The following is a 72089-nucleotide window of genomic DNA, read 5'->3' on the forward strand; positions in this document are numbered from 1 at the left end:
CACAGAGATCGGCTAGTATAGAAATTATCGAGGGGTTTGAGCAGTCACCGAGTGCGAAGGAAGCTTCTTCTCTCGAGATGGTTGAGGGCCGACCGAATACTCGCCGAGCCGGTCCGTCTTCTCGTCGATTCGGTCCTATAGAAGTTTCTGGTTATAGATGGGCACATGGGGAAGTGGGTAGTGTATTCTCTCGGTATATGGATAAGAATTCGATTGCTTTGTTGTTCGATGCGGAGAACTTTGTGACTCTTCCTGAGGATGAGGTTCCCTCCGGTTTCTTCTTCGACCCATGTCGGAACAACGGATCGTGGGACTCGGATTTTGTGTTTCTTGGCCGAGGACGTTGTAAATACAATTTCTTTTTTGTGTATGACTATTTGTTTCGTGACTTGGGGGTGACCCTTCCCTTTGAAGGGTTCTTTATGGGTGTGCTTCGTTTGCTCAATGTTGCGCCGACCCAATTACATCCGAACAGCTGGGCCGCGATGCAGGGGTTTCGGCAATTATGTCTGACACTTGGTATCGAGCCGACTCCGCATTTGTTCTTGTATTTTTACTCGTCTCGGCCTACAAAGAAAGCAAAATGGTTGTCATTGGTTCAGGCAGAGCATTGTTTACTTCAGCCTTACACGACCTCCTATAAGGGATTCAAAGTTGGGTTCTTTAAGGTGATGATTCAGCCAGAAAACGGCAACAAGTACTTTTTCGATGATGCGGGAAATGCCTTGTTTCCTTTATACTGGACTCGGGCGCTGAGGAAATATGATGTGGTGTCGAAGTCCAAGATGTCTGCTGAGGAGAAGGCTGATTTGGAAGTGATGGAGAAGCTGCCACGGCCTTTGCCGTGCCGGGATCTCGTTCATCTTATGAAATCGGCCCAACCTGTTGATGATTTAATTGGTATAGTGTCTGCCCTTTACTTGAATTCCTGCGTTGCCATTGATTTTGACTAGTGTTTGTGCAGGTATTATGGCGAACTACAGGGACAACTTGGATATTCGTGCCCTGATTCAAGGCCGAGTCGCACAACAATCGGCTCCACCTGGAGAGAGCCAAACTCTAGCCCATGAACCGGTTCGACCTCAGCAGCAGCCGAAGGAGAAGAGCAACCAGGATGCTCACAGGGCGAAGAACAAAAGAAGGGCCGAGGCCGAGGCCGAGGCGCGTCGGCAAAAGCAGCAGAGGCTGCCTGCGCTTGTGGCCCCTTAGGGGCTTGTGAGTCCCAGCTTCTTGGCCTCTAACGTTAGTGCCCAAGATTACCTGAGTCAAGATTTGACTTCGGAGATGGGGCAGTCCATACTGGGACAGATGACCGCGTCCCACAAATGGACTTTTTGATAGAAAAGAATGGCACAATCCAAGAGGGGGGTGAATTGGATTCAATGACCCTTTAAAAATTTATCAGAGTATTTTGGATCTTAATTTCAATCAAAACTTTTCTATGACAGAATTTCCAAATGAAGCTCTTCTAAAGACTTGTTACAAAAATATGAATGCAATATGCTCACTTGATTACAACATAATGAGGTTCAACAATAATGTTCAATTACAGATTTAAACCATCAAGATTCACATACACTTGTTAATCAAGTTTTATCTTCTTTAATATTCAATTAAGCAATTACTCAAAGTAAGAGATAAGGTAGAAGAAGATTGCACAAGTCTTTTATACTGGTTCAGCCACTCCACATGTGACCTACATCCAGTCCTTAATCAACACCTGATTAAGATTTGTTCCACTATCTTTAATCAAGAAGGTTTACAAGCAAACACACATGCATATACTTCTATACTAAAGATAACCACTTTCTTGACCCCAAGAAAGCACCCCTTGTAGAAGTTTTGAAACTCACCTCCATGGTCACTTCTTATAGAGGTGATGTTTGAGCACTTCTCATTTTGAACAAGTTTGGCAAATTTTCTAAAGGCATTAAAAGCATCATTTTTGTTTGCAAGAAACATAACCCATGTGTATCTAGAATAGTCATCAACAATTACTAAGCCATAGTAGTTTCCGCCTAAGCTCATGGTTCTTGAAGGACCAAACAAATCCATGTGAATTAATTGCAAAGGTCTAGATGTGGAAATCTGATTTTTGCTTTTAAAGCTAGCCTTCACTTGCTTTCCCTTTTGACAAGCATCACATAGTTTGTCTTTTCCAAACTTGAGTTTAGGTAGACCAACCACTAATTCCTTCCTACTCAATTTATTCAAATGGTCCATATGAATATGTGCAACTCTCCTATGCCAAAGCCATATGTTTTCTTCTTGAGTTATTAAACACTTAGTGTTTGACATTGTTATAGAGTGTTCTAAGTCAAGCATGTATATATTGTCAATTCTTTTACCAATGAATCTGATTTCATTACTCTTTTTATCACATATCAAGCAACATGTGTCATCAAATTCAATTTTAAAGCCTTTATCACTCAATTGACTAATACTCAGCAAATTATGTTTCAAGCCATCAACAAGCAAAACATTTTCAATCAATGTTTGAGAGGAGGGATTACCAACATTGCCATGGCCAAGAATTTTTCCCTTATTATTGTCACCATAGGTAACATACCCTTCATTCTTCAACTTCAGATTTGTGAATTTTGAAGGATCCCCAGTCATATGCCTTGAGCAGCCACTATCAAGATACCAAAGTAGATTTTTGGCCCTCAAGCATTCCTACAACAACAATTCAGAGGAAAAATTTAGGTACCCATGTGAAGGGTCCTTGTAGGTTAGTTCTCAGCCTTTGACTCTTTTCAACCCAAACCAACTCTCCATTTGGAACTCCATATTTCCTAGAATAACAGTTCCTAATTGTATGGCCTTTTTTGCAGCAATAAAAACAAGTTGTTTGTCTAGAAAAGTTGCTTTTGAATTTTCTAAAGTTTTGACTTTTCACAAAAGCTACTTTCTTTGACTTAAATGGCATGCTCATACTTTGGTTAAAACCAAGTCCACTCCTATCAAAAGTGTTTCTTTGTTTTCCCAAAAGAATGTTCAAGTTTTCATTTCCATTAGTGAACCTTGCAAGTGTAGATTTTAAATCAGCATTTTCTTTTTCAAAAATTTTGCAATGTTCACAAACATCTTTTGAGGAGTGAGCTTCACTAAAGTTAAACATAGTTTGAAGATTTTCATGGTCATGCTTCAAATCTTCAAGCTCTTGTTCAGCTTCAATTAAAGCATTTTCATACCATTTCAGCTTGTTTTTCAACTTTGAATTTAAGGCACCTAATTTGACAGCTTTTTCATGAATTTGTATAAAAGCTTCTTGAAGCTGATCATAGTCAGGATTGGATTCAAGGTCAGAGTCACTTACAATTGTGTCTTGTGCAGTTCCAGCCATCAAACACAAATTGTTCTCCTCACATTCGGATTCTTCACTTGTTGTGCTTGAGTCATTGTCTTCCCAAGCAATATAGGCTCTTTTTCCTTTTGAATTTTTCTTAGACTTCTTCTCCTCTTGTTGCTTCTTCAAGAGATTTGGACACTCAGCTTTCATGTGTCCCAGTTTACCACATTCAAAGCAATTAAAGGAGGATGTGCTTGCTTCCTCTTTCTTGTTTGACTTCTTATTGAATTTTTAGGGGGAATTCTTCTTTCTTCTCATGAACTTTCTGAACTTCTTTACCAGCAAATTGAAGTTCTCGGTTTCGGAATCATCGGAGCTTGTTTCTTCACACACCTCTTTACCTTTGGCAGATTTCAAGGCTTTCAATGACACTCCTTTGCCTTTCTTATCTTGCTGCTCATGTTCATCAAATATGTGCAGCTTTTGCTCATGCTCCCTTAACTTCCCAAAGAGAGTAGCTAATGTCAAGGAGGTCAAATCCTTTGATTCTTCAATGGCTGTCACCTTTGCTTGCCATGATCTGTCCAAACATTGCAGCACTTTTAAATTCAGCTCTTCCTTCTCAAATTTCCTGCCAAGGTCAACAAGGTGATTTATCAAGTGTGTAAATCTCTTTTGAAAATCAGAAATAGATTCACCATTTTGCATTCTAAACAGCTCATATTCTCTAATGAGAGTATGCTTTCTTGATCTCTTTACATCACTTGTTTCTTCATGAGTGACTTGCAAAGTATCCCACATTTCTTTAGCAGATATGCATTGTGAAATTCTAAAAAATTCATCAATAGACAATGCAGATGTTATAATGTTTTTGGCTCTCTTATCATGTTGGGCTCTTCTCTTTTCCTCATCACTCCACTCACTCCAATGTTTTTCCTTAAGCTCACCATCATCATATTTTTTCATAGGTATATAGGGTCCATTTTCTATAGCATCCCATACAACAATATCAATAGCTTCAATGAAAATTCTCATCCTAATTTTCCAATAGTCATAGTTTTCACCATTGAAAACAGGAGGTCTATGAATAGACACACCCTCACCATAGGGTAAGTTGTTGTTGGCCATTTTTGAAATCTTGAATAACTCTCAAGAACCTTGCTCTAGATACCAATTGATAGAAAAGAATGGCACAATCCAAGAGGGGGGTGAATTGGATTCAATGACCCTTTAAAAATTTATCAGAGTATTTTGGATCTTAATTTCAATCAAAACTTTTCTATGACAGAATTTCCAAATGAAGCTCTTCTAAAGACTTGTTACAAAAATATGAATGCAATATGCTCACTTGATTACAACATAATGAGGTTCAACAATAATGTTCAATTACAGATTTAAACCATCAAGATTCACATACACTTGTTAATCAAGTTTTATCTTCTTTAATATTCAATTAAGCAATTACTCAAAGTAAGAGATAAGGTAGAAGAAGATTGCACAAGTCTTTTATACTGGTTCAGCCACTCCACATGTGACCTACATCCAGTCCTTAATCAACACCTGATTAAGATTTGTTCCACTATCTTTAATCAAGAAGGTTTACAAGCAAACACACATGCATATACTTCTATACTAAAGATAACCACTTTCTTGACCCCAAGAAAGCACCCCTTGTAGAACCCACTACAAGAAACCTTACGACTTGAGAAAGATATTCCTTCGTGAATTTCTCGTACAACATAATCGGCCTGTAGCTGGTCCAAGCATTTTAACAAGGGCGTGGAGAACCCCGTCGGTATAGTTCACCGGCAATGACAGAATACCGTGCTGCTTGAGTTCGTATTTTCTTGGCCTCCATCGGGTCAGACGGTTCGGAACCATTAACAATGTAGTTTGTGATGTTGGTCATCCATGAACTTGTCGGTCCCTCGATCGGCATGCATTCTTGTGGAATACTTGATGTAGGTAGTTCCAAGTGGATGGTAGACCGAAGTTGTCCTGGTTTTCGGCTACTGGCCAATCGAGCTAGCTGGTCAGCTCTCTCATTGTTACACCGTGGTGTGTGTCGGACTTGTACATCCTGAAACTGATCTTTCATCCCCTTGAACATATGGTAATACTTCAACAGGTTCGCGTCCTTAACTTGAAAGTTGTCATTGACCTGTTTGGCCACCACTTTCGAGTCGGTCCAACACACGATTTTTGTGGCACCCATCTCAGCGGCTAACCGCAAGTCGACGAGCAAAGCTTCATATTCTGCTTGATTGTTTTACGTTTTGAAGCCGAAGCATAGTGATTGCTCGAGGGTGATTCCAGATGGGTTTTCCAAAATTATGCCGGCACCACTTCCTTGCTGATTGGATGATCAGTCGACGTGCATGGTCCAAGCATTATCTTCGAAATGGCCGAGTGGAGAAAGTTCATTGATGAAATCGGCCAGACTTTGTGCTTTTATGGCTCCCCGCGGTTCGAAACGGATGTCAAACTCGGAAAGTTCCATCGACCATGCCATCATTCGGCCAGCAAGTTCTGGCTTTCGTAGTACTTTGGCGATAGGGCAATCTGTTCGGACCACCACGATGTGGCTTTGGAAGTACTGCCGGAGGCGCCTTGCCGCGTACATGAGTCCTAGTGCTATCTTCTCCAATAGTTGGTATCGGCACTCGACATCTTGAAGTACTCTACTAATGAAGTATATGGGTTGCTGTTGGCCATCTTGTTCTTGTATCGAACCGGCGCTTTTGGCTTCTCCCGAAACCTCCAAGTACAAGATTAGTTCTCGACCGGGTGTCGGCTTGGTCAACACTGGGGGAGTGCCAAGGCATTTCTTGAAAAGTTGAAAAGATGTTTCGCATTCATCCGTCCATTGAAACCGGTTTGCTTTTCTCAAGAGGCCAAGGATCGGCTTGGAGGTTTCGGCCATACATGGCAGGAAACGAGACAACGCTGTTAGTCGGCCAGCCAGCTTTTGGACCTCTTTTAGGTTTGACAGGCTTCTCATGTCAATAATAGCTTGACATTTGTCTGGGTTAGCCTCAATGCCCCGACTTGAAAGCATGAAACCCAAGAACTTGCTGCCCGAAACACCGAACACACATTTGTCCGGGTTGAGTCTCATTTAGTGTTGCCGAAGTGCGTGGAAGACCTCGGCCAGGTCAGTGACATGAGAAGTTAAGCTGGCCGACTTGACCACCATGTCGTCTACATAGACCTCCATATTCTTCCCAATCTGACCAGTGAAGATCTTGTTCATGAGCCGTTGGTATGTGGCTCCAGCATTCTTTAAACCGAAGGGCATCACTTGGTAACAATAATTGGAGGATTCCGTGACGAACGCCGTTTTATCTTCATCTCGAGGGTGCATACGGATTTGATTATAACCCAAGTATGCGTCGAGAAAATTTAAGAACTTGTGGCCGGCTGCTCCATCAACCAACCGGTCTATGTTCGGCAATGGATATGCATCCTTTGGACATGCTTTGTTTAAGTCTGTGTAATCAGTACACATTCGCCACTTCCCATTTGCTTTCTTAACCATGACAACATTGGCCAACCATGTTGTGTACTGTATCTCACGAATGAAACCTGCTTCAAATAACTTGGATACCTCCGCTTCAACTGCCTTTTTTCTCTCTTCCCCCATCTTTCTTTTTTGTTGGGCGACCGGTTTGGCCTCTCGGCATACAGAGGGTTTATGACATAGGAAATTGGGGTCAATGCCTGGCATGTTAGCCGGCCGCCAGGCGAATAAGTCTTTGTTTCTTCTAACAATTTGTCCGATTTCATGCCTTTCCACCTCGGACAAGTTAGAACCCAGGTAAGTTACATGTTGGTCGGTTGGCCCAATGACAATCGGGTGTCAGTCCTCGATCGGCTCGACCCTCTCGTCTTGTTCAATTCGAGGGTCGAAGTCCACAATCGCATCATGCTCTTGTGCTACTGCGTGTACACGTTTTACCCCGTGAGGTTTGGCTGTTTCGAGGCAAGGTAGCCGGAGGCTGGCGAAGTAGCATTCCCTCGCCGCTTTTTGATCGGCATGGATTGTGACAATTCGTCCTGAATCCGACGGGAATTTCATGGCTAAGTGGGGAGTCGACACAATTGCGCCCAATTTGTTGAGGGAAGGTCTGCCGAGGAGGATGTTGTATGACGTGTTGGCATGTACGACGACGTATTTGATTGAGATGTCTCGGGCTTCGGCCTCGTCGAAGCAGAAGCGGGTCGACAACTTGATGTATCCTTTTGTTTGTACACGCTCGCCAGAAAATCCGACCAAGGGCTCATTATACGGGACTAACTCGGTCTCTGGGATGCCGAGCTGTTTGAATGTGTTCCAGTAGAGAATGTCTGCCAAGCTTCCTTGATCGACCAACGTCTTTCGAACGATGCAATTGTGTATCTCGACACTGATGACCACGGGGTCGTCTTGATCTGGGTCGATACCTTGAAAATCAGCTTCGGTGAAAGTGATAGCTGGCATCTTTCGTCGAGGGCGTTCGACGGCGTGTACAGCTCGGACGGCCCTCAAGTGTTTCTTCTGCGCCGAGGATGTGGAGCCTCCACCTGCAAATCTGCCAGCAATTGTATTGATAACCCTCCGGGTCTGGGTCATCGTCTCCTCTTCTTGTCGCCCCCTCGATCGGCTGCGCTCCCTATAGGATCGCCTGTCGGATCTTTCTCGGTCTGGTTGGTCTCGGAGGGTTCGATGATCATCGTGTCGGGAAGGTTGAGGCCGATCAACAAAACGCTGAAGTTGTCCTTATTTGATCAAGTCCTCAATCTTGTCTTTTAAGGTGGCACATTCCTCGGTCGAGTGACCCCTGTTTCGGTGGTACTTGCAAGATTTAGTCGTATCGGCTCGCGGAGGGGTCGAGGCTCTCTTTGGCACTGCTAAAACTTCCGAGGCGAGTGCTTGGTCAAGTACGGCTGATCTACTAGTGTTTAGAGGAGTGTAATGGGAGTATCTTGGTCCTCGAATAGGTTTGTCTCTCGGAACGAGATCCTTCGGACGACTACGATAGGAGTTCTCAACTGGCTTCTCGATCTTGGTTGATACTTCCGCCCTGGCCTGATTGCGGAATTCCGTGAGTTCTTCCATCTGCATGTATTTATCGGCACGGCGGCGCAAGTCATCCATGTCAGACGGGGTTTTTTTTGCAGATACTGTTAGCAAATGGTCCCGGTTTCAGGGATGTAGTCAAATGATGGAGGGCGACGGCCGGATTGAGGTCTCGGATTTCAAGAGCCGCTTTGTTGAATCGACTCATGAAAGCCCGAAGGGATTCCTTCTTTTCTTGTCTTATGCTTACCAGCGCGAGGGAGGTCAAATGGTGGGGTCGGCTGGTGGCAAACTGAATGGTGAACTGGGATGCGAGGGTGTTGAAAGAGTCTATTGAGTTGGTCGGAAGACGAGTGAACCAACTCAATGCTCTTCCTTTCAGAGATGTTGGGAAGATACGACATAAGGCGGCATCGTCGATGGTGTTGAGAGTAACTTGGGTGAGAAAAATGTCGATGTGCTCGTCGGGATCGGTGGTCCCGTCATACTTATCTATTGGGAGGGACTTCCAATGGTCCAGGAGGGAGGATTGCATTATGTTAGGGGTGAAAGGGTGTTGGTGAGCTCCGGTAGGTGGGGCGTATGCCGGTCGGCCGGTGACTTGGGTAGCCGAGGCGTGGTTTCCTGGGGCAATAGTGGAGGTATGGGGAAGAGAGGTATGTCCGAGCGAGTGGAACGAACCCTGGGTATGAGTCGGCTTGGATGGTTTCCATGTGGGATCTTTGTTTTGGTTTTTCAAGGTAGCGTTCTCTTCCCTCTGGGCGGCCATCTCACGAGCATCTTTCTCTCGTTTTTGTTTCATGGCGGCCATTTCCTCCTTTAGTTGTCGTACCATGTCGGCCATGTTGGTCTCGTCAATCGTCTCGGCGGTATCTGCTTCGGATTGGTGTTCATCTTCGGATCGGTGATCTCCCGTGTGATTTCTCCGTGTCTTTGCCATGGTGTCTCTTCGAAATAGTGCTCAAACTGATTTCTTCAAAAGCTGTCGGTTCGGCCCCACAGTGGGCGCCAAAATGTACCTGTCTTGGGGCACACTCGTCTTCTTCTAGGGTGTAAGAGGGCCGAATGAGAGCTTCAGGTGGATTCTTCAGAGGGGGGAGGTACCTGTAAAAGGCACTCCGACGCTCAAGTCAGGACAAGCACAATTTTCTAGGTAATAAATGAACAGTGACATACCTCGTTACGTGTGACCTATTTATAATACCTGACATGGGCCTGAGCATGGTGGGCCTTCTCTGACATTTACCAAATTAGGTAATACGATGTTAATCGGCTGATTATGTCTTAATCATGTACTTATCCTTGCTAATCATAATTGTCATTCTAATTATTCGATGCTAACTTTTGGCCGAGCCGAGACAACACGGCCGAAATGTCCTCTCTCGGCTTCTGGCCGAGTAGATAGGGGAAGAGCACAGTTCTTAGTCCCCTGTCGGACCGAAGTGGTATTCGAGCAGTATCATCTGATAGCACATGACATGCCGGTCCACGTGGCCGATCCACGTGGCCGAGCCGAAATGTTACCTGAGCTGCGTCAATATCTGATAGGACATGACGTGCCGGTCCACGTGGCCGATCCACGTGGCCGATAGGGTCCTTCCGGTACAAAAATATATAAATAAATAGATTTAATTTAATACTTCTTGTAGAATATAGTCAGCAGGAAAGTTTGCAGGAAAACATACATGTGGCATTATCTGCCACTTAGAAAGAAACTATATATTAAAGGTTACTTGTGAGTTTATATTCAAAAAAAAAATTGTAGGAAAATAAATAAATTCCTACAACTTTTTTTTAGTAATTTTTATTTGCAAAAGAAAACCTATAATTAATATTTTATAGTAAATTCTGTAAGAATTTTCTATGAACTTAAAGTCTCAAAAATAATTGTAGCAATTTCTTGGAAATTCCATTTTGCAGGAACTTTCGCAATAATTTCCTGCAAATATTTTCTCGCATAAAAATTTGTAGGAAAATGCAATATTTCTAGTAGTGATAACGATTATCTGAACATAGCATTTTAAAGGAGGCTAATGGGAAATGAGTTGTATTTCAATTATGACAAGTCTTATTCTAGAGAAATTATTAGATTGTCTAAGTCTATGTTGATGTAGTCACTATAAAAAAAATGTGTGATTTGTGGCGACTATTTTGACAATTCCAAGTGGATAAAAATTGTTACAAATTGTATTTCCAGCGTCATTAATAACTGTCAAATCCACGATCGTCAAAAACAGTTTGTGACAGATATTTCATAAACACTGGTTTTAGGTGTCAAAAAGTTCAATCACAACTTGTAGATAAAAGTGCACACTAAACACTTCATCTGGATCCCAAATTTCAATAAAATCATCAATAGCCCTAACAGAATCAAAGTTTTCATCACAAAATACCGGTAGATGCATTTGAACGCCAAATTAACGTGATTGTTGTGCGAATCAAACTAATAATCACAACATTGGACTCCAAAATTCGTCCAAGCTCGAACGCGCAACTTCCTCAAATAAAAACTGTCGAGTCCACCTCTCTCCGTCAACAAATCTATGTAATGGTAGACACGCACACAAATTGAACACTCATTGATAACAATAATATTGAAAAATATTGAATGAAGATGATGCTCGGGCTAAGAATGTAACAGCCCGATTTTCACAAATTATTTGAGGGCCCAAAGGCCTAATAGGGGTGATTAGTAGCCCAGAACAGGACGATCTCAAATTGGAACGGGTTGTTCCAAACTACTAAAATGAGAGTGATTTTGTATCCTAGAATGGGCCGTTCTCAAATTGGAACGGGCCGTTCCAAAATACAAAAATTATCTACAAATTTTATATGGGAACAAGGCGTTCCAAATCAACAAAAATGCCTAAAACCCTAATTGAGAACAGGCCGTTCCAGATATGGTCGTTGTGGGTTAAGTGCAACCCCAGAACGGGTCGTTCTGGTTTGAGAACAGGCCGTTCTAGATGTGAATTTTACACATGCCGTCAGAGTCCAGAACGGGCCATTCTGGTGATGCCTGATGCCTATAAATAGAGCACTCTGGCACTCCCAAAATCACACTTTTCAGTTCTGACTTCTTTCTTCTACATTCTCTTCTTTTCCTTCTACACTCTCTAAAGATCGAGGGGCACTCAGAAGAGGAGACCAAGGAGATCTCTGTTTTAGTTTCAACTACTTTTATCCAGGTACGGGGGAAAAGAGGATTATTTGTATGTAGAGTTACATGAGAGAATTGGGTAGAGGAAGAGTCCCTTAAGATTATGAGTAATTTTATAATTATTTCTGTTTGAGAAATTGATGATCCCATTAAATTCTGCATGTGTTGAGGATTAGAAATATATATTTAATTCGTAAGAATGATGATCTGGGAGAGAGAACGAAATTGTAGAAAAGTGCTTTTAAGTTAGGTTTTGGAAAATTGGATTATTTCTGTTTGAGGAATTAATGATCCCATTAGATTCTGTATGTGTTGAGGATTAGAAATATGCTAATAATTTGTAAGAATGATGATCTAGGAGAGAGAACAAAATTGTAGAAAAGTGCTTGTGAGTTAGGTTTTGGAATAATTGGGGGTTTTATCGTTATGTTAAGGTTATATTAAATTGGTAATTCCATTGATTATTATATCAATTTATGAATGTTATTGTTATATTACTTGATAAGAATTGATGATCTAGATGTGAATTGCTTGAGGGGTGTGTAAACCCTTATTTTGTTAGACTTATCTGTTGTGTATGAGATATGGAATTGTGTATGTGATATGGAATTGAGCTATGAGATGAGATGTTGTATGGATATGATTATGATTGTGGTTCCTCACACTAATGACCAGGGATGAGACGAACCTTGAGTAAGTGATGCTACAAGGACGAGCGTGCCCCTAGCATGGTGTGGGATGCGTGAGGCAATTAACACGCATCACTTATGTCAGATGTGGCAGCCTTGACATAGGGTTAATTGTAAGAGATTGTGTGGATTGTAATGTGATTGTGGTTCCTCACACTAATGACCAGGGATGAGACGAACCTTGAGTAAGTGATGCTACAAGGACGAGCGTGCCCCTGGCATGTGTGGATGAGTGAGGCAATTAACCCGTATCACTTGTGTCAAATGTGGCGTGGCCTTGGCATAGTGTTAATTGTAAGATTTTTGTAGATTGTGATGGATTGATGTAATTGAGATGTGAAGATGATGAATGATGGATAAATTATGATATATATAAATGCTTGTGAATATTTCATTAAGGAGTTATGATGAGATTATGTTGTGTTTTTCCTTATGTGCTTTCCATATAGATGTTTTCTTTTCTCACCGTACAACTTGTGGATGTTTTAGGTGAGGAAGATCCAGCTATGAGTGGCATCTATAATGCCAACGATTGAATTGTGGGTATGTTCTGATATTGTGACATCGGGACAGAGGATTTCTAGGACATGAAATTTTTATATGAATTTCGAGTTGTATATATTATTTTTAAAAAACAATTTGTAAACTCTTATGTTTCATTTTTTAATTTATTTATTTTCAATCATTTTGGATATTGAAGAATATTTGTGAAGGTTTTTATGTGAACCCTTTTACCAACGTTGAAAGATTTATTCTTTAACTTATTTACATTATTACAATATATGTGTTGGAGTAGTAAGGTATCACAAAGAAGGAATAGCACGAAATAGTATCGAAGAAGAAGAAGTTTGAGACTCACTCACGAAGTCATAGCCTAGGTTTTTTATTATTATTTTGAATTAATGTTCTAAATTTTTTTATTTTTATCTTTATTTTTATTCTTTTAATAAAAATAAAAATATTTTAATTAAATTGATCACTGACATGAAGAATTGGTCATCTCGAAGAAGGAAAATGTAATCTGAAACATTATAGTGGTTTCTAACTGTTGAAAAATTTAATTATTTGTGACGGTTAAAGTAACCCTTAAAATTATAACGTTTTTTGGTGATTTATTAAAACTGCAAAAACAAATGTCAATAATTACCGGATTTTTTTGTAGTGAGTACTTACCTAATATTTCCTAAGATATAATTACTTAATTTACATTGGTTAAAAAAAGTTAGTTAATTTAATTAATAATATTAAATATGTCTTTATTTTTTTTATAAAATTATTCTTAATATTAATGAAACACTTACTTTACCAATTATTTATTAAGCGGATAAAATAACTTTAGTTAAAGATATTCTCGGTAAGAAAATAATTATTTTAAGAAACATTTTATATTGGTACTTATTAAAAAACACCAATGTTTTTTATTTAGGTCTTATGAAAAAATTAGAGGAAGTATATAATTAGATTTATAATTATTTAAATATATTTTTAATCTCTCAAACTTAAAATTTGTGTTTTTAGTCATTGTTATTTTGAAAAGCTTTGGTTTAGTCCTCATACTTAAATTTTGTTAGAAAATTTGTCAAATATTATTATATAAAATCTACTTATTAATAGCTTTGTTAATGAAAACATCACATTAAACCAGTTAAAATTGTATAATTGTGTCAATCTATCACTTTTAGATATATTATTGGCGACTTGAAAAAGTAAAAAAAACTTAAAAAAATTACAGAGTTTAAAAACCAAAATTTTAATTTTGATGAACCAAAAATAAATTTATCTTAAATTTGAGGGTTTAAAATTATATTTAACTAAAAAATAATAATTGACATGTACAAATAGATTGGGATCACATGAGTTAGACCCATAGTTTAAAAAATTTACTCAGATCGACGGGTTAGACTGGAACCAGTAGTTTGGCTGATTTGAGCCTCTTATAAGATTGACATGCACTTGACTTAATGCAACTTGGTGACTCGTCCAAGGTTTTGTAAAACCACCAACCTGTTGGATTGCACAACCTAAAGCGGGTCATGCATTTATTTTGTATGCCCCAAACAATGTTATTTTGTAATTAAAAAAAAATAGATTACTAAATACTGATGTGCACATTGGATTGAACCCCAACTTGCCCCAATTCTAAATAGAACTTGCATCTTAGAGACCTTCATGCAAAGTAGAGCACAATCATGAACTTGATGCCATGTTGCATTGCCGTAAATCACACCTCTCATTTTGGGTACAGCTGTAGATTGCACCTCCCATCTTCGATACCGTTGCATATCATGACTCCCATTTTGTGCTACACCTTGACACCAAATTTGCATATCAACAACGTCTCTGCATCTTGACAACATTCCTACATCTTGACGTTGTTGCGACAACTTGAGTTCATGTTCACGTCACACTTTGCATTTTTTGTTGTTGTCGACGTCTTGCATCTGCGTTCAAGTTTTGTTGCAGCATCTCATCTCCATGTTGATGTTCACATTCACATAGCATTTTTGCATTTCCTTTGTGTTTTGTTAATAGTTCACATTTCTTCTTATTTAGGTTAACAAGAAAATTACTTAATTTTAACAATTTGGTTGCTCTTGGTAGTTGCTATGTAATTTGATATGCTAGATGCTTTGTTAGTAATATATTAGTTTCTTTTTTGATTTATGATTTGGTTGCTTTTAAATTATGCCAATTGCTCTTTGGCTCTACAATTTGGTTATTTTAACATTATGTTAACTATTCTTTGGTTGCTCACTATTACATTGGTGGATCTAAATTTACAATTTTTGTTTTTTATTGCTTGTTGTTGAATGATGATTTTGATATTAGGTATGGCAATTGATTAAACACCATCATCATAAGAGGGTTCTATTTGCTTAAAACTCATGAATGACACATTATGAAATTATGTTAAAATGTGTTTGTAACTTTTTTGGGGCTTCTTTAAGGCAAGATGTGATTTTTTTTTGAATTTTATAGGTATGAAATATGTATGACATGAAACTTTTTTGAAATTTTTTAACAAAAACTAGGTCATGTAGTATAATAGGTGACCCATTGGTTCAACCTTTACTCACCGATTCAGTACCCTTACTATTTTGATGATTGGTTTGATTTTTAAAACATTGGTTAGGTCATAATAATTTGTTTGTCTTCGGGAATCTCCCTTTAGTACTTTTATATTGTACATGCAAATTGCTTTCTTGTTTTTCTCGTTAGTGAAGGAAATGTAAAGGGTTGTTTGGTTTTAAAAGAATGTTTTCTATTTTTTATGTCATGAAAATAATTTTTTTTTTTTGAAATTTAGAAAATATATTCCTCTACAATCACAATTTCAATTTCAATCCCATCTCTCATGGGTTGGTCGTCTTCCCCGTTAGAAACTTCCTTATTTTGGTTCAAAGGGCCACATGAAAGATATATTGCAATTAATTTTATTATTGAAATGTTATCTTTGAAGATATAGAAAGGATTACTGAGAGTCTCAATTAAAGCATAAATTTGATCTATTTATTATAAGAGTTAATCACCTATACACTGCTAGTTAAAGTTTTTTTACATTGGCAACCAATTATATCTTTTAATTGTGCCATGTCACTGTTAAAAATAAATGTGTTTATAGTGACATGACATAATTAAAAGATATAATGTTGAGATTGGGGGAGCCTGAGCTGGATGAAATCACCTCTGAAGTTTGAAGAGTTTTGATGATAACAAATATGTGCCAAGGACAACAACAACTTAGAAGTCAAAAACAAAGTCAAAAGAAAGTGCTATGTAATAGGAAATAGTTTATAAAATTATTTTGATTGAGTTTATCTTTTGTGTGTGTTGTGTGCATAAGCTAAATCTATATCTAATCTGATTAGGGAGTGTATGATGATGAGTTTAAAGGTTAAGAAGTTATTTTGAGACTTAAAACAAAGGTTTGAAAACTAACTCAAAATAATCGATTATCATTAAATATAATCGATTATTCCAGCAACAGGAAAAATGGGATGCCTTGCTGCAATAATCGATTATTTGTGAAATAATCGATTATCCCAAAAATGACTCTCTGGAATAATCGATTATCCAACAAAATAATCGATTAAATTGTTCTTGGTTGATTTCCAGAAATCATGAAGAACAAAATAATCGATTATTCTTTAAAATAATCGATTATCTGGTTCTAAAACTTTTATAAATAGTTTGAACTTTTTGAAACTTGAGAATAGAGTTAGAATTGAGAATCAAAATTAGAAAAGCGTTTTTGTGAAGTCTTTGTGACAATCTTGGAGAGTTTTCTTTGTGAATCCAAGAAGAAAAACATTTGTGAAAAACTTTGAAAGGATCATCATCATCTTCACATTCTTGAAAGGGAAGAGATTAAGATTTACTTCTGAATTCCAGGTGAATTCGTTCCTTAATTCTTTGTGAATACTTGTAAATCTTGAGAGGGTTTCTCAAGTGGTAAGGAATTCTTGTAGTGGGTTTCTACAAGGGGTGCTTTCTTGAGGTCAAGAAAGCGGTTATCTTGAATGTAGGAGTATATGCATGTGTGGTATGCTTGTAAACCTTCTTCATTAAGATAGTGAAACAAATCTTGATCAGGTTGTGATTGAGGACTGGATGTAGGTCACATGTGGAGTGGCTAAACCAGGATAAAAGACTTGTGCAATCTTCTCTTACCCTTATCTTTTACTTTGTGTAATACCTTGATTGTGCATTAAAGAAGATTGTTCTTGATTAACATGTGTGCATGATTAATGTTGGTTTAAACTGAATTAAAGCATTACATATTGGTGTTAACTTTGAACCTCATTATTGGGTAATCAAGAAAACATATAGGTTTCATTCTTCTATAACAAGTCTTTAAGAAACTTCATTGAAAATTCATTTTTAGAAAAGTTTAATTGAAATAAAGATCCTAAATACTCTGAAAATTTTTAAACTGTCATAGAATCCAATTCACCCCCCTCTTGGATTGTGCCATTCTTTTCTAACAATTGGTATCTAGAGCAAGGTTCTTGAGAGTTATTCAAGATTTCAAAAATGGCCAATAACAACCTACCCTATGGTGAGGGTGTGTCTATTCGTAGACCTCCTGTTTTCAATGGTGAAAACTATGTCTACTGGAAAATTAGGATGAGAATTTTCATTGAAGCAATTGACATTGCTGTATGGGATGCAATAGAAAATGGACCCTATATCCCTATGACAAAAGATGATGATGAGAAAAGAAAAAAACATTGGAGTGAGTGGAGTGATGATGAAAAGAAAAGAGCCCAATATGACTATAGAGCCAAAAGCATTATTACATCTGCATTGTCTATTGATGAGTTTTTTAGAATATCACAATGCAAATCTGCTAAAGAAATGTGGGATACTTTGCAAGTCACTCATGAAGGAACAAGTGATGTAAAGAGATCTAGAAAGCACACTCTCATAAAAGAAAATGAGTTGTTTAGAATGAACAATGGTGAATCTATTTCTGACTTTCAAAAGAGATTTACACACTTGATAAATCACCTTGTTGACCTTGGCAGGAAATTTGAAAAAGAAGAGTTGAATTTGAAAGTGCTGCAATGCTTGGACAGATCATGGCCAGCAAAGGTGACAGCGATAGAAGAATCAAAGGATTTAACCTCCTTGACACTTGCTACTCTCTTTGGGAAGCTAAGAGAGCATTAGCAAAAGCTGCACATATTTGAAGAAAATGAACAACAGGACAAGAAGGGCAAAGGAGTGTCATTAAAGGCCTTGAAATCTGCCAAAGGCAAAGAGGTGTGTGAAGAGTCAAGCTTCGATGATTCCGAAACTGAGAACTTCAACTTACTGGTGAAGAAGTTCAGAAAATTCTTAAGGAAAAAAAGGAATTCCCCCTACAAGTTCAATAGAAAGACCAATAAGAAAGAGGAAGCAAGCACATCCTCCTTCAACTGCTTTGAGTGTGGAAAACCGGGACATATGAAAGCTGAGTGTCCAAACCTCTTGAAGAAGCAACAAGAGGAGAATAAAATGAAGAAAAATGGCAAAGGGAAGAGAGCCTACATTGCTTGGGAAGATAATGACTCAAACACAACAAGTGATGAATCTGAATTTGAAGAGAACAACTTGTGTTTGATGGCTGGAGCTGACCAAGACACAATTGTAAGTGATTCTGACCTTGAATCTAATCCGGACTATGATCAACTCCAAGAAGCTTTTATACAAATTCATAAAGAGGCTGTGAAATTAGGTGCCTTGAATTCAAAGCTTAAAAACAAACTGAAATGGTATGAAAATGCTTTAATTAAAGCTGAACAAGAGCTTGAGGATTTGAAACATGAGCATGAAAATCTTCAAACTATTTTCAACTTTAGTGAAGCTCATTGTGAAACCTCCTCCTCCTCAAAAGATGTTTGTGAAAATTGCAAGACCTTTGAAAAAGAAAATGCTGATTTAAAATCCACTCTTGCAAAGTTCACAAATGGAAATGCAAATTTAAATATTCTTTTGGGAAAACAAAGAAACACTTTTGATAGGAGTGGACTTGGTTTTAATCAAAGCATGAGCATGCCATTCAAGTCAAAGAAAGGAGTTTTTAAGAAAAATCAAGATTTCAAAAAATTTAAAAGAAATTTCTCTAGACAAACAACTTGCTATTATTGTTGTAAAAGAGGTCACACAATAAGGAACTGCTACTCTAGGAAATATGGAGTTCTAAATGGAGAAATGGTTTGGATTGAAAAGAGCCAAAGGCTGAGAGCTAACCTACAAGGACCCTTCACATGGATACCTAATTTGTTTCTCTGAATCTTTGTTGTAGGAATGCTTGAGGGCCAAGAACTTACTATGGTATCTTGATAGTGGCTGCTCAAGGCATATGACTAGAGATCCTTCAAAATTCTCAAGTCTGAAATTGAAGAATGAAGGGTATGTTACCTATGGTGACAACAACAAAGGGAGAATTCTTGGTCATGGTAATATTGGTAACTCCTCCTCTCAAACATTGATTGAAAATGTATTACTTGTTGATGGGTTGAAACATAATTTGTTGAGCATAAGTCAACTTAGTGATAGAGGTTTTAAAATTGAATTTGATAATACATGTTGCTTGATATGTGATAAAAAGACTAAAGAAATCAGATTCATTGGAAAAAGAATTGACAACATATATATGCTTGACTTAGAACACTCAATAGCAATTTCCAACACTAAGTGCTTAATAACCCAAGAAGACAATATATGGCTTTGGCATAGGAGAGCTACACATATTCATATGGATCACTTAAATAAACTGAGTAGGAAAGAATTAGTGGTAGGATTACCTAAACTCAAGTTTAGTAAGTACAAACTATGTGATGCTTGTCAAAAGGGCAAGCAAGTGAAGGCTAGCTTTAAAAGCAAAAATCAGATTTCCACAACTAGACCTTTGCAATTAATTCACATGGATTTGTTTGCTCTTTCAAGAACCATGAGCTTAGGTGGAAACTACTATGGTTTAATGATTGTAGATGACTACTCAAGATTCACATGGGTTATGTTTGTTGCAAATAAAAATGATGCTTTTAATGCCTTTACAAAATTTTCCAAGCTTGTTCAAAATGAAAAGAATTCAAACATTACCTCTATAAGAAGTGACCATGGAGGTGAATTTCAAAACATTATGTTTCAAAAATTCTGTGAGGAACATGGTATAAACCATAATTTCTCAGCACCTAGGACACCTCAACAAAATGGGGTTGTTGAGAGGAAAAATAGGTCTCTATAAGAACTAGCTAGGACAATGTTGAATGAGACAAAATTGCCAAAATATTTTTGGGCTGATGCTATTAACACAGCTTGTCATGTGTTAAATAAAGTTCTGATCCGGCCTATATTAAAGAAAACACCCTATGAAATTTACAATGGAAGGAAGCCTAACATTTCATATTTTAGAGTGTTTGGGTGTAAGTGCTTTGTGCTGAACAATGAGAAAGAGCAACTTGGAAAATTTGATGCAAAGGCTGATGAGGCAATCTTTCTAGGATACTCAACAAATAGCAAAGCCTATAGAATCTATAACAAGAGAACTCTAGTTGTTGAAGAATCTGTCCATGTTGTATTTGATGAGTCTAACAATTAAGAGACAAGGCAAACTGAAATTGAAGACTTGACTGATTTGCTTGATCAACCTCTATTTGAGAGTGAAACCAATAATAAGCCTAAAGAGAGTGAATCACATGAAAACACAAAGGAAATAAGTGAACAATTGCCTAAGGAATGGAAAACTTCTAGGGACTTATCAATGGATAACATAATTGGAAATATTGGTAAGGGAGTTTCAACTAGGAGTGCCATTAAGAATATTTGCAATACTATGGCTTTTGTGTCACAAGTTGAACCTAAGAGCATTGATGAAGCACTAAAATATGAACATTGGTTAATGGCCATGCAAGAGGAACTAAATCAGTTTGAAAGAAATGAAGTATGGGATTTAGTGCCATTACCAACTGATTATCCAATTATAGGAACCAAGTGGGTTTTTAGAAATAAGCTTTATGAATCTGGGATAATTATTAGAAATAAGGCAAGGCTAGTGGCTAAGGGGTATAATCAAGAAGAGGAAATTGACTATGATGAGACTTTTGCCCCTGTAGCAAGGATAGAAGCCATTAGATTACTTCTTGCTTATTCCTCTATAATAAATTTCAAGCTTTATCAAATGGATGTGAAAAGTGCTTTTCTCAATGGGTTGATATAAGAGGAAGTGTATGTGGAGCAACCACCAGGCTTTGTGGATTTTAAAAATCCTAATCATGTGTACAAACTTAAAAAGACACTCTATGGCTTGAAGCAAGCTCCAAGATCATGGTATGACAGGTTGAGCAAATTTTTGATTGAAAATGACTATGTGAGAAGGAAAGTGGATAATACATTGTTTGTCAAGAAGTTTAAAAATGATACAATGTATGTTCAAATCTATGTGGATGATATTGTATTTGGATCTACCAATGCCTCTCTATGTAAAGAATTTGCTAAAACCATGCAAGGAGAATTTGAAATGTCAATGATGGGGAGCTTACATTCTTTTTTGGGTTGCAAATCAAACAAATGAGTGATGGGATTTTCATAAGTCAAAGCAAATATTGCAATGAACTTTTGAAAAAGTTTGGTATGGAAGGGTGTAAGGAGGCTGGCACACCAATATCAAACAATTGCAATCTTGACTTAGATGAGAAAGGCATAGCTGTTGATAACTCAATATAGAGGTATCATTGGATCACTCTTATACTTGACAGCTAGTAGGCTTGATATAATGTTTGCTGTGTGCTTGTGTGCAAGATTTCAGGCTAATCCAAAAGAATCTCACATGAAAAGTGTAAAGAGAATTCTTAAATATTTGAAAGGTACAACCAATGTAGGTTTGTGGTATCCAAAGGGAGTCTCAATAAGTCTGATAGGCTACTTAAATTCAGACTATGCTGGGTGTAGACTAGATAGAAAAAGCACAAGTGGAACTTGTCACCTACTAGGTAGTGAACTTGTCTCATGGCATAGCAAAAATTAAGCTTGTGTTGCTTTGAGTACAGCTGAGGCTGAGTATATAGTTGCTGGGAGTTGTTGTGCTCAAATTCTTTGGATGAAGCAACAACTAAGAGATTATATTATGGAACTGAGTTAAATAAAATACCTCTAAGATGTGACAATACAAGTGCAATAAATTTGACCAAAAACCCAATTTTGCACTCTAGGACAAAACATATAGAGATAAGACACCACTTTTTGAGAGATCATGTTCAAAGGAATGATTGTGTTGTAGAGTTTGTAGAGACTAGTAAGCAATTAGCTGACATATTTACAAAACCTCTACCAAGGGAAAGATTTAACCAATTAAGAATTGAACTAGGCATAATCAATGAATCATGCTTGAATTGATTATGATTTGAGAGTGTTTGTATGATTGTTTGGAGCAATTATGATACATTGATGAATAAAAGAGAGTATTCAAGGAACAAATTAGACTTAGTAATTTGAAAGGTTAAAATTATGAGAAGCAGAACTTCTCTGGAATAATCGATTATCTTAAAATATAATCGATTATTTCAAGTAAACCCATAATAATAATCGATTATTTGGGTAATAATCGATTATCTGGGAGATGAAGAATTCCAAGAGCCTCTGTAATAATCGATTATTTGGGCAATAATCGATTATCTGGTATGAAGAATCTCAAGAGTCTCTAGAATAATCGATTATCTAGGGTAATAATCGATTATCTGGGAAGAGGAATCTGAAAGGTCTCTGGAATAATCGATTATCTTGAAAATAATCGATTATCTGGGCGAAGTTAGGAAAAACCACCCTCTGGAATAACCGATTATTCTAAAAATAATCGATTATTCATAGTAGATAGTGTTTTTAAAGGGTTTTACTGATATAAATAATCGATTATTTGTATAAATAATCGATTATCTGGGCGTCTTTAGACATTCCTGAAGCATTTTGAACGGTTTATATGCACGCCAAACCCTTAACTTCCCATAACTCTTCAGTTGAGAAACCTCTCCCACTTAGAACATGCTAGGGCATAAGAACCCCCAAAACCTCTCCTTTTCTCCACATTCTCACATTCTCTCAAACCTTCAAACCCTAACCTCCTCATCTCTCTCATTCTCTTCTTCTCCACCAAGACCCATTCATGGCTTCTTCCTCAAAGAGACCCAAGAAGCTTGAAGTGAGGGGGAGCAAGCGCCCTCTTCCCTCAGGGCAACTGATTTCCAAGTGGTTCACGGATGAGAAGACCCAAGAGTATTATTTCGAGTGGTATGCGGGTCGAAGAATCATCCCTCCCAAGACCCTTAAGTTGGAGTGGTTCAAGAATGAAGGCTTTAGCTTTCCAACTCTTCTAGAGCACCAAGAACTTGGAAAGTTTTTGGAAATGGAGGGACCCTACTACCCTGAGTTGATTAGGCTGTTTTTTTGCTTTGCAACAAGAAATGAAGGCATTATGCTATCAGTGGTGAAGGAGAAGCTAATTAAGCTTGATGGGCCAACTTTGAAGGCGGTTGCCGGGCTGAGTGGCACGGGACGTGAAAAACCCCAACCATTCAACTTTGGTGATTTTGAGGAGCTGACGACCTTCAGAGATTGTCAGAGGAATCCTGAGACCACCAACTACACAAGTTTCTGGCGGGAGGTATGAAGAAAAATTCCCGTTTGATTTCTTTTATAATTGCTTAGATGTTAAAACCCCGTTTGCATAACCATGCCCAAATTTCAAGGGATGACATTTTATTAATGCATGTGATTAAGAAGAAAATCAAGATTGATTAGGTATCAGTTGTAAATGATTGTATGTGGAAGGCAAGATGGAAAGAGGATGGACCGATTCCGTATGCTCTATTGCTGTCAAAATTTTTTGAGATTGCAAGGGTAGACTTGACAGGGGAAAAGAAAATAATTCTCCATGCTTCTAACAAAATTGAGAAATCTTCCTTGCATCACATGGGGATGCTCAAATAGGAAGACAAGTGGGTATTCAAGGGAGATGTACCTCCAACCCCTGAACCGGCGACAGATGAAGATGGCGTTCCATCACATGATGAAGATCAGCCACCATAGGTTGAAGCTGAACCTGATCGGGAGCAAGAAGCGGAGCCTAAGCTATTCTCTCCATTCAAGCAAATTATGATTAATAAGCTTGATGTTGTGATGGAGATGTCTAGAAGGCATGAGTCAATTTATTCGGGTATTCTTGATAGGTTTGATACCCTTGATCATGAAATTAATCGACTCAAGACTCACCTTGGGATGCCTGAAGACTCAGATTGATGCTCTGTTTTTACTGTTCTGTTTTAATTAGGAAGTTTAAATTATGTTTTTGGATTTTCATTTCAATTTGGTTGTAATATTTTTAATTCCGGAACAATTTGAATGCTTTAATCTGTTGAACAATTTAAATTCTGATGGTATTTGAAGTTCGAATTGTTGTTATACTGGTTTGAATGGTGTGACAAATTTTTGATTTGGTTGATTGATGCTATTATGCTCTGTTTTTGAGCATGATGATGTTTCTTGAGCATTGATATTTTGATATTTGATATTTGGTGAGCTAAATTGATAATGTTTTTAGATTGTCAAATTCTGAATTGTGGTTTGAAATTTTTTATGTTGGCTAACCAATTCATGCTTGAGTTGCTGATCTAATAATTCTGACTTGGATATTATAGTTCAAAGTTCACAAAGTTTGTTTGTTGACCAATACCTATGATATGTTAAACTAGTTTTGGTATTGTTCTGAGCATATAAGGTGTGTGCATATGGCTTATATTGTGTGTTGTGAACAAACATAGCTTGATTTGTTTTTGATGATGCCCAAAGGGGGAGAAAGGTTGTGTGTGTGTGTGCTTGGTTGTGTGTGTGTGTGCTTTGCAGGTTTTGTGTTTTGCAGATGTTAAATGTGTTAAAGCCTAGCTTGGTTTGTCATCATCAAAAAAGGGGGAGATTGTTGAGATTGGGGGAGCCTGAGCTTGATGAGATCACCTCTGAAGTTTGAAGAGTTTTGATGATAACAAATATGTGCCAAGGACAACAACAACTTATAAGTCAAAAACAAAGTCAAAAGAAAGTGCTATGTAATAGGAAATAGTTTATAAAATTGTTTTGATTGAGTTTATCTTTTGTGTGTACTGTGTGCATAAGCTAAATCTATATCTAATCTGATTATGGAGTGTATGATGATGAGTTTAAAGGTTAAGAAGTTATTTTGAGACTTAAAACAAATTTTTGAAAACTAACTCAAAATAATCGATTATCATTAAATATAATCGATTATTCCAGCAACAGGCAAAATGGGATGCCTTGCTGCAATAATCGATTATTTGTGAAATAATTGATTATCCCAGAAATGACTCTCTGGAATAATCGATTATCCAGCAAAATAATCGATTAAATTGTTCTTGGTTGATTTCCAGAAATCATGAAGAACAAAATAATCAATTATTCTTTAAAATAATCGATTATCTGGTTCTGAAACTTTTATAAATAGTTTGAACTTTTTGAAACTTCAGAACAGAGTTAGAACTGAGAATCAAAATTAGAAAAGCGTTTTTGTGAAGTCTTTGTGACAATCTTGGAGAGTTTTCTTTGTGAATCCAAGAAGAAAAACGTTTGTGAAAACCTTTGAAAGGATCATCATCATCATCACATTCTTGAAAGGGAAGAGATTAAGATTTGCTTCTGAATTCTAGGTGAATTTGTTCCTTAATTCTTTGTGAATACTTGTAAATCTTGAGAGGGTTTCTCAAGTGGTAAGGAATTCTTGTAGTGGGTTTCTACAAGGGGTGCTTTCTTGAGGTCAAGAAGGTGGTTATCTTGAATGTAGGAGTATATGCATGTGTGGTACGCTTGTAAACCTTCTTCATTAAGATAGTGGAACAAATCTTGATCAGGTTGTGATTGAGGACTGGATGTAGGTCACATGTGGAGTGGCTGAACCAGGATAAAAGACTTGTGCAATCTTCTCTTACCCTTATCTTTTACTTTGTGTAATACCTTGATTGTCCATTAAAGAAGATTGTTCTTGATTAACATGTGTGCATGATTAATGTTGGTTTAAACTGAATTAAAGCATTACATATTGGTGTTAACTTTGAACCTCATTATTGGGTAATCAAGAAAACATATAGGTTTCATTCTTCTGTAACAAGTCTTTAAGAAACTTCATTGAAAATTCATTTTTAGAAAAGTTTAATTGAAATAAAGATCCTAAATACTCTAAAAAATTTTAAAGTGTCATAGAATCCAATTCACCCCCCTCTTGGATTGTGCCATTCTTTTCTAACATATAATTGGTTGCCAGTGTAAAAAAACTTTACACTGGCAGTGTATAGGTAATTTACTCTTATTATAATAAAAATGTGCTTTTGTTTAGAAAAAAAATTGGGGCCTTTTGTCACACATCAGGTTGGAAATGTTTTACCTCAATTGAATTCATTGGAGTTGAAAAGGATTTGGCGTACAATTTTTTTGTTGCTCTTTTTGAATTATCTAAAGTTACTTCACATAGGACAATATACATATTGTTGGTAAAGTGTTAGGTTCCTCAAAAGAAGATACATTATCTATACTAATTCTACATAGTAAAGAACAACAAAAAATGGAAACAATGCTAAAATAATTTTTTTATATCTCCAATTACACAATAATGTTACCTAAAATAACAAATAATTATTAATCTAATTGAATGATAACCCTACAAAATAGAACCAAACATTCTATCATTGTCATGGTGTTGAATGAGAGCTTTGTCCTCAAGGTTATGAAGAATGGTAAATTACGTTGATGTAGTCATGAATCAACGAAGGACATTGAGTGAAAGAATAATCAAAATTATCAAATGTTTATGGAAATACATGTGGATTATTGGTGTGGGAAAAATGGGTATCAGCAACTAGATGGATAGCAACAAAAATATCGTGTGAGACATGTGATAAAGGGGCCGACATTGCATTGACAAGGGGAAATTCAAGCAAACCCAATGAGAAAATCTGGGATACCTTTGTAGTATTGACATTGTGGACCTCCTTAATTTGTAACACCTCTTACTTCACATGTTAATATTTAAAAAATAATAATAATAATAATAATAATAATAATAATAATAATAATAATAGTAATACTGAAATAGTCTGAATAAAAACATTAATCATAAAATGAAAATGTTCGCAAAACACCTCCATGTAAAAATTTCATGTAGAAATAAATTCATAAGATACATAAGTGAACAACAAATATCCAAGCTATTAAAAAAGGACTATGTTTATAACAAATAGTTAAGTGGAAGTTGAAAAAGTAATCTTATTTATGTTGGTAGCTGTCAAATTTATTAAATTACACATTTTACACACACAAATAACTAAACTAAAACCATATTGCAAGTAGCTAAATAAATATGTTCTTTAATTTTGATGCTTATTCTACATATTGAGTGTACACTGAATTATTTATTTAGTTTTGATACAATTTAGTGTTGATATAAATTTCAACAAGAAAGGCAAATCGTATAGGTAAAAATGTATAAGTCTGAAATATTCTTAGGTTTAGATGAACATATTTCTTTACCGAACCCAAGCCTATCTAATTTATAGTTATATTAATTGCATTTAATTTATACAAGAACCAAAAAGAGATACAAAAAGTTGTGTTATTAAGTTATACAAGAACAAATAGTGTGCCAAATCAAGAAATTAGTGAATCAACTCTACAATGCTGACAAATTAAGCAAATTTTTATGAATTTTCCCTAATGTCAAACTTGTAAGCTGATAGTATTTTTTTAACATAAAGAGATAGAATCCTTTCAGAAGATCAATGTAGTGAAAAACCCTAACTAAACCTTTCTCGCTAATCTATTCTCCCTTTCATGCATGCTTAATAACATAGACGAATGCATATCTTTTGAAGTGCAAAATAGAGCAAGTGTAAGGGCTATGCATGACGATGAATGCAAGTGGCAAGGACAATGATGGTGAGCAACAACGACCAATAATGAAGATGAGAATGTAAGATAGGAAGAAAGAATGCAAGGGTTGGGCATGATGGCTAACACCTTTGATGACGATGATGGGACCCAATGGAGGTGGGGTGACAACGGGGTTGAGAACAGAGGTGTGAGAGGGAAGAGAGAAAACGAAATGCGAGAGAGAATAACTAGTGGGTATCTTCCTTCACTACACCAAAAAAATGAAATAACGTCACAAAGTTTGCGGCGGTTTTAAAGAACCGCCTGCGGTTTTTTAATTTTGACTAAAACACATTAAAATTACGGCGGTTTGACCCAACGGACGCAATTTTTAATTTTTTTTTGACGGTTAATATAGAACCGCCGCAGGTAGGTTAAAAATTTCAGCTTACTCAAATGTTCCCTCCCCTCTCGTCCACAAACCTAACCCTTAACAACATAATCCCTGTTTCTCTCGCTCCATTCTTCTTCTTCTCTATCGGTCCATTCTTCTTCTTCTATCGCTCACGGTCACGCCTCTGCTGCTCAAGAGTGACGCCTCTAGCCTGCTGCATTGAACGTTGCTCACAACCACTGGTTCACGGGGTCACGACGCCTCTGCTTTCCTCTGCCTCGTCCGGTGAGTTAGAAACTTGCTCACAGAGCAACAAAGATATTGGGTTTTATGTTAATAGCTTTTTCCATATGGTCTTGACTGGTCGTAATGCCTTGCTATCTAATTTGAGATCAGGTGGAACTGGCATTGACAGCATCTTAGAGGGTAACAAAGATGCACAAATAGTCAACTGATTGTGTTGCAACCAAAGAACTCTGGTACATACCGATGAATCTAGGTATTGGGTTTTATGTTTTATGGTTGATGGTTTTCAATCATGTTTGGTTTATTGTTTTTAAAATTGACTGAGTACTATGCAGTTCCTCTTTGTATGTCTGTCATTTGAAGGAATTAAAAAATAGCTTGTGTGGTAGTTCGCAAAACTTGAATTAGAAAACATTCTAACTTGAAGAATGTGCTGAATTGTTTAATTGCCTGATTATTGTGTTTCCTTAAGTCGAAGCCCACCATGATCTCATCAATCTTCATATGTTATATAATTGAGTGTTATTAATATTAACTTCTAAGTTGAAAATTAAGGTTGTCGACTGCATGACGATTAGTAGGGACAATGGACATGTAGTGGTCCAAGACTATGTAATAATTCCTCTTTCCTTTCAGCATGTTTACCATTTCAAGAAATTAAAAAATCTGTTTGTAAATAGCAGTAATTGGTTGAGTAATTAATTAATTTGTAATTTTCTTGGTGCCTCGTGTACTGAGTTTGTCAGAATTGGGATCCCACTATATATAATGATTATTGCCATATCGGGTTACATAGAACATGCCTTCATCTGGTGTGAACCTTACTCTGAGCTTACCAAGAGAAATTTTTTTTTCTAGCAAGTTTTGATGATTAAATTGAAGTCTACATTGTTTGCAGATCACTGGGTACCATTAGAATGTCAAATTCTTTTGAAGTTAGAACCTCACGTAAAGGAGCTGCAAACTAAATATTGTAACCATAAAGCCAATTAACAAATGAACTAGGCTTTTGTATGATATCCAAGTTTAAAACATTTATTTTTCTATGATATTATGATCATGCTTGAAAAGAAGTTAAAAGCGTTTTTATAGTTTCTCTAGTGAAAATAAAAAGTATTTTTCAGTAAAGAAAATTCTCAAAACACTTCTAAACTTATCCCCAACAGGCTTAATATTTTGTTTGAAAACCATACCTTTATTTTCCTCTTCCACATAATTTAGCTAGTATTTATGAAAATTATGATAATCAACCACTGATTGAAATGAACTACATATCTGCAGCTCACACAGGATCTTGGGCATTAGCCTACCCTGACATTGTAACTTGTGCGAACATCCATTTTGGTTCATCAAGATTCAAAAGACTGTTTCTATATTTTTATCTTTTGTATAGTTTTATGTTTCATATTTTGTTGTATCAAAGTTTCATAACCTCTTTTAAAGACTTTGATGCTTCATAGATATTTATTGGTGAAGTGTCTTGAAGTACAATTGTACAAGTGCTTCATAGTGTATGGCCTGACATGGCCACTGCCAGAAACAAATTGATCTGGTGGCAGAAGAACAAATCTGTTGGGGCTATCACAGTTTGATCCATAAATAAATCCTTATTTAATGATCTCTAGTTCCACTTATTTCGTTGTTTCTTTTGTATTAAACAATGGGATCATGTCTAATGAAAATGCACAGTCTTTCATAAAGCTTGTAATAATATAAGACTTATTTTGTTTGTTTAATAAAAATATTCCAGAGTTTTGATTCGTCTTTTGATTTTACAAATGGAATGTTAAGACAATTGAGGCTTTGACGCTGTGTTCTTGAAAATGGAATTACAAGTGGGTGAGCTATATGTACATTGGGCATGGAACTTACTGTTTACAGGCTTCGTTCAACCACTTTCTTTTAACTTTCTTTAAAATGTATAGAATATAGCAGCACTAGCATGTACAGGATAGATTTAAAATTTGATAAGGCATTATAAGGTTTAATTAATCATTTGGTTGCTAAACTTGTCGACTTTAAATATTTGGTTTCTCTGCCTGTTGATCTCATTTGATTTTCATCTAACTTTCTCTGATTACAGGTTCTTAAATCCCACACCAACTCGGTTGCCTCTGGACAACTTTCTCAGCCGTTGGAGAGGCTGCATATATCTATTGAAGATTACTCTCTGGTTTGTACTCTTCAATTTCTCAGTTTCGTATGTTTATTCTATCGCTCATGCTCATATCATTTTATATTTGCACTTAATTTTGTTACTACAATTGCAGTTACATAGTACAGACAGAACCTCGTCAAGGCTTTCTTCTAATCCTGGTTTTGTTGGTCCTTCCCGTGGATCTATTTCTACTGGTATATTTCTATCACTTGTGTTTCTACAGTTACATAGCCTGTTGCTTTGCATAAAGACATAAATTTATGCTTTCTATTTCTGAAAATATGTTGTGCTCCTTTGATATGTGCATCTGGTGTAGGGTTTGGATCATTTTGTTTTAGTTGTTATACCTCAATTTTGTGATAATTTTACACTGCCAGGCTTGATAAGTTAAAATGAAACAGATTCCTTCATAAGTTAAAATTAGCTTGTGTGTGTTCATATAGCAATTTACAAACTTGATTCAGCTAAAAGCGAGTTTCATGTGAAGTGCTTATGTTTGGTAACTTTTATATTAAAAATAAGTTAGTAATAAAACATGGAATAAAACCTAATGCAAAACTTACACCAAACTTCTCTCTTCTCATAATTGATTTTAGAGTTAAAATCCAGTTTGAGAAGGTTTGATCCGCCCCAACGTATACCCAAACACAAATTCAAATTTTGTTAACTTAGGATCTGCTTGGCTCATAGAGAATAAATACCTGATAGAGCAACTAGATCCGTGAGGCTGAGGCCATGTGAAGCAAACATTTGGTTCAGCTGTGTTAGTTTGAATTCAGCATGAGGTAGATGGTGTCTAACACTGGCTTTTGTAGAGATTCTCCCATCTAGCCTTCCCAACTCTACTGCATAAGATGGTCCTCCTGTCTGAAGTAAAGTGAATGTTCATTTGGTATTCAGCTAAATTGTAGAAGGAATTAAAATGTTGCATATATTTTCTACATAGCCAAAATAAAATATTCTTATAAAGACAAATCTGTTAAACCTTCAAAAACAAAAAAGCTAAAAAGGTTTTTTCACTGCATAGTTATGTTTACTTACTTCAGTGGATAATCCCAGTTAAGTATTTGTTTTTGAGCATAATTGTACATCTAATGATAATGGGTACATTTCTTTTAGCTGATAGCATGCATGCCTTTGATGTATGGCTATTATCTCTTATTATGTATTTCACTTAAATAGAGTGAAAACATGTAGAAGAACATGGTTATGCAGCAAAAATGAAATTACTGTGTTCTCCCATTTTCATTTTATCTCTTTATCGTTTCTATGCTTAACGGTTTTGTTGCTATTGTATGTTTCAACAAAATCAAAAGAAACATGAGTTCTCTAATTCTACTACCTTTGTTACTTATTATATAGACAACCAGTGTACTAGGATTGAACATATTTTATAAGTGATACAATTTATGATATTGATTAGAAGCTCTCTTTATTTCAAAGGCTATTGCTTATTTACCAATGCTATCACGTCCTTAGTTGCCATTGCCAATATGTCAGCACATGAAACCTTATTTTGGCAGCCGGGTACACGGTCAACAGTAGCCTTGGCTTTGATCACACAAACTAACAAGAAGGTGTAAAGTGCTTCGTGGTGAATGTCCAATCTTGATCGTGTATGTTTCTAGTAACATTATGTGCTTACAAAGTTACACACAATCGTGTATTATATATCTAGGAATATTTTTAAACAAAGTTACATAATCACATGATTTTCTCGCATCATTTTAATACATTGTGTTTTAATATGACCATATAGGGTGTTTTAAGCCATTTTCTTCCCAAACTTGTGTCTGTTTTAAAATGAAAAAGAAAAGGAACCTGCTAAAGTTGAAGACACGGTTCTAATATAATAGAAGGTTTCGACTTTCAACCTTAATTAACTTGAGATTGCTTTGGACCAAAAGGAGTTTTGTCCCCTGTTTTCTCTTATTTATCTTTCTATGGCTATTTTCATGGATTCTAATTCAAGATTGTATTTTGTTTCTTATCTTATTTGTATCACAAGGTGTACTTGCCGCATGTATATTATCTTGCCCGTGTCCACATCCATTCACTTATTCTTCTCTAATTTCCCCTTCAAACATTCTTCAACCATTTTCTCCTATATCCATCTTCTCTCCTACTATACCCTGCCAGACTTTTTATTTTTATTTTTTTTATCACAGATATGCAAATAATTTGTCAAATTTGATCAAATTTTAAAAAATAAAATTAACCTATATAGTGCATTCTTTTTATCACAGATATGCAAATAATTTGTCACGTTTTGAATGAAGTGTAGTTTATTATTGTAATTAAAACAATATAGTGCATTCTACAGTAAGCCACGCATTCTCCTTTACCCCTTTTTCATCTCCCTTGTTTTTCATTTATTTTGCTCCATATCGATTGCTTTACAATATCTATATTTTACTATTAAACTGAGTAATTCTTTGGCAAGGGACAAAATCTGGTAGAAGTGTGTAATCCATTATTCACATGGGCATTAACCATAAATGTCATAGTGTTGTGCAGCCAGCTTATAGTGGCAAGCATAACCTCATATGCACATAGCAGAACCCGTGCTTAAAATAGCCAAGACATGAGATAGCATAATCCATGTCCCCACTTTCTCCTGAATCTTCATTAGTTAAAAATGAATATTCATGTAGTATCCTCTTCATTGCACGTAATGTATTAATGTATTTGGTGTAGATTCCTAGAGTGGTACTGCACACTATTATTTTTTTTAATGTTGCTGGAATCATGATTCATGTAGCTTAGACTTTGGTCGAAATCATGTGCATTAATTTGCATCATTGTAACCGCATTTCACTTTGACAAGAGTACCCAATTTATCTATTGTATAAGCTTAATGGTGGCTTAGGTAGCAAATTGAGTGGATGTTGTACTGTACACGAGTCCATATGTTTAAAAGCATCACCCTATGTTTTTTTAGTGTAAACTAGTTTTTATAATAGTTTAGTTTTTAAAAACTAAACTTAAAATATAGTTTAGTCTAGTTTTTATAAAAGTTAGTTTAGCTTTTTTTTTTATATAGTCTAGTATAGTTTAGCTTAGACTATAGTTTAGTATAATATAGTTTTTTAAACACTCCTAGCTATTATTTGTCCTGCACTATACAAAACTTGTAGTTATTATTTAAGCTCCAAAAGTATTTAGGCAACACTTGTCCCTATTTCTAGTAAGCATAAGATTGTCACATGATAAATTAGCCTAGCCAAACACAAACACAAGTTTAGTGATTTCAATAGATTGGTTGGTTCAACTTTAACACCATTTCATTTATCTTTTTATGAACAGCCAATAAAGGGTTATTTTGAAATACGAAAAAAGGAAGCGAGAAGTACATCATCCTAGAGGTAAATTCTACTCATACTTGAATAATTGAAACTCTTGTAATGTAAACTACTAGTCATCAAACAATTTTTCATTATATCAAAGCATGTATGGTTGTAGGAGTTTATCTTTATTCAAAGCCTCTATGCTTGTAGGAGTTTATCTTTAATTATTAGAGAAACTTCACTCCTTTTGATTATTATTTTTTACTATTTATTTTAATTAGTTCTGATTATAGATGCCTTATTTTAAAATGATGTTATTGAATGTATTATTTTTTACTAAGAGCATATGCATTTCATATGTATTGTCTAAATAATATACATTTATCAATTTATTAAGTGTTATATTATGTTTAAATCTAGAATAAATTTTTTGAAGCAATGGATAAGTCATGGATTATGAAGCCGCGAAACACAATTGACTATGAGCAAGGAGTTAGGGGATTTATTGATTTTGCTTTTGAACACAGTTCAGTAAATGACAAAATAATATGCCCTTGTAAACGATGTGGTTTCAAAAAAAGACAAATCAAGGATGTGGTGTATGATCATTTAATTTGCACACCGTTTCCATGTGGGTATACTAGTTGGACTCATCATGGGGAGAGAAGGATAAGAGAAACTTGTAATACTCCAAATGTAGATGAAGATGGCACTGATATTGAAGATCCTATTCAAAACATGATTAATGACGCTTTTGGAGTTGATAGGCACCATGGAAATGGAGTACCCATTGCATCAAATGTAGAGATTGATAGAGATGAAGAAGTGATGCCAAATGCATCTGAAGAAAGGTGTGAAGCTGACGAGTTTTATGAACTAGCAAGAGATGAGGAACAACCCTTGTACGAAGGGTGCACAAAGTATTCAAGATTGTCCTTTTTGGTGAAGTTGTATCATATCAAATGCCTATGTGGAATGAGTGATAAAGCCATGACAATGATTTTAGAACTTCTGAAAGATGCCTTTAAACATGCAAATATTCCAAGTTCATTCTACGAGGCAAAGAAAATAATCAACAAGCTTGGTTTGAACTATGAAAAGATACAAGCATGTCCGAACAATTGTATGCTTTACTGGGGCAACAGGGAAGATGAAGAAAGGGAGACATGCAAAGTTTGTAACACTTCAAGGTGGAAATCAAGGGCAAAAACAAATAAGTCTAGGTTATCTGGTGATGACAATAGTATGAAGAAAGTGCCTGCAAAAGTACTTCGTTACTTTCCATTGAAACCTCGATTACAAAGATTGTTTCTATCATCAAAGACAGCTGAGGATATGAGATGGCATTTTAACAATAGTAATAATGATGGAATGATGAGGCATCCTAGAGATTCTGAAGCTTGGAAGCGATTTGACTTGACACACCCTTGGTTTGCATCTGATTCACGAAATGTGCGTCTTGCATTAGCTACTGATGGTTTTAATCCTTTTGGTGTTATGAGTTCAAGTTATAGCATTTGGCCAGTAATTCTCATTCCATACAACACTCCACCATGGGTATGCATGAAGCAAACATCTTTTATAATTTCAATGATAATTCCTGGTAAAAAGATGCTAGGAAATAATATAGATGTCTACCTACAACCTTTAATCAAAGAGTTGAAGGAGTTATGGACAATAGGTGTGGATGCGTATGATTCTTTCAAGCGAGAAATGTTCAAATTACATGCAGCTTTAATGTGGACGATTAGTGATTTTCCTGGGCTAGGAACACTTTCTGGGTGAAACACTTACACCGGACTTGCTTGCCCATCTTGTAACTTTGACTCTACTCCCTGTCGTCTTCCTTATAGCAGGAAATGGTGTTTCATGGGTCATCGTCGCTTTCTTGATCAAAAACACAGATTTAGACTGAACAGGATCCGCTTTAATGGTGAGCAAGATTTGCGTAGTTCACCGAAAGCATTATCTGGTTCTGAAATTCTTGAACAGGTTCAGAATATTAATGTCACATTTGGTAGAATACCAGTGCAAGAAGGGACAAGAAAAAGAACCCGAGGTGGACATCTTCCACAAAGTAGCACTCAACAGTGGAAAAAGAAAAGCATATTTTTTGAACTTCCATATTGGAAGGATAATTGTTTACGTCACAATCTTGACATGATGCATATTGAGAAGAACGTGTGTGACAATGTCATATATACTTTGTTAAATGATAGTGTAAAGACAAAAGACAATGTTAATGCGAGAAAAGACTTGCAAGCTATGGGTATTAGACCTGAACTTTGGCCAAATGAACATGGAAAATATCCTTTAGCAATCTTTGCGTTGACTAATAGAGGAAAGAAGGCATTTCTAACAACTCTAAAGAATATCACCGTGCCAGATGGTTATTCTAGCAACATTTCTAGATGCATTGACTTAGATAACCTTAAATTGAATGGAATGTTGAAAAGTCATGATTCTCATGTATTGATGGAGCAATTCTTACCATTAGCCATGCGGACAGCATTGCCTGATGAGGTTTCAACAATACTAATTGAGTTTTGCTCATTCTTCAGACAATTATGTGGTAAAGTGTTGAAAATTGAAGATTTAGACAAATTGCAAAATCAAATTGTCTCCACTTTATGCCACATGGAAATGTTGTTTCCTCCTTCATTCTTCACTGTTATGGTTCACTTGGTTGTTCACCTTGTTGAAGAAGCCAAGCTTGGAGGTCCTGTTCATTATCGATGGATGTATCCTATAGAAAGGTAAAAAACGTGTGTTAGTGTTTCTTTTTATTTTATCATTTTAGTAATAAAACACATTCATCTAAATAAAATTGATTGTGGCTTAATAATAGGTACTTAGGGAAACTAAAATCTTATGTACGTAATAAAGCACGACCGGAAGGCACTATAGCAGAAGGCTACCTTATGCAAGAGATTCTTACATTTTGTTCAAGGTATTTAGATAACATTGAGACAAGATGGAATCGACTTGGTCGTGTAGATGATGAGCCATGTGATAGACAATCTCAATCACAAGTAGGTGAATTGTTTCCCGTGGTTGGAAAACCTGTTGGTGGCTCTTCATATTTCACCTTTACCCCCAAGGAGAAGTTACAAGCTCATAGACATGTGTTAACGAATTGCCCTGTGGTTGATTACTACCTTCAGTAAGTAATTATTTCACTTGGATAAATTATTAAGTTCTTTTTTTTTTTCATATATCTAATATGATATAACTAAGTAGGAAATTTAGAAATATTGTACGAAGGCAGCTAAGAGGTGGTGCAAGGAATGCTGCTGAGGTAGACAAGAGGGTTCATAGAGATTTTGTTCGTTGGTTTTCTAATCGCGTAAGTGCTTATGCATTCCAAGTTCAATATGTTTATTTTTAATAAGAATTTGACTAACAATATGTATTATGCCATTAGATTGGAAATAATCTTGACAGTCTTAGTGAACCAGATAAAGATGTTCTTATTAGTCTTGCGCAAGGTCCTTTTGATCGAGCTAAAAGGTTCACAGCATTTAATGTTAATGGATACAAATTTTGAACCTTAACACGAGACAAATTTTTAAAAACTCAGAATAGTGGAGTTTTTGGCACATTTGGAACAAGAAGCTACTCAAGCAATAATGATGCCCAAATGCGATTTGGAGGGGTGCCATACTATGGAAGATTGATAGATATCATTGAGATTTTCTATAATGGGTTCACAGTACCCATGTTTAAATGTGAATGGGCTGACACCACTACTTCAAGAGGCATGAAGGAAGATAAGTTGGGTTTTATCTCTATTAACTTTGCAAGACTAATACATACTGGTGAAAAAGAAGATGATGAACCATACATTAAAGCTTCTGAAGCTCAAATGGTTTTTTATGTAGAGGATGAGAAGGAACAAGGTTGGAGCATACCAGTTCATTTGAAACCTAGAGACTTTTATGATATGGGTGAACATGATGAAGAAATTATGGGATCTATTGAGGCATACCCATCACACAACTTGGAACAAATATTTCATGATGATGCCACACATATACAATTGGCAAGAATTACTACAGATGATGATCTTGAAAATTCAACCATCAATGAAAATTTTGATGAAGATAATCAAGATATGGTTTAATAAGAGTCAAGAGTAAGAAACCTCTTTATTTGTTTTGCACAAGATATTTTTGTTTGGTTTAAACTTTGTAGTAGCTATATGTTTATCTTCTACTTTTAGTTATTAAAGTTAACATTATGGTTTATGCAGGTATGCCTCGTACAAGAAGACATGTTGTGGCTAGGTGTCAATCCACACCAAATGAAGAAAATAGTTTCTCCATGGGCACTCATCAAAGTGTAGAGGTTCAACTACCTCAAAGTGAGCCCATGCCAAATATTGAATCATCTTCTCGTGATGACATACATGCTACTTCACCCATTCGCTCCGAATCTAGGAGGTCGACACACCATGAATCTGATGTGGTTGAAGATTCATCTGTGGCTCAGAAAAAATCCCCTACCTATTGGAATGTTGATGTTATTAGTATGTATAATCTAATTTTCGTTATCTCCTTATTATTATTTATTGCAAAACTTGTTGGGTTGTTAATGTTTGGTTTATTTACATGTTAGATGAAGAGGGTGTTGTTACGCAAACACGTTTAAGGGTGCAAGATGTGTTTGCATCACGTGATGCCACTAAGGTGTGTACCAAGTGGAATTCTGAAGGTCAACCAATAGGAGAGTCTGCAGGTTTATTAGCAGGATTTTTGGGTGAAATTGTAAGCAACTTCAGTAATTTCCCCATAATGTACGAGTGATGGAATCATGCCTAGGAAGGCAAGAGGTGACATATTGAAGGAGCCAAGAGGAGTTGGCTAGACATGAAGGTTTGGGCCAGTCAGGGCCCAATGGGCCTGATGGGCCTGGGAAGGCCCAAGTTGAACTTTTCTTGGGCCATATTTTGTTATAGCTATTTTCATATGTTTTGTATACATCATGTTAGTATAGGTATCATATATTTTGGTCTTGTATTTTGGACCACATAGAGTAGCATTTTAGGTTTTAGGCTCCCTTGTGCTAGTCCGAAAATTTAGGTGCCTAGATGCATTTAGGTTTGATTTGAGAGTTATTTAGGGTTAATTTGAGTGGCACATGTTCAGCCACCCATGGTGCTAAACATGTGACTCAAATGTAACTTAAATGACTTCCAAATTAAACCTAGTTTAACCTATTTTACCTATTTAAGTAATTCTTGTATATTCCTAATCTAATGACCTAAATACAATGGTCAAACAAATACAATGGAAAGGAAAAATTACAAGAATGAAAATGAGCCCAATATTGGGTACCAAAAGCCCAAAGGCCCATGAAGCCCAAAACTAGGCCCAACAAGCCTAAAACCTAAAATGCTACTCTATGTGGTCCAAAATACAAGACCAAAATATATGATACCTATACTAACATGATGTATACAAAACATATGAAAATAGCTATAACAAAATATGGCCCATGAAAAGTTCAACTTGGGCCTTCCCAGGCCCATCAGGCCCATTGGGCCCTGACTGGCCCAAACCTTCATGTCTAGCCAACTCCTCTTGGCTCCTTCAATATGTCACCTCTTGCCTTCCTAGGCATGATTCCATCATCCCCTCCCTCTTGAAAAGGATTTGTCCTCAAATCACGAGGATGCATGGAATAAGAAACATCACCTACATACACAACAAACCATGTATAAGAGGTGACATGTTTATGATGAGAAAATGGATTATGGATCCTAAGAGGAGTCCTTATATCTAGCCTAAGAAAAAATAAACTATCAAAATTAGACTCCCTAAAAGTAGAAATAGGCTCCTCTCCTAAGCATAACCTAGAAGTAAAACCTAAGAATGTAATAACACTATGACTAAGACATTGAAAAGAATGATTTTTAAACACTACAATATCTTGCCTAAAATACCCTAAATGGTAGCCTAGGCTTTTCCTAAAATATAAAGAAAAGAATACTAGAAAACGTCCTAAACAATTTTGAATCATATTGTTTGGTAGATAAAATGTCTTGGAAAATCTTGAAAACTCATATAAACTATTTTTGTTTTGTAGGGAAGGGTGCAAATTAAGTTCAAATAAAGATGAACTTCCCATAAGATCAAAAATAGAATATGAAATATGACAAGATGTATCTATCAAACAATATATTCCAAAATTTGGGTGCTTTATTAGAAAAACTATGGTAGAAGGATTCCTAAAGAGAGGAAGGCTATCTGCCTTGGGCACCTCCAAGGAAGTAGCACAAGAAGTGGAACCAAATGTAGTCCACTCCTTCTTCACTACATCTTGAAGTTGAGATTCATTTTTCTTTAGAATGATTTGTTCTTGAATCTCTACTTCATGACTAGTGGTAAGATTAGGGTAAGAGTTAAGGTCTTTTTTATGAAGAGAGTATTTTGTAAATGATTTTTAGTGGTAGAACAACTCTCTTCACTCACAAGTCCTTTAGAGGAATTATTTTCCTCCTTACTCTTCCCTAAGAGCAATGCCTTTTTTCTTTCTTTTTCTCTTGTTTTTCTCAATTTTTCTTTTGCTAAAAGTTTCTCTCTCTTTTGTTTAATAATGTGAATTTCTTCCTCTAAAATTGCAATTTGTGCTTTTTTTTCAAGTTTTTCTTTTTCTTTTTTTAAAGCTTCTTGCTTTGTCCAAGGTGTTAGTGATTTAAGCCTTTGAGTAGAATGTGAAAAACCTTTTGGAGAGCTTAATTCACTACCACTTGAGAAATATTTTCTCATGATTAAACAAAAGAATTTTTTTTTTGTATATGCTATGCAAAAAGTTATAAAATGTTTTTGGTATTTTCTAGGAATGAAAATAGCACTTGGAAGTCTAAGTGTACAAGTTGCACTATCAAGGGAGGTGAGCTACAAAGAGCCACTTAATAACCAAGCCTTTTCAAGTGGAAATCACTAAACTCCTTTGTGATACTTCCAATTTCCCAAAGCTTTTCACAAAAATTTTGAATGCTTTTTCACAATTTGTTTGTTTTTGAGACTAAACTAAACGTGAGCAAGTAAATCTACACAAGTCTAGACGTTTCAAGGCAGCAAAATAAAGCAATTAAAAGACAAAGAACTTAAAGGAAACAATGTAAGCAACTAGTCGGATATCCTAAGTGGAAGCTTGAAACATATGAAATTTCCAAGCCACTTCCACTAGCACTACACGTGAGGATGCTAACAAGGAGTTAGATATACCTGACCAGCTTCTTAATACTCCCTCCAAGCTTTACAAATTGATTTTAAAATACAAGAGAGATTGCAAAATTTAAACTAGCCTAGAAAGCAATAAATGGCGGTTTTGGTGACCAATTTAGTGACGGATTGTTGTGCAAATTTTCCAACACTTAATCAAGTGTTTAATCCGCCACTAATCCTTCAATATGATGCTACTGGACCTGCAAAAGAAACACAACAAAGAGGTTAATGGTGGCTGCCTCACAAGGTGAAAGGAATGGTCACTCAAGTGAAGGAAGTTTAGGAGAAGTTTTGGTCACTAAATTAGGTCAAATTTTTAGGTCTTAGTGTCCAAACTTTTCCTACTCTTTGTTGAGCAATGCTTGATCCTTGAGCAAGGATTTGAGGCCACTTCCAGCACAGGGAAATTATTGAAAGAAAAAACTAGACAAGCAATAAAAGCACAATTTGAAAAGCTTATACCAAAATTAAGAGTAATAGATGTATATGACAAGACTCAAAGAGGTTCAACAAGTAAAACTGAAAATTAAGACTTCAAATAAAAGCTAGCACTCAGATAGAAGAGTTCCTAGATAGGTACTAGAATAGATGAACAAAACAAAAAAAATTTGAAGACAATTGGACAAGTATAGCAAAAGTAGTAGCCAAAACAATAACAAGGAATCAAGTAGGTTTTTCAACTTGTATACCTCTCGGCTTTTTCCTTTTAATTTTCTTTCTCTATTTTTTTTTAATTATTTCTTTTTCTATATTCAAGTTAAGAGTCCAGAGAGTATATTTGCCTTTTGTTTCAAATTTTTCTAAGATTCCAAGCTATAGAAACCGTGACTACAAGTTAGACAAAAATTCAAGTGAAAACAAGGAAACTAGTGCACTAGTTTTTAGGTTTTGTCTTGGATTCTTTTGTACACTTTTCTTCTTTGAATCTTTGTACTTTTCTTTTGATTTAGGCTCTTTTTTTGTCTCTGTTTTCAGCCTATTTACTTTTTAAAATTTGAATCCAAAAGATAGTGCACTAGAAGTAAGATTAAGCACTTGAAATTTTGAGTCACAAAAATTTTTTTTTATAAGATTTTTCAATGGAAATGTGATTTGAAAACTTAAGACACAATGGAAACCTAACTCTAAAGAAACTTACTAGAACTAATAGCAAGTTATGAACACAATAAGGTAAAAGAAAAAGCACATATAGGAGGCAAGAACAATAAGCAATCCGAGAGCAACAAATTGATGAACTAGACACAAAGAAAATTTAGGTCAACATGCTATTCAAGGAATTTTAAGACATATAAAGACTACACAAACATACTAAGACAAAACATGGATTAAAAACCAAAATCTAAATGCAATGTATGCAGTCCAATCACGGACGCATATTAGGAATGGAGAGACTCAAAATTAAAATAAAAAATAAGCACAAGCTAATAGGTCCTAAACAAGTTGATTGAGGAAGAAAATTCAAGAACAATCAACCAATGGATCTATGGAACAAAATATGATATAAAGCATGTAGATCCGAAAAGAAACTCAAACAAGACACTTAGAACACAAAGTACACAAAATGGACACAAAATTTTGAAGAACACTTATCTCCTTGAAGACCTTGCTCTTGATACCAAAAATGATGGAAAAGGTTAGGAGGAGTGGTAGATGATTTCTCCTTAGCTTCTCCTTTGCTCGGATCTTCTTCAAGGAGATGGAAACCACAATGATGAACACTAGATGGAGGATGATTCACGGATTGGAAGAAGGCTTAAGCCTTGGATGGAAGCATCCAAGCTCAAGGTTCAAGGGAAAGCTCACTTCAAAGAGGAGGAAACCTAAAAGGGTTCCTAAAAGTGTAGCTCTCTAAATTCGGTGACTCTTGAAGAAATTTGGCTGAATAAGCTCTCAAATTTCATTATTCTCAAAAGTGAATACAAAGAGTGGAAGAATCACTTAAGTAGGGTTCCAAGTGTGCAACTTTGGGCGCCTAAATCCAAGGCTACATGTGGCGCCCAAAATTTGAATTCAAACTTGAAATTTGAATTCAAATTTTGGCTCCCATGTGCTAGTCCGAAAATTTAGGTGCCTAGATGCATTTAGGTTTGATTTGAGAGTTATTTAGGGTTAATTTGAGTGGCACATGTTCAGCCACCCATGGTGCTAAACATGTGACTCAAATGTAACTTAAATGACTTCCAAATTAAACCTAGTTTAACCTATTTTACCTATTTAAGTAATTCTTGTATATTCCTAATCTAATGACCTAAATACAATGGTCAAACAAATACAATGGAAAGGAAAAATTACAAGAATGAAAATGAGCCCAATATTGGGTACCAAAAGCCCAAAGGCCCATGAAGCCCAAAACTAGGCCCAACAAGCCTAAAACCTAAAATGCTACTCTATGTGGTCCAAAATACAAGACCAAAATATATGATACCTATACTAACATGATGTATACAAAACATATGAAAATAGCTATAACAAAATATGGCCCATGAAAAGTTCAACTTGGGCCTTCCCAGGCCCATCAGGCCCATTGGGCCCTGACTGGCCCAAACCTTCATGTCTAGCCAACTCCTCTTGGCTCCTTCAATATGTCACCTCTTGCCTTCCTAGGCATGATTCCATCAACGAGACTTGGAAAAAGGTTCCAAAAGATTACAAAAACTATGTTTTTAAAGAAACTATACAGGTATCAATTATAATTAACTGCACACATGTGATTTCTTGTGTAATTTGTGTACTAATGATAACTTTCATTATATTGTGGTAAAGGCAAAATTTGATGTTAATGATCAAGAGCATAAAAAATATATCTTAGCTAGCTTGGGAAAGAAATGGAGGGATACTCGATGTAGGTTGTTTCACAAAAATTATAATTGGGAGATTTCTGTGGAGGAAAACTGTCAGATGCACCCACCAGAGATTGATCCAGACCATTGGAGGCTTTTTGTACAATTTCGGACGAGTTCTAAACAAGTGGTAATATGTTTTCATCTTCCATTGGTTATAAGTTTGGTTACATATATTGACTTTTAATTTTGTTAAATGTAGGACATATCTGATAAAAATGCAACAAATCGTGAAAAGTTATTGATCCCACACACTCTAGGATCAAAGACATTAGCAAGAAAAAGGGATGAATTGGTATGTAAAGTTCATTTAGTCTATTTTGTTTGAAAAAATTGAAAAAAATTGTTTGTATAATTATTTTTGGTATGGTGAAAAATGTTAGGAAGTGCAATATGGACGACGTTATAATAGAGGAGATATGTATCCTATTGCTCATAAAAAGAAGGATGGATCATTTGTGAACGAAGATGCTAGACAAAAATATGTGAGTACAATATATTATTTGTAATTTTCAATTACCATTTGCTTTTCACTCATATAAGTAATCTTTTACTATTTATCTATGTATTCAACATTATATGTAGGAACAATTGCATAATGAAATTCAGGAGACTTCTTCTGAGAATGAGGCATTCTTGAAAGTGTTTGGAAAGGAGCATCCAGGATATGTTCGAGGCATGGGACTTGGGGTTACTCCAACTCAAATCATTGGATCATATTCTTCCACTACGAGGTCTGGATCTTCATCAAATGTGGCCACGATAGCAGAATTGCGATCTGAAGTTGAAGCACTTAAGGCACGAGTTGGTGAAGTTGATGTTTTGAAGGAACAATTAGCTTTCCTTATGCAAATTGTTAAAGGAAATCAGGTATAAAATAAAGTATTTAAAAAATTGTAAATTTTATTGTCTAAGTAAAAGTTCAAATCTAATTTGTTATTATTTTAATTTCAGGCAGCTGAAATGGAATCTCCAGCAGATTTGAGACGTTCTTCTCAGTCTAGCCATATTCCTGAAGATAATGGAGGATCATCATGAGGGACTATTTAGATATTTGCTTCAATTTTAGTTTGTTAGGAGCTTTTAGGACCATCTTTATATTTTTGTTGTTTTTATGTGCCTAAGTTTCTTAAACTTAAGGACCATTTTATGTTTCAAAGATACAAATCTATTATGCACTAAATTTGGATTTAATATCTTTATTTAATGAATGACATTTTTATTTGAATCATTTGTATTAGTTTATCTTGATCACATGTTTGAGATAAGAATTTAAACAAACAGGTTGAAAATGTAATTATAAAAAATATTTAATTATAGGCGGTTACAAACTGCTGCAAATTGTTAATTAAAATGCATGTTTAAATTTGCGGCAGTTTTAAAAACCGCCGCAAAATTTAGTCGCGACGCACAAGATTGCGGCAGTTTACAAACCGTAGCAATTTAAGTTTGCGGCGGTCAAAACCGACGTCGCTCTCACTTAAAAACCGCCGCAAACAAACAAGTTTTTTTGTAGTGCTTAATATAGAATTTGATTTTTAAAATCAATTCTTAAAGAATCAATTTTAAAAGAATAACCAAAGACACCTTTTAAAATTGGTTAAAGAATAATTGATTTTAAAAGGTCTTTTTAAAATTAGTTAATTTTTAACTGATATAAAAGTAGTGACATTATTTACAAAAATGCCCACTTTTAAAATCGATTTTCCCTTAATCAATTCTTAAACCCCAATTTTAAAACTACTTTTTTGCACTAGTGATGTATACCTTGATTAAAAAGTTGATATAATTAGATCAATCTTAAACTACACATTTGATTCATCACTTAGTTACTATCACCTCTATCTATGTTCTAAATCATAATCCTAAGAGACACCACCAACATACCTTAAATAAAGTCATTATAAAATCATCCATTACTACTACAATTATAACTATTAACTTAATCACTTGGACACTATTGTTAATAACAAGTATCATATCACTAAGCTAACCTTTTCCAAACACTATTTCCTTAAGCATAGTTATCACCAAAACACCTCCAATTACTCCCTTAATGTATGTGATGCTAAGTTGTCCATATATGATGATATGTATGCTTGGGTTTAACTTGGGTTGTTGAGTTGTTTTGTGTTGATATTTTGTTGTTCAGTTGGAAGTTACATGTGGTGTTGATATTGCATTATAAGAATGTATGATGTGTTCTATTGAATCCTACTATTTCAGTTGAAGTTGTTTTTAATTGTTATAGTAAGCTATTATGCTTTGTAATATATTTTTCTTTTTTCACAAGCTTACCCTTATTTTTTCATGTGTTGGACTACGGTGATCATACTTGGTATGGGAGCAGATGTGACACCTTTTACCTTATACAATACCACTAATAACTACTACTTCTTACTAAGCAAGAGGTATCCTAATTTCAAGCAAATAAAAAAAATAATCAAGGAAAACAAGCATACAATAACACACAACTAATCACAACTCAAAGTACACACCAAAACATGGTAACGATACATAGTTCAGTTTGAATCAACCAAACTTTGATATCACTAAATGTGACACCCTTAACCTCACTAACAAACATCCATAGAGAAAAATAAAAAATAGAAAAATCTAAATAAAACTTTAGGTATCAAAAGAAAAAAAGTTTGCAAATTGCCTCTAAGGATAGAGGGCACATATTTGTTCATAAGCCAAAACATGTTCTAAAGGGGATATTAATGTAGAAACCAAAACACTATAGTTAAGTGGCTATACAAGATCCATCACAAGTTTGAGAGAACTAACAAGGCTTCTAAAAGCATAAACAAATTTAAAGATAAGATATCAAAAAACATAAACATAACTCCTAAGTCCACAATGTCACATTCTATATCATTGAAAGTAGCTAAGGCATTATGCCTCATCCTCGACAACATCATTCTGATGATCCTCATATTCAAAACACATAATGAAATAGCCAACAAAAAATAGAGGAATGAGATATGTATCACTTCGGCTCTCGGTGCGAGATTAAGCCAAATATCCATAATGAAGAAATAACATAGGCATACATATATAATGAATTGGATATAAACAAGCACGTCAACAATTATAAGCATGGTTCAATATTCATAGTTCATATTGATGCAATAGACACAAACTTCACTAGTTTATATGGGTTTCGTACAAATCACTAATTAGTTTCCTTATTAATTCTTATTAGTCACATTCATATAACCCTTTTTCGTTACCAACTTCTTTATTAGATTAAATTAAGTTATGGTTTATTCAAGAGAGCACGAGAGTAGAGCATGTGTGCTTTGCTCTAAATATGGGCATGCTTATTTCCAAGACAAGCACAAATGTGCTTCCTAACTAATTAAACCCTATGACACCCTTACTACCCCAATACAAAAATTGTAATAATGTAAATAAACTAAGGAAATAAATTTTTCAACATTGGTAAAGGGTTCACATGAAAATCTTCATAAATGTTCTTCAATATCCAAACTAATTGAAAAATAAAAATTTGAAAATAAAACATAAGAGTTTACAAATTGATTTTAAAAATAATAAGTACAACTCCAACTACATATAAAAAATCCATGTCCTAGAAATCCTCTGCCCCGATGTCACAATATCAGAGCACACCCACAATTCAATTGTTGGCATTCTAGATGTCACTCATAGCCGAACCTTCCTCACCTAAAACATCCACAAATTGCACGGTGAGAAAAGAGAACATCTATATGTAAAACACACAAGGAAAAGTCACCACATAATCTCATTATAACTCATTACTTAATGAAATATTTACAAGCATTTCTATATATTCTAATTCTATCAATCATGCATCATCTTCACATCACAATTCACAATCACACCAATCCATCACAAATCTTGCAATTGACACTATGTCAAGGTTACGCCACCCCTGTAGCATCTCTTGCCCAAGGTCGTTCCACCCTTGACATAAGTGTTAATTGCCTCACACATCCCACACTATGCCAAGGTCACGCCACCCCTGTAGCATCTCTTGCCCAAGGTTATGCCACCTCCGACATAAGCGTGAGGAATCACACATCCCACACTATGCCAAGGTCACGCCACCCCTGTAGCATCTCTTGCTCAAGGTCGTGCCACCCCCGACATAAGCATGAGGAATCACACATCCTACACTATGCCAAGGTCACGCCACCCCTGTAGCATCTCTTGTCCAAGGTCGTGCCACCCCCGACATAAGCATGAAGAATCACACATCCCACACTATGCCAAGGTCACGCCACCCCTGTAGCATCTCTTGTCCAAGGTCGTGCCACCCCCGACATAAGCATGAAGAATCACACATCCCATACTATGCCAAGGTCACGCCACCCCTGTAGCATCTCTTGTCCAAGGTCGTGCCACCCTCGACATAAGCATGAGGAATCACACATCCCACACTATGCCAAGGTCACGCCACCCCTGTAGCATCTCTTGTCTAAGGTCATGCCACCCCCGACCTAAGTGTGAGGAATCACAATCACATCACGTTCACATTCCACACAACATCTCATTTCATGTCAATATACTCACATCATAATTAATTGAACAATTAAGTCATAACATACCATTCGCCACATCATGTTGTCAATTTAATACTAAAATGGTAGATATAATGTATACAGTTGTGCCAAGACATCACCCCACATTCCATAACTCAATTCCACATCATATACACAAAATAGATAAGTCCACACAAAATAGTGGTTCACATACCCCTCAAGAAATTCATCATGAATCCACATCTAGATCATCAATTTTTACCAAATAATATATAACAATAACATTTATAAATTAATATAAAACCCGATTGAATCACCAATTTAATAAAATCTTAAATCAAATATTAAAACCCCCAATTTTTCCAAAACCTAGCTCATAGACACTTTTCTACGATTTCGTTCTCTCTCCCAAATCATCATTTTTACAAATTATTTGCATATTTATAATCCTTAATACATGCAAAATTTAATGGGGTCATTAATTCCTCAAACAGAAATAATTATAAAATTACTCATAATCCTACAGGATTCCTCCTCTACCCAATTCCATCATGTAACTTTGCATACAAATAATTCCTTTTTCCCCCGTACCTCGATAAGCAGTAGCTGAAACTAAAGCAGGATCTAGTTGGTCTCCTCCTTTGGGTTCCCCTCGGTCCTCAAACAGTGTCGAAGGAAAAAAAGTCAGAAGTGAAAAATGTGCTTTTGAGAGTGCTATAGCGTGCTATTTATAGACATCAGGAGTGGCCAGAATGACCCGTTTCAAATCCAGAACAGCCCGTTCTGGAGTCATTTATCATATGTAAAATTCACATCCAGAACAGCCAGTTCTTAATCTAGAACAGCCCGTTCTGGGGTTGCATTTTTTAACCCATAACGATCATGTTTGAAATGACCCGTTCTTAAACCAGAACAGTCTGTTCCCAACTAGGGTTATAGGCCCTTTTAGTAGTTTGGAACGACCCGTTCTAATTTGGAAACATCCCGTTCTGGGTTACCAAAAATAGGCCCTTTTAGTAGTTTGGAACGACTCGTTCTAGTTTGGGAACGACCCATTATAGGATACTAAACCACCCTTATTGGGCTTTGAGCCTTCGTATAATTTGTGAAAATCAAGGTGTTACAAACCCAGCATGAGCATGTGCCTCTTTAAGCATGATCGTGGTTCATCAATTTCACCTAGCACGAGCTTGCTTCCCCAAAACACGGTCATAGTTCACTCATTTATCCTTGGACACGTGTGCTCCCACACAAGAATGACTATGGTGCCTCCTACAAAAGCCTAGACAAGTATGTTTCACTTAAGCAAAAATGTGCTTTTTAATCTATAGTTAGGAAATCGCTTTGAACTCAGCTGATTTATACGTCATTCTCACTGTCTCTTTCTCTTTTTTGCATCACAATGTAAAATTATTCATTTACTCATTTAATCATTCAAAAATCAAAAATCAAACTCCAATAATTTTCAGAATCAATAAGTCATGCCAAACCCCCAAATCATACGTATAACCCCAGTATAATTTAGCATCATAAATCACGAATTTCATGGCATCTAAACTCATACAATAGTAATCAACCTAAAGTAACATCAATCTCATCAAAATGCATACAATTAATAATTTTATGGAGGCTTAGGGGTTGCCTCACTACCCATACCTTGCATATTTGCCCAAAAAGTGAGACATTTTCACTCCCTTCTTACTTTAGATGGCGATCTCCAAGACACCGACATGGTCCTCTATTGTTCATAGGCTACTTCATGCATTCCTCAAAGTTCTCCTCTATAGTGTTTTAGGGTTCAGAAATCATATACGCGTTATATGATCTAACCCCTCATTTGCTTTTTTTTAATCAAATTATGGGTTGGGCTTAAGAGTTCAAACCCAAAAGCTCTTCTCTAACCCACTTCTTAAACTCCATTTTATTTTATTTATTCAAACACATCCTTATTTATATTATAATGATGAAAATCAATTGAGAGATGGTTGGTGATTCCCTCCACTAGTTTTCTTGTTGTCCAATCTTCTCTCATGGATGAACAAGCTTTATAACAAACCAAAAAGGGTGGAAAATGAAAGAATATGGTGCACCATTTTCTATGGAGAAAGATAAACAAGAAGTGTTGATCTTGCCACAAGGAGAAATTCCTTGATAAAAGATATTAAGGAGAGAATTGTCCAAGGAAGAGAACTAAGACTTTCAGAAGAGAAACTCAAAGGTTTATTCTTATATATATCCAAAAGTGTTCAGCCATATACAAGGAGAAACTATATATAGAGTTTGGTTGGATTATGGTGCAAGCAAGACTAACCATGGTTAAATGTAACCAAGGTTAACTATCTTATACTTAAGCTAACCAACTCTAATAAAATGTCTAGAAGTTTATGAAGCAAGCTAAGCTAATCCTAGTTTGAGAATAATCTAGGTTAGCTTAAATTAACTCTGACTACCTAACCTAATCATTACACCAAACAAACTAATGATTACTAAAACAAGTTGTTGAGATGTCACTATGAAAGGCCGTGTGACTAATTAACAACTTGGATGGCCTTTATTGGTATGGTTTGACCATCCAAACCACTTTCTTATGCAAGTGGACGTCCAAGCCCCATAGCTCACTAAAAGATTGGGTTGTCCAAGCCCAATAAGCTCAACATGTTTTCTACTAATTACACCTCTCTAAACTACTAATTATACCCTTAAAGCAAAATAATACAAGGACAAACTTCCCTATGCTACTTGACCAAAATACAAGGTCAAAATAAAAGGAATATTTACAAGGAAAATATATACAAAGAAGATAAAGTAAGCTACTAATACCTGCAAGAGAAAATAGATTGCAAGCATTAGAAATGTTATTTATTTGATGTTTAAGGGAACCTAGCCAATTGTTCCTCTCTAAATGTGAGGTTGACCTATCCTTAAGGATTTTTCTTTTCTTGGGATAAAGTCCTCTTTAACCGTTTTTGTTCTATCTACATTTTCTATACCTAAGCTCTATTTTCCTAAAAGAGGTATACTACTTAATTCTAATATGTACAAAAGAAGAAAATAAGCTTTAGTAGCTTCCTAGCCCACTCCTTTAGATTCCTAGATAGATTTATCCCTTTCAAATGGTTCCTTAGGAGGCAAGATTGTAGTAAGGGATCCTTTTCTTGAAAGCTAATTAAAGGATTATCTAATCTAAAGAGAAAGATAGTCTCCTTGTTGGAAAGAATAGTATGCTAACTAAAGTGAAGTCTATATTAAAAGGTAAAACTACTAAGGCTAAAAAAATAAGTTTATATTCCTAAAAACTAAGATATCTTGCCTATGTTATCCTATACGATTATGTAGGCTCATAGAACTAAGCAAGCTAAAAGCTACAAGAAAACTACCTAAACAACTTTTAAGCATGTGATTTGTTAGATGCATTTAAGAATTCAATGAAATGATAAGTTGAAAAGATTTGATCAAACTATCATATAGTATAACACTAGTCTTATGAGTAGTACTCAATGTGGTTTTAATGTGTTTTGAACCACTCTTAAGATTAATATTAAAAAATAATAATTCAACAAAAAGGATTTAAAACATTACATACTTAAAGAGTTGGGTGCTTAAGCTTAAGAACTAAAGTGGAAATTATTCTACTAATATCATAGTTTTAAAAACCGAATCGGTCATCAAACTGGTTAGGGTACTGGATCAATGGATCAAAGGTTGAATCGGTGGGTCACTAATTAAATCGCATGACCTGGTTTTTATTAATTTTTTTAAAAAAATATTCATGTTAAATATATTTTATACTTATAAATTTCAAGAAATTCGTATCCTATTTTAAATTTCAATTTCCATCTTATTTTAAATTATCTTTATTTTTATTTTGTATAAAGAAATACATAAAAAATTACATGTTAAACTATATATTAATACAAATTAAAAATATAAATAATATGTACATATATAATATGCTTGCAATTGATATCACAAAATAATATATGTAATATCTACATAGATATTATATTATTAAATATATGATTTAAAATTAATAATATACTATAAAAGTTATTCAAGTTGCTTATATTACAAACAAATACATTAGAACAAGTAGTCATTGTTATGTTTAATAAGACTCTTTGCTCTTCCATTGAAAGATTCAATTCTCATCGTTATTTTTGTGGTTTGTGGTCCCTTAAAAAAAAGTAAAAATTTTTTTTGGTTGAACCGATTTGACCCACCGGTTTATTGGTCGAACTAGAAAATTGACTGATTCAATCCGGTTTGAAACAGGTCGAATGCATAACTGATCCAACTTAAGATCTGGATCGACTAGATCACTGGTTCCTGGTTCAACCAGTCAGACCGGTTGGTCCGATCTGATTTTCAAAGCATTGACTACTATACATGTTTTTTTCCTTGAGCACCACTGAGTAAGGATTAAAACTCTTTGGAGCCCGATCTTTTTTCATCAAACTTTAGTCTTGAGATTCTTTTTCTTTTAAGACTCGGGGGTTTGAAGGATTTTGTTCCCACTAGTTAGAATCTCAACTCCAAAATTTGTGGCAGTATGGGAGATAAAGTTAAGAGTTTGGGGGAAAATAAGTATTTTTTATATCACCTTTGGTAGTAAAGCTATCATTTTCCTTCACAAACCCTTTGGATGAGACACTTTATTTCTTACTCTTCTCTAAAGTTTGTTTCTCTTTTTGTTTCTTTTCTTTTCTCTCTCTTTAATTTCATTGGCTTCTGATCCTCTAACACTTGTGAGGGTGAAAAAGGATAGAAAGAAAATTCCCTTGGTTTTTGGCCTAAAGAACAAGGTTGACTTCTAAGAAGCCATTTTGCCATCGAGAAATCATCATCATGTGGGGATGGTTCGTTCGTAGGGTAAATCTTGGATAAGTACCCCTTTTTCCTTTCCATGGAACTGAATAAGATCCATTTTGGATTCCCTAGTTTTATGTTCTTTCTTAGGTCTATCAAGTTTAGAAGACCTATGGTAGTGATTACTATAGTTTTGATTAAGGCTTTCACTATTACTTGTATAACTACTACCATGTTTAAAGTTATGTCTATTTTTCTTTCTATCCACTTGTAAACGCTTAACCTTCAAAGCTTCATTTTCAATTTTTTTTCTCTTCCTCTTTCTTCCAAAGTTTTAGTACATTTAGTTCACTTTTAAGTTTCAAAAGTTTTAAAGGTGAACTAGAGTCACTATCACATTGGGAAGTGTGTGAAGTATTTCTAGGCTTGATGCAAGTTTGTTTTAGAAAAAGAGTTTTTCCTATTTACTAAACGAAATGCAATCTAATGTGTTTAAAAGCCTTTTGAACCTCTTAAACACTCTAACATTTGACAAGAAAATTAAAAGAAAGCAATAAAGAAAGTAAGCATGTAAACTAGTCATGTTCCTATCTGAAAGTTTGGGTGGACACTTAGGAGTCTCCTAATACACTTTCACTAGTACTAAACGAAACTACTTAAGGCACCACTTAACTAGGGTCTACCATCACCAAGTTAGAGAACTCCAAAGGCACCCACACTCGTCATGATCAAGTCAGAGAACTCTCCTCTAATTCACGCTTGACGCTACCAATCTTGGGATTGGCATTAGTGAGATAGAGAGCCTCTGTCCTACATCATGCCCAATATGTTGAAGTTGTGTTTGATGCAATGGTAATTTATGCACTTGATAAAATCGTGAATTTGCTCAATCTACCTAAGACTCAGAAGATTTTCAAATTAAATTTCATGAAAACAGTTGTATACTTCATAATCACTCTTATTCCAAATAGAAAAGCAATAACCAACAATTAACTAGAATTATCAAATTCACTTCTATATGTTTCAAGAACACAAAACTTCAATCTCAACTCAATTCAACGACATAATTCAAAAATTCAAGAATGAATGAATTAGGATTCAACAAGAACAACACAAAACAACAAATTGTAAGCTCCCCTTTCCTTTGAATCAATTCCAAAAAAGAGGTAGAAGAGAAAAATGGAATCCTCTAAGGGACTCTGCATGAAACACCACCACCACTTGATTCTTGGCCTTATGAGCCTTGAATCGCAACACCACTCCTACACTTAAGCCCAAGGGAAGACCTCGACACTCTCTAGAGAAATCGGAAGAAAGATGAATAATCCTGACTCCAAAGCTCCTCTTTTAAAATTTCTGAAGAAATGAATTTATGAAATTCACTTTTATAAAAAGACCTTTATGTACTTTACCCTAACATGTCAAACTCTACTCAAGTCACTCCTAAATGACTAAAATCGATAAAAATTCTTAAATTCCTAGGGTTCTCAACTATTAAACAATAAATCACAACAACAAATAATTTAATAAAATAAGCAATTGTTAATAAAATTCATAGTGTTACATAAAGTGTTTTTTTTTTATACCAACAATAATAATAATAATTATAACAATTATTATTATAACAATTATTATTATTATTATTATTTTATGATGATGGAAAGTTACTCGAAATGAAAGTCTGATAACGTTCCCGAAAATATGCGTAAGTACATAACTTCAAGACAGCTTGCAATATCAATTCAAGACATATCCCCACGAGTCAAACTTGGAAGTATACTTGTCTTAATTCTAAGCCTTTATTATTCCTTGCACATTATTCTTATTGAAACTATGCCACCAGTATCACTGTCGAAGGAAAACTTGATACACGTAATCTTAAAAATGAAAACTTACTCTTTTAATGGTAAACAAACTTGATTCACATAATCTTCAAAATTTATCACTTTTTGATAATCTCCAGAACCATACTACAAACCACACGCCCCCACCACCGTCAATATGTCATTACAATTCACTTTATCTCACTTTCTATTTCATAATTAATTTATTCCACGCTTTTTTAGATATATATACTCTTGTCAAAAATAGAAAAATAGGAGAGGGATTAATAACATATAAAATAAGCAAGGAATATATGATAATATGTTAATATATAAAAAGGAGTTATTAAATATAAAAATAGAGTATAAAAATTAAAATTATATGATAACAGATGAATGTTAGTGTAATATTGCAAAAGGAAAAATAACTGGAACGTTGTTAAAATTATTTTTATTAATATTTCATTACCGTTAACAGGATAAACGGTAAGGGTGGAATTTTGATTGAAAATTAAAAAGTTACGTTATAAATATTTTACTTCTTAATATATATATATATATATATATATATATATATATATATATATATATATATATTTTAAACTATTTGTATTGTTATTCACAACTTGTAAATAAAATCCCTAAGATTAAATTCATAAGAATGCTACCAACTAACAAAACATTTTTTAACACTACAATTTCTGTTTTTAAAATTACTTCCTTCATATAACACAAATAATTAATTTATCAAAATTAATAGAAGAAGTTAAGGTAGTCAATTTTTTTTTATTAATAATGTCATACATTAAGTTTTATTTTAAAAATATTTTTTAAATTGAATGGCTTAATTTTATTTAATGACATTATACTTAATTTAAGAGAAATTTTTTTCTACCATTAACAAGTGTAACAATAAATGCACCAACTTGAGTGAGAGTATAAAAAAAGTTAGCAATTAATATATCTTAAATTATGTCTATATTTCTTATAATTAGGTAAATGTATATATATATATATATATATATATATATATATATATATATATATATATATATATATATATTCACCGATGTCTTATATATAAGATAGAAGACAATAAATGCATCAATTTTTATCATTTTTAATAAATTTAAATTTAAATTTGTAACGACTCGTTATAGTCACTATACTTAACGAAATCAACAACTATTAGCAAAAAACAATCATTACCTAGGGTTAACACAAACAGTTCCTGGATATGCAAATGATAAAATATATACATACATGAGAAAAAGTTACATCAACTACTAAAAATACAAGTATATGTGTAGTAATCCAAAAATTGCCAAGTATAACCCTATGTTGCTGGTCAAGCAACTCTACCAAAAACTATACAAGAGTAGCTTCCTACTACACCTCCAGCCAACATGCCTATCAAAAATTGAACTCCTCCTCCTCCAACAACTAGTATACAAAGAATTAACAAGATATATAAAAGAATTAACTAACTATACTACAACTTAAAACACAACCGTCTTCTCAGCACAATTTATGATAATACAACTTGGCAACAAATCGATCCATCTTTAAAATCTCATTCAAATCAAACAATAGCAACCAACAATCATCTTAACTTGTAGTCGTACCCATACACAAACACAAAACAACTCAAAAATCTTAAGGACATCACCACAACATAAGTAGACATGGATAACCACTAAATCCACAAGTATCACATCAAATGATAAACTCAATTAGAGTACACCATCAACCATACAACACTGGAAGCCCAAATAAATAAATAACACTAAGAGAAACTTACCAATTATAGCATCATTTCCATGCATCAAGTCAATTGACTGTGAAGCTTCAACCTTGTCTAACGTAAGCAGTATCAATAGTAGTTGGTCTAACACCTCTAGCAACACTCCCAGCTGGAGTAGTCTACACCATGCAATTCCATGCCACATATCCAAACTTACTACACTTGAAACATTGGATGTCCTTAAAATTGCAATCCTTCAAATAGTGAGGACCATCACACCTAAAATAACTCACTTTATGTGTCCCACCTTGAGATGCCATTTGAGGTAGCTTAACAATAGAACACCTTGAAAACTTTGGAGGTATATTATAGGGCTTCCTTTAATGCCCTCCTTTCTTGGATCCAGATGATCCCTCTTGTGTCTCCATGACTTTGCTACTCCTTTTGAGTTCCTCAATTATTTTGGTTTTCTCAACCAAAACCAAGAATTCAATGATAGCCATAGGCACAACTATCCCCTCAATCTCATCTCTTAGCCCCTCACTAACTCTTCCACATCTCTAAGTTTATGAAGTCTCACGAAAGTAGGATTGAGCCAGATGCTCAAATTCCACTGCATACTCCTAAATAGACATGTCACCCTATTACAGCCTCAAATGCTCTACTAAATTCCTATGCTATGAAGGAATAACCCCTCTAGATGACTCAAAAATCACTTATTCATCTCCGAGTTAACATAGCTTGGTGGTGTTAAGTCATCATCCTCTATTGTTGTGCCAAAATAACATTTTGTTGGTTCACAACAACTGCCACCATCTTCATCAATCTAGCAATTTGAGCTCTATTACTTGGAGGAGGATATCTAGGAGGCATTCCTACCATCTTATACGATGATCAATATACTAGATAATAGATAACACCATCACAACACAAGAAAACAACATAAACCACACAATATAAGCACAATAGGACCACCCCATAGGGTTTCCAAAGGACTTAACCAACTATGATACCATAAAAGTGTAACAACCCGCCATAGTCATTACACTTAAAGAAATCAACAACTAGCAATGGAAAATAACAACTACTTAAGGTTAACACATACATAATTATTGGATATGTAAGTGATAAAATATATACATACATGAGCAAAAGTTTCATCAACTATTAAAATATACAAGTGTGTGTCATATATATATATATATGTGTGTGTGTGTGTCTGTGTGTGTACAATAATCCAAAAATCATCAAGTATAAACCTAGGTTTCTAGTCAAACAACTCTACAAAAAACTTTATAAGAGTACTTTCCTACTACACTGCCATCTAGCATGGCTCCCAAAAATTGAACTCCTCCTCTAGCTTATCCTCACTTTACTCCCATATCAAGTTTGATCATCACAGTCCAACCACAAGAAAACATACAAGGGTAAACTAGTATACAAAGTATCAACAAGGTATAGAAGAATTCACTAACTATACTTCAACTTAAACAACTAGACAACATGCATCAAGATTTAACCAACTTATAACTTAACTACAAAATTCAACATAGTATATGCTCAACATCACATATAACTTGGTAAACATGACATAATAAAACTAAAGCAACTCAAATTATATAACACCTCATCATAGTAATATAGATCAACATACCAAGTATATAAGAAAATGCAACTATACTATCAACCTATCGAAGTAAACCACTCAACCTAATGCCTTATGGCTTACAACTATGGAAAAATAATGTCAACACCTCAACAAAACATTTCACAACCTTACAAGGTAAATAACTTAACAACATATAATGATTTCATGTTTCACCACATCAATTCCATTCAACAACAAAGCACACAGTATATGAATAACACCAAAATCACCATATCATATGCATAACCTCTCATCTACAAAAAAGGTGATCAATCTAAGTGGTTTGACCCTACTGAACCAACATGATCTTTTTATGCCTACTAGATTAATAACCAAGTTGGATACTAATCCATAACATGGTTTCATGGGTGTTATCACTTAAAATATAGGAAAGTATAATACCATCGTTAAATATATCATAGCTTGGGTATGAGTCTATCTCAACATTGGTATGCAATAACTAAGTCACATATGGATTACAGCCTGTTAACTATCCTCGCAATACCACATACCTTTCCAATAATCAGTTAAAAATTTAACCCTTGACTTCATGCCTTACTCAAATATTAATTAAGGATCTAAAGGAGACTCAACACCTTACTCTAGGAGATAACACCTACTTAAGCAGTTTTTTTCAACATTGGGCTTTTAGAGCATCAAAACACCATATCTACACAATGGGATATTCATCTTTTGAAAATACTTTCTTCTCTAGTCCTAAGTCAATTAACACCACATGCCTAAATGTCTTAAGCACTCTTAACATCATTACCACAACATTTCAACAATCATTCAACGTATCATGCCTAAATGCTTAAAGCATTCTCAATATCACACGTCAACAATTCAACAAATATAATCATCTATATCAGTATACATAAAACCAATAACAACTATCAACAAATAACATGCAATAGATTCACCTAACCTATTCATGTTCATCATTATATCATACAAACAATAAGTTCTTGCAAAGCAAACCATGCCTGGTGCCATTGAGACAGGGAACTCCTTGTCTTGCCCACATTCGATGCCATATAACCTGCGTCCAAGTGGATGAGATCAAGGACCCTTGGAACAATCACACACAAAGTCCACGTCTAACCCTATTTCAGGTAGAGACAAGTTTTTCCCCTTACACTCGGTGCCACTCCATTGGTGTTTTGATGTCACTAGGCATATGCAATTCTTTCACCTCATAGTCGACGTCATTCAAATCATGTTTGATGTGACCCAATCAAAGGCAATTCTCTCTCCTCACGTCTAGCGTCACCAATCTTGCACCCGACGTGAGCAAGATAGAGATTCCTTGATTTGAGCCATGCCTAACATAATTAAGGTGCACCTAGTGTGATGATGAGTTATGCAGTTAGCAGATCACAAATTTGGCTCAAAATCACTTGAAAAGTAGGAAACATCCAACATGCATTACATATACGTCATTAACAACACAAATCCACTTAGAATGCTAACATGCAACAACCATTAAGATCAACACATGCATTTCACCTCCAATGTACCACAAGAACACCATAAACTTCAACATGCACCATACACAATCTCCATCATCAAATTCATCATCACAATCATGAATTTATAGAATCTAAGAGACATACAACTTAACAAATCAACCATAAATTAACCTTAGCTTCCCTTACCTCATATTCAAAGAGAATGAGGAAAAAGAGAATGAGGAAAAAGGAAGAAGAAATGACCCTAAAAGCTCTACAAACTCTTAACTTTCATCCCACAGACGCTACCCACAACAAAATAACACAAAATAAAACACTTGATTACGTATATCTCAAATACACATAATTAAGAAAACACGGTGTTATAAATTTGGTTACTCAAATAGTTATTAAAATTTTAGGAATTTTGCTGTTTATAAAAAAATTTCATTTCAATTTTTATAATTTTATAAACTTTAAATTTTAATTTCTTTAATTAATAATAAGTGACTAAGACTAAAAAAATCAAAATCAGAATACGTAGTATATAAGAACTAAAAATAGAATATTTTTAATAACAGAGAGCGAAAGATAAAGTTTATAGATAAGATTTATATAATTATAAAGATTAAAAGAATTATTAAATGCTCTAAAACTAAAGGAATTATTAAATATTTTAATTAATAATAAAAAATACTTTAAAAATACTAATACCTTTTCTTTTAAATATGATAAAAATAATTCATCATCTCCGAAACAGAAAACATATAAGGTGAATGTTAGTATAATGCAAAAGGTAAAATAATTGGAACGTTGTGTTAAAATTATTTTTTATTAATATTTCATTACCGTTAACCGGATAAATGTTAAGGGTAGAATTTTGCTTGAAAATTAAAAAATTACGTTATAAAATTTTACTCTTAATATTTTTATTTTTGAAACTATTTGTATTGTTATTCAAAACTCGTAAATGAAATCACTCAAGATTAAATTCAGAAGAATGCTAACAACGAACAACTCTTTTTTTAACTTTACAATTTTTTATTTTAAAAATACTTCCTTCATATAATACACAAATAATTAATTTATCAAAATTAATATAGGATGTTGAGGTAGTAAATTTTTACTAATAATATCATAAAAATAAATTTTATTTTAAAAATACTCTTTAAATTGAATGATTTAATTTTGTTTAATGATATTACAACTAACTCAAGAGATAATTTTTCTATCATTAATGAGTGCAACAATAAATGCATCCACTTACATGAAAGTATAAAGAAAAATAATAATTAATACATGTTAAATTACATTTATATTTCTTATAATTAGGTCTAAAAATAATATCCATTTATTTATATAAATAACCGAAGACAAATGCATAATTTTTTTGATATTTTTAATAAATTTTAATTTAATTTAGTTATTCAAATAATTTTATAGTTTCAAAAATTTTACTTTTTAGTCTCTAAATAAAAACATTCCATTTCAATATCTATACATACCATTTTTGTTTCATTTTCATCTCTATAATTTTATAAACTTTTCATTTTAACTCCTTTAACAATAGAAACTAAAACAAAATAATAAAACATAAAATGTCTTTAATAATAAAGACTAAAAGATAAAATTTATAAGATTATAGAGACTAAAAAAATTATTAAATTCTAAAAAAAAAGAGTTATTAAATATTTTAATTGATAATATAAAAAACTCATTAAAAAAATGATACCTTTTCTCTTAAATCTAATAAAAAGAATTCATCATCTCCGAAACAGAAAACTTTATCCTCCAAAAGTCTCCCACATTTAACGTCCAAAAGGTTATCTCATTGAGCCTACCCAACTTGATGAACAGATAAGATTGTGATCCATCATTAAATACGAAGCGTTAAAGCCATATTACCTTAACATCAACTTTGACCTATATCCAACATCCATTCCAACGTTACTCCCTTATAGTCTGACCGACACCACTTTTCACACATGAAACTCCGCTAGATTTCGGTAGAAAGGGAAAGCACACGAAACATCCATACATCGCCCCCTCCCTGTGATCTTCATAATGGCATCTTCTTCCACCTTTCTTCACGTGGAAACTATACATAGGACCGAACACAATCGAATTAGGACAAATTTATCTTTGTCTTCATTTCATTTTAACTCATCTCGTTTGATCGAATCTTTTGTTTAAATTTGGACGCAACGCGATTCAAACGTTCAACTATGTAAAACAAGACTCGGTTAAGATTATGATGAATAGTTAAATTGAAGAATAACACAAGTATAAAACATAAATGAGGATATTGTTATTGCAAGTTTTTAAATGAATAGAGAATTATATACTAGATTAGAGATGCGCCCCGACATTTCTAGTCAGAGACTCGTCCGCGGGGTGATTTTAAAGAACGTGCTTAGATAAATGTAGTAATTTTTTTTATATAGAAAAAGAAAAATGTAGTAATTTAAAGCTTTGTAAATTAATAATATGTATGTTGTTGCGTGACAACGTTTGTCATTCCCTTTTTTTTTTGCCTTTTCATGTATTGAACATAAACTCTCCTGTTGAACTTTATATAGCTATATGTTGTGTTGTAATTGGTCTTATATATATTCAGCTCTATAACTAATTTTGGAGATAATACATACAATAATTTAAATCCTTTTAACAGTTCAAAGAAATGGTGACTCAAAAAGGAGAGGTTGTTGAGGGCCTATTCACACGAGGAAGGCAAGAAAAGAAAGACTTCAAGTAAAAGAAATCTTCAAGATCAAAATCCAAAGGTAAGAAAAAAAGGTGTTTCATTTGTGACAAAGAAGGACATTTCCAGAAAGATTGTCCAAACAGAGAAAGGTCCAATGAACGAAACAAGCACATTGGAGATGTGACTGTAGCTCAAGATGGTTATGAAAGTGCTGAGGTGCTAGCTGTTACAGACCAAGACATGCACAAAGAATGGATCTTGGTCAACTTTGGTTGTTCATTCCACATGACCCCAAATAAGGACTGGTTCAAAACTTACAACCAAGTCGATGGAGGCACGGTCTTGTTGGGAAATAATAAAGCTTGTAAGGTGATAGGAATTGGTTTCGTAAGGCTACGAATGTTTGACGGCATGGACAGAGTGCTACAAGATGTATAAGACATGTTCTAGAACTCAAGAGAAATTTATTTTCTCTTGGAACTTTGGATCAAGGTGGATATGCTTACAAATGTGATCAAGGAAGTCTGAGGGTGTTCAAAGGTTCATTAGTGATCTTAAAGGGGGTCAGGAAGAATGGGCTTTAGTCTCTTATTGGTCAAACTATAGTTGCATGATCTTCCAATGTTACAGGATCATCCAATGCAACTATTACATCAGATGTGGCTACCAAACTATGGCATCACAGATTGGGTCATGTTAGCCAAAGAGGACTGGTTGAACTAGCTAAACAAGGTGTGTTTGGACGAGATATGATAGAGCCATTCGATTTTTGTGAGCATTGTGTGATGGGCAAAGCAAGAAGATTGAAGTTCTCAACAAGCACACACTCAAGTGGAGGAGTTCTTGATTATGTGCACTCAGATTTATGGGGCCATCCAGGACTGAATCTCATGGAGGAGCAAGGTATTTTCTGTCCTTTGTTGATGATTTCTCAAGGAAGGTCTAGGTCTATTTTCTTAAACAGAAAAATGAAGTGTTTGACAAGTTTAAGAAATGGAAAGTCCTGGTTGAAACACAAATATAGAAAGGAATTTGAAGAAATTAAGGATTGATAATGGCCTTGAATTTTGTGGTGATAAATTCAGTAAATTCAGTAGAGAAAATGGAGTGGCATGGCATAAAACAGTTAGAGACACACCTCAGCAAAATGAGTTAGCTGAGAGGTTCAATAGAACTATCCTTGAGCGTGTAAGGTGTATGTTGAATCATGTTAGATTACTAAAGAGTTTCTGGGCAGAAGCCGTAAGTTCAGCAGTGTATTGTATTAACAGGTTTCCATCTACAACTTTGGAGTTTAAGACACCACAAGAGGTTTGGAGTGGAAGAAAGGCTAATTACTCTAAACTGAAGGTTTTTGGTTGCATTGCTTATGCTCATACTAAGCAAGATAAGCTTGAACCAAGAGCTTTAAAATGCATTTTCATTGGGTATCCCGAAGGAGTTAAAGGCTACAAATTATGGTGCTTAAAGCCTGGATACAAAAAGTGTTTGATTAGTAGGGATGTAATATTCAATGAGATTGAGATGGCGAATTTGGTGAAGCCATCAAAGGTAGAGATTCATGAGAAGTCTCAAGATCAAACAATTAAAATTAAGGTGGAGTTTGTAGTTACAACAGAGGGTGAAACTACAACTCAAAGGTAGCGACATATACTCCAACAAGAACTAGATGATGAAGAAAGGTCCATTCAGAGTTATAGCTTGGCACAGGATAGAGAAAGAAGATATGGGCATGTTGATCTCATCTCATTTGCTTTCACAATGGGGTTAGAGCTTGAATATCATGATGAACCCAAGTCGTATGTTGAATCCACGAGGAGTAAAGACAAACATAGTTGGTTGAATGTTATGAAGAAGGAAATGGGTTCACTAGAGAAGAACCAGACCTGGATTTTGGTGGACAAGCCTAAGGAACAAAAGATTGTGGGAAGCAAATGGATTTTTAAAAGGAAAGAGGGTATTCCTGGAATTGAGAAAGCACGATTCAAAGCAAGGTTGGTTGCACGTGGATTCACACAGAGAGAAGGGTTGGATTACAAGAAAATCTTCTCACCATAGACAAGCACAACTCTATAAGAATGATACTTGCAATGGTGACTCATTTTGATATGGAGCTTGAACAAATGGATGTCAGAACAACTTTTCTCCATGGAGAGTTGGACGAGACAATTTATATGAAACATCCAGATGGGTTCATCAAGGAGGGTACAGAGAATCAAGTATGTTTATTGAAGAGATTTCTTTATGGTCTCAAACAATCACTAAGGGTGTCATACAAGCATTTTGATGAATACATGGAGAAGATTGGATTCTCAAGGAGCAAGTATGACTGTTGTGTTTATTTTAAAGGTCATACAGTTGAGAAACTAATTTATTTGTTGTTATATGTTGATGATATGTTATTGGCGAGTCAAAGTATTGGTGAAATTGAAAGATTGAAGGAGTTGTTGAATTCTGAATTTGAAATGAAGGAACTTGGGCATGCAAGGAAGATACTTGGCATAGAAATTAAGAGGAAAAGGGATTGTAAAGTGTTGTATCTATCTCAAGAAAATTACACCAAAAGGGTCTTAGACAGAATTGAGATGACAGCTGCAAAGCTAGTGGTAACACCACTTGCACAACATTTCAAGTTATCTAAGGAGCAGGAGCCACAAACAGATGAAGAATTAGCTTACATGCAGAGACTTCCTTATTCTTGTACAACTGAGAGTATCATGTATGTAATGGTGTGTTGCAGATCAGATTTGGCATATGCTATGAGTGTTATTAGCAGGTTTATGGCCAATCCTGGTAAACCACATCAGGAAGATGTAAAATGGGTCTTGAGATATCTTTGTGGAACTGTTGATGTAGGACTGAAGTATATAAGTCAAGGTGGAGTTCCAAAGATAGAAGGTTTTGTTGACTCTGATTTTGTAGGGAGCATTGATACATGGAAATTCATTACTGGTTATGTTTTTAAAGTGTTTGGAAACACAATTAATTGGAAAGAAAATTTGCAAGGGGTAGTTTCTTTATCATCTACTGAAGTTGAATACATGGCAACATGCAAAGCAGTAAAGGAAGCCTTATGGTTAAGGGGATTAGTTTCGAAATTGCTATTGGGTGAGGAGCTTGAAACTGCTTTAATTTACTGTGATAATCAAAGTGCAATATGTTTGACAAAGAATCAAGTGCAAGAACTAAATATGTTGATGTGAAGTTCCATTTTGTTAGAGATGTGGTGGCAAGTGATGTTGTAAAAATTGAAAAAGTGGCTATAGAAGAAAATGCAGCGGATATGCTTACTAAAGCATTACCTTCAAATAAATTTGAGTTTTGTTTGAAGATACTAAATGTTACAGATACTGATTAAAACTATCATGTTATTGAATATAAGACCAAGGTGGAGATTGTTGTAATTGGTCTTATATATATTCAGCTCTGTAACTCATTTTGGAGATAATACATACAATAAATCCTTCTAACAGTTTTTCTTCTTTCGTTTTTCTGGTTCTTACGTTACATGTTGCTTGAAATCGGAAGAATTGGCCTTAACTAGTTTTCGATCTTTTTATTTATTCACTTATCTTTAGAAATAAGGACAGAAAAAAAAATTTGTGTACAACATATAAGTTATTTAACACCTAGAAAGATAAAGAAAACACTACAAGAAAAATCAGGATTATCTATTGAAGAAATTCGTAGATAAGCATGAAAATTTATAGATAAGTGTTAATTATCTACGGATTATCTACAGCAAAAAACCCGTGGGCAATAAGGTCATAGATAATGTTACCTACGGAAAATTTTCCGTAGATAACCCACGAAAGTTGTTATCTATGGATTTTTTTCGTAGATAACCCACGAAAGTTGTTATCTACAGATTTTCTCCGTAGATAACTATCAAAAAAAATTTGTTTAATTTTAATAAATTTATTAATGTAACAAACCTCATATTTGGCCTCTCAAGGATGTTATTTCATGATACTTCACTTTTAAACGTGTTTTGTCCTTACTGCACATTTTCTGGGAAACTTCCTAGAAGGTCACTCATCCCTATATTACTCCAAGTTATGCACGCTTAACTATGGAGTTCTGATGAGATAAGCTACCGAAAAACATATGCATGTTGTCAGTATAAGTAGTACAAATTAATTCATTTAAGTCATCCTCAACTATACAATCTCATACTTATACTATTTTTGGATCCCTCTCATTTTGGTGTGTCCAGACTGCTATAAAAATATAAAACTATATATAATAATTATATTACCAATAATAACAATTATATTATATTTAATTAATCTTTATTTATATATATATATATACTTACTTGTATAATTAACAATCTACTTATTTCTATTTAAAATTAATATTATGATACAATTTAAATTATTTATTATGAATTTAAAAGTTTAAATAATAATTTATATATTTTAAAATGATAAGGGTTATAATAACACATGTGTAACTTTTACTAAGTATTACACTGCTCAATAACTTTATATTAAATGTGAATTTTGTAAATTCAACTGTTAGATTGAAAGTTCATAACACTTTATATGTTTATATCAAATTTTGTTAAAATTGAACAACAACTTGAAGGTTGTAACACCCCAATTTTTAGAAATTATACGAAGGCCCAAAGCCCAATAAGGGTGATTTAGTAGTCTAGAACGGGCCGTTCCCAAACTAGAACGGGTCGTTCCAAAATACTAAAATTGCCTACAAATCTTAGTTAGGAACGGGGCATTTTGAAAATGGAACGGGGCATTCCAAACCACCAAATAGGCTTGTAACCCTAGTTGGGAACGGAATGTTCTGGTTTAAGAACGGGCCGTTCTGGATGTGAATTTTACACATGACGATTGAATCTAGAACGGGTCATTCCGGATTCGAAACGGGTCGTTCCGGTCACTCTTGATGCCTATAACTAGCACGCTCTAGCACTCCCAAAAGCACACTTTTCACTACTGACTTCTTTTCTTCTACACTTTCTAAAGACCAAGGAGAACCCAAAAGAGGAGACCAACCAGATCCTGCTTTAGTTTTAGCTATTACTTATCGAGGTACAGGGGAAAAGGGGATTATTTGTATGCAAAGTTACATGAGAGAATTGGGTAGAGGAGGAATCCCGTAGGATTATGGGTAATTTTATAATTATTTCTGTTTGAGAAATTGATGATCCCTGTTGAGAGTAATGGTGAATGGAGAGAACATATTCCTTGTGTATTGCAAAGCAAAAGATAGGTTTATATACAAAGTAGTGGGCCTAGGCCCATAAGATAAAACTATATCTAACACTCCCCCTCAAGCTGGTGTATATAGATCATATGCACCAAGCTTGTTACAAATATAATCAATCATAGGACCCCGTAATGATTTGGTGAAGACATCTACCAACTGATCAGTAGAGTTAACAAACTGAGTAGTAATGTCCCCAGATAAAATCTTCTCACGAATGAAGTGACAATCTATTTCAATGTGTTTGGTCCTCTCGTGAAATACTGGATTTGAGGCAATATGAAGGGCAGCTTGGTTATCACATATGAGAGTCATCTGTGTAACTTCGCCAAATCTCAGTTTTTTAAGCAACTGTTTGAGCCAAATAAGCTCACACGTAGCAGAGGCCATAGCACGATATTCTGCTTCTGCACTAGATCTTGCCACTACATTCTGCTTCTTACTTTTCCAGGAAATCAAGTTATCACCGATAAAGACACAATAACCTGAGGTGGATCTCCTGTTAGAGGGAGAGCCTGCCCAATCTGCATCTGAGTATCCCACAACTTGGGTATGATTGTTGTAGCCATATAATAAACCATTTCCTAGAGCACCTTTGATATACTTCAGAATGCGGATGACTGCATTCCAATGTCCTGCACATGGAGAATTGAGAAATTGACTCACCACACTAACCACAAAAGAGATGACAGGACGAGTTACCATGAGATAATTCAATTTCCCAACCAATCTTCTGTACCTCTCAGGATCTGAGAAAGGCTCCCCCTGACTTGGTAGAAGTTTAGCATTAGGCTCCATAGGTGTATCAACGGGCTTGGAATTCATTAGCCCAGTTTCCTCTAAAATATCCAATGCATACTTTCTTTGAGATATTACAATTCCATTTGTAGATTGCGCTACCTCAATCCCCAAGAAATATCTAAGTTTACCAAGGTCTTTTGTCTGAAAGTGATGGCAAAGATGTTGTTTTATCTGAGAAATGCCATGATGATCACTACCGGTAAGAACAATATCATCAACATACACTATCAAGTAGATGCACCTAGCAGTGGAATGTCGATAAAAGATCGAATGATCAGCCTCGCTTCAAGTCATACCAAACTGTTGTACTACAGTACTGAATCTACCAAACCATGCCCTTGGAGACTGCTTAAGACCATAAAGTGATTTGCGGAGACGACATACCAAACCGGAAGACTCCCCCTGAGCAACAAACCCAGGAGGTTGCTCCATATAAATTTCCTCAAGCAAATCCCCATGAAGAAAGGCATTTTTAACATCCATTTGATAGAGAGGCCAACGACGAAGAGCAGCCATGGCTAAGAATAATCTGACAGAGGTCATCTTGGCAACGAGGGAGAAAGTGTCACCATAGTCTAATCCAAAAATTTGAGTATAACCTTTGGCGACCAAACGAGCTTTGAGTCGATCAATGGTGCCATCAGGACCAACCTTGACTGTAAAGATCCATCGACATCCAACCACAGACTTCCCAGGAGGCAAAGAAACAAGATCCCAAGTACCATTGTTCTGAAAAGCACACAGTTCATCAAGCATGGCTTGTCTCCAACCAGGGTGGGCCAAGGCATCACCTACATTTTTAGGAATAGACACAAAGGAAAGAGAAGAGAGACAAGTATATAGGGAGGGGGATAACCGGTGATAACTTAGAGTAATATAACGAGGAGAAGGATTACGAGTAGAACGATTACCTTTCCTGAGGGAAATAGGGAGGTCAGACTCAAGTGGTGGGACCGGAGGAGACGGAGGTTGTGGCACCGAAGTAGAGTCGGGTGGGGGTCCAATGGGAAGGATGGAGCGTTGCCGATGATGATAAACTTGAAGTGGAGGCGGAGGTGGTGGGTCGGGTGACACAGCAGACACAGGAGGAGTATCAAAGACAAGAGGGAAGGGTGAAGGGGCAAGGACAGGTGTAGGAGAAGAGGAAGTAGATGAAAATTAGAGAGAAGACTCAAGAAAGGTGACATCAGCTGAAATCAAGTAGCGACGAAGGGAGGGTGAGAAACATTTATACCCCTTTTGAGACCTAGTATACCCTAAAAAGACACATTTGTGAGACCGAGCGAAGAGTTTGTCAAGATCAGGACTATGATTATGGACAAAACATGTAGATCCAAAGACACGAGGGGGTAGGGGGTGGAGAGGTTGAGTGGGAAATAAAATAGAGTGAGGTATTTGATTGTTGAGGACAGAAGATGGCATTCGATTGATGAGATAGCATGCAGTGAGAACCGCATCACCCCAAAAAGGTTGAGGAACGTGACCATGAAGTAAGAGGGTGCGAGTGGTCTCAATTAGGTGTCTATTTTTGCGCTCAGCCACCCCATTTTGTTGAGGGGTATATGCACAAGAAGTCTGATGAAGAATGCCATGGGAAGCCATGAAGGCTTTAAAGGAGTGAGAGAGGTATTCACGAGCATTATCACTACGAAAAGTACGAATAGAAACACCAAATTGAGTCTGAATTTCATTATAAAAAGATTGAAATATGGAAAATAATTCGGAACGAGATTTCATTAAAAATAGCCAAGTACACCGAGAGTAATCATCAATAAAAGTTACAAAATACTGAAATCCTAAAGTGTACGTGACCCGACTCGGCCCCCAAATATCCGAGTGAACTAAAGCAAAAGGAGACAACGCTCAATTGGGGACACTTGGAGAAAATGAACTACGACTATGTTTGCCTAACTGACACGACTCACACGACAAATGAGACAACTTAGACAGACGTGGTACAAGGTGTTGAAGCTTGGCAAGGCTAGGATGACCTAATTGAGCATGGATGAGGGAAGGGGAATCTTCCACCAAACCAACAGGAGCAGAGGTGCGTAGGTGATAAAGGCCATGAGACTCACATCCGGTGCCAATCATCCGTCCCGAACTCCGGTCCTGTAAGAAAATAGAATCTTTAGTAAAAGAGATAAGACAATCAAGAGAGCGAGTAAGACGACTAAGGGATAATAAATTAAAGGGAGACTCTGGGACATAAAGAACATTGTCAATGGAGAGAGAAGGAGAAAGATGGACAGTACCAACACCATGAGATGTGGCGCGAGAACCATTAGCCATAGTGATAGAGGGTAAATAAGCAGAGGTAGAAAGAGAGGAGAAAAGAGACCGATTACCAGAAGTATGATCGGTAGCACCAGAATCTAGGACCCAAGGGCCAAGAGAGGTGGAGTGAGTGAGACCAGCAAACGAAGGGCCTGTGTGTGCAACAGAAGCAGTGGAATTGGAAGCTTGACGTTCCTCATACCATTTAAGGAAGTCATTGAAGAGAGCTGGAGGCCCAGAGCCAGAACTATCAGAGGGGATAGCACCAGATGCAGTAGAGACAGGAGAGGCAGTATGGGCAACAGCAGCAGCAGGGCGAGGGGGACGACCATGTAAGACGTAGCAACGGTCAATTGTGTGGCCCAGTTTGTGACAGTGATCACACTTGGGACGACCTTTGCCCAGTTTGCGAGAGCGCTGACGATCATCATGTTGAGAAACCAAAGTAGAGGAGTCTTCAGTGGGAGCTGAAGAAGGTATGTCAGGGGAAAACTTGCAAGGCACACGCAACAAAGTGGACCAAGCCGAGTTCAAGGTAGGCATGGTCGGAGATCCCAAAAATCTGATCACGAATGGAAGAGTAGTCATCAGGAAGCCCATACAATGCCATCAACATAAAGAAAGTTTGGCGTTGCTCTAGTTCCTTGGCAGGAGTGGCAGCAGGAGGCAAAAGTTCATTGAAGTCATGTAGGAGGCCATGAACTTTGCCCAAATACTCAGCCATGGAGCCCTCAAGGCGTCGTGGGGAAATGATATTTTGGAGATTTTGACACACACCATAGAGACGTTGAGTATCTTTGGTGTATAACACTCGGGCTTGTTCCCATACATCAACACATGTCTCATGGGCACGAAAAATTTGCTTTAGGGAGGGATGAATGGTCGACTTAAGGACACTACAAATTTGAGCGTCAATTTTCAACCAACGAGGACGATCCTTCTCATCAACGGAAGCAGCTGTCTGGGTAAGGTGAGCAACATAACCATGTCCCTTAAGCCAAAGCTTGATATCCGAAACCCAAGTATCATAATTGGTTCCATCTAACTTATCAATGGAAAGAGGAACATTGGCATAATTAGTGAAAATAGAGGATTCAGGCCGATCAGCGGAAGAGGAAGCCATAAGTGCTGTAACAGGAGAGAGAATCAGCAACAGGAAAGAGAAAAATGGCCCGAGAAGGAAGAGATCCGTGCCAAACGAGGTCTGATCACAAAACAAATAGTAGATCGAGGTAGAGGATGTCGGGGCGAGTCCGGTGCCGGTGATCGCCTCCGGAAAAGTCGCCGGACGCGCCGCCACGCGTGGCAGCCG

At 35.4% G+C, this 72089-nt stretch overlaps 3 protein-coding genes across 17 annotated transcripts; 2 read left to right on the forward strand and 1 right to left on the reverse strand.

Annotated features, from left to right (window-relative positions):
* Positions 1 to 7151: 7151 nt before the first annotated feature.
* Positions 7152 to 7904, reverse strand: LOC145952471 (uncharacterized). Its single transcript, XM_083064843.1, has one exon. It carries the CDS (start codon positions 7902 to 7904, stop codon positions 7152 to 7154), a length of 753 nt encoding a protein of 250 aa, XP_082920969.1.
* Positions 7905 to 27020: 19116 nt separating this feature from the next.
* On the forward strand, positions 27021 to 39073 carry LOC109787734 (uncharacterized). 14 transcript variants are annotated; one of them, XM_083076436.1, is made up of 12 exons: positions 27021 to 28287; positions 28399 to 28501; positions 30332 to 30421; positions 30519 to 30600; positions 33713 to 33771; positions 36255 to 36449; positions 36542 to 36856; positions 36934 to 37039; positions 37118 to 37467; positions 37575 to 37828; positions 37946 to 38221; positions 38311 to 39073. In XM_083076436.1, exons 6-9 carry the CDS (start codon positions 36331 to 36333, stop codon positions 37238 to 37240), a joined length of 663 nt encoding a protein of 220 aa, XP_082932562.1. In that variant the 5' UTR covers positions 27021 to 28287; positions 28399 to 28501; positions 30332 to 30421; positions 30519 to 30600; positions 33713 to 33771; positions 36255 to 36330; the 3' UTR covers positions 37241 to 37467; positions 37575 to 37828; positions 37946 to 38221; positions 38311 to 39073. The 14 variants fall into 14 exon arrangements, 12 of the variants coding, with proteins under 12 accessions (XP_082932562.1, XP_082932557.1, XP_082932560.1 ...); XM_083076445.1 differs by having other exon boundaries at positions 28049 to 28287; positions 37965 to 38221; positions 38311 to 39058; XM_083076431.1 differs by having other exon boundaries at positions 37118 to 37828; positions 38311 to 39072.
* Positions 39074 to 39304: 231 nt separating this feature from the next.
* Positions 39305 to 44858, forward strand: LOC145958889 (uncharacterized). 2 transcript variants are annotated; one of them, XM_083076452.1, is made up of 6 exons: positions 39305 to 43605; positions 43689 to 43892; positions 43968 to 44060; positions 44149 to 44250; positions 44351 to 44635; positions 44720 to 44858. In XM_083076452.1, the coding sequence occupies exons 1-6, from the start codon at positions 43408 to 43410 to the stop codon at positions 44801 to 44803; spliced, it is 966 nt and encodes a 321-aa protein (XP_082932578.1). In that variant the 5' UTR covers positions 39305 to 43407; the 3' UTR covers positions 44804 to 44858. The 2 variants fall into 2 exon arrangements, with proteins under 2 accessions (XP_082932578.1, XP_082932577.1); XM_083076451.1 differs by having other exon boundaries at positions 39307 to 43605; positions 43689 to 43895.
* The last annotated feature ends 27231 nt before the right edge of the window (positions 44859 to 72089 follow it).

Source organism: Cajanus cajan, chromosome 1 (assembly GCF_000230855.2).
Source record: "Cajanus cajan strain Asha chromosome 1, NIPB_CcT2T_4, whole genome shotgun sequence".
Lineage (NCBI taxonomy): Eukaryota > Viridiplantae > Streptophyta > Magnoliopsida > Fabales > Fabaceae > Cajanus > Cajanus cajan.

Bases quoted from the DNA above. Each gene is read 5' to 3' on its own strand.
- LOC145952471 (XM_083064843.1), bottom strand. From the start codon at position 7,904: ATGACCCAGACCCGGAGGGTTATCAATACAATTGCTGGCAGATTTGCA.
- LOC109787734 (XM_083076418.1), top strand. From the start codon at position 34,132: ATGGATAAGTCATGGATTATGAAGCCGCGAAACACAATTGACTATGAG.
- LOC145958889 (XM_083076451.1), top strand. From the start codon at position 43,408: ATGAAAAGTTCAACTTGGGCCTTCCCAGGCCCATCAGGCCCATTGGGC. The intron at 43,896-43,967 runs GTAATATGTTTT...TGTTAAATGTAG, and splicing joins GGACGAGTTCTAAACAAGTG to GACATATCTGATAAAAATGC. The intron at 44,251-44,350 runs GTGAGTACAATA...CATTATATGTAG, and splicing joins AAGATGCTAGACAAAAATAT to GAACAATTGCATAATGAAAT.